Genomic DNA, 72,089 nt, shown 5'->3' on the forward strand with positions numbered 1-72,089 from the left:
GCGTTTCTTATCATTTAAATAACCAATACCTACGTCTTTAACTCGTTTATAACATTTATAAGGAAACAAGTGAAGTAGAAATTGATTTACAGAGATTATATACAAAATTAGAAGACAAAGAAGAAAAATGAAAACGATTCGTAACTTTCTCTTAAGGATAACATTACATACATTTCGTTGCCCGATGGAACATTACATCAGTGCACTCAATATACGATATCCTCAATACATAATACCTAACAAGATGTCCATCGGACGTAAATGCACTGTTGACTAACAATCTTGTGAATAATTAAGTAATGCCAAGTACAAGTTCGAGAACTTTTGTACATGGGCACGGGCGTGGAAATGAACGAGATAACACCGCTATTTCAATTTACACCGATATGTCCCGCTAGAGCGATTTCGTGACACTCTGCAAAATTATATACTCAAGTAGAATAGATCCTGGACGCTTTGAAGTCTGCGGCGTTGAATGACGTATAACGACGTATATACAATTTATATATCTACAATGCTCTTACTTTTTAAAAAAGAGAATCGTAACAAAATGTAGAAAAACACGAATGACAATTTTATATACAATTAATCCTATCGATGCCACTTGTTGTACCTGCTATATAGCAATAGTACATTTAAAGAAGTACCCTCTCGTCTATATGATACATTATTACATATTCATAAATAATACACTTCTACTTTATGATTCGTTCTTTTCTTTTTATCTTTTCTTTATCCGCAAAAAAATATACACCGCATTTACATTAGATTAGTGGAAGAGAATGCGCCCAGATACGCTACCATTTCTATTAACCGATAGTAAATGATCTAGATACATTGGACAACAAGTAACATCTGCTCCGTCCCAAAAATGAAATAATATTTTTATATTAATATTCTATTATTATTAATATTATTAATATTATTAATATTATTAATAATATATTAATATTCACCATATTTTAATATACAGTATATATGGTACAACATGATACAATCAGATTGCATTGAATAACTTGGCGATTGGCATTTTATCTTCTCATGCAATTCGTCAGAAATAACAATATATGTATCCGTGATACTTACAAGGTGACAAAATATTTCTATATATCTCTCTGTCTCCTCTCTCTGTACAGTCTCTACAATTCTCGCAACAGATTTGCGTTGTTTCGCATCGAAATGTCCGAAACTTTAGCGATTCAATAACGATTAAGACGAAAAAAGAAAAACAGGACATTGAATCTGACGAGGAATGTCATCGAATCGTACCTGTAAAACTTCTAAGTACAATATCAACAAAAATGAGACCAAATCAAAAGAGTTTGCGGCGACAATATGCTAGCCCTGATAAAAAAAAAGTTGATAGAGAACGATAGAAAAATCCTATCATTTTGAATACGGAAATTGGTCCGTAAATTCACTAATTTGAATCAAATCATATAGGAATCTTGTACAAATCTTCAATTATACCAGAAGGTTTGCGGGTTATCGCCGTGTATTTCTTTATTATTGGTGCCAACATTTCGTGAACCATGCCATTCACTTCATCAGGGCGAGGGATGCGCTGATACTGAGTTGCTACCCTGGGGGACTCCCTGTATAGACGTTGTTGGGAAAGGGAGGGTATGTTGAGGGGTGAGGGAAGGAGTACTTGTGCAAATCTTATAGAACATGATAAAATATCATAGAATTCATAGCCAATCAATCGTGATGCTCGCAAAGTTGACGACAGAAAATGATATAAACTTATATAACACACACACAATACAAATTGATAGAAATGCTATCGTTCTTAATCGTTCTCTATTAACTTTTTTTTATCAGAGAGGAGAGAGACACGAAGGAAGTCTCACGAGCAATTCTACAGTGAAGTAAGTGAAAAATATCGCAAATTCTTCGGTACTCTGAAAAGAAGGAAGGAGAAATGAGATGCTAAACGTTGTAACTGTAATCACAATGACACTTGTCAACCGAAATAAATTAAGGATCTCATGTGATTGAGCATGTCGTTGATCCGAGTCTTTCAATTTACGATCTAATGGCGAGTATTGACTTCGTGGAAGTAGGTAACTAGCATTCGACATTGTCAGTACAATACATTTGTTCGCGTTAGAAATTAATTTCCATGCCAAGTCGAAACCTTCGAACAAAATCAGACAGTTGATGGCCAGCAGTCGATACGTATGGAATACTGCAAGTCTGCAGATGGAACAAATATACAAAAACGATGACCGTAGGTTGTCGCGTTCCAAAAATGTTATGCTAAACTTCCGCTCCCAGATCGCGTACGCCTTGCTCGGCTATCGGCACATATTTGTCTTCGATCTTTACGAGTAGGATAACTTTGTCGACGTGCGATCGCCGATTGGGGTCGCGATGATTCGGCGACCAACGATGAACTACACAACCTTCCATGCCTCTCTCTGGTACCCAATGCTGCCAGCCGGAACGACCACCTTGCTGTCGCATTCTTTCGTCCGGCCAAATCACATCTATACGTCGACCCAAATTAATTGCGTCGTATACTTGATTAGGATCCATAATCTGTTCAAGGAAATTGCCTCATTAATGATTCACGTGTATTTTTATAAAATATTTCTATCTCTTTCATATAAATCTATCAATAACACTATCGAATCAAATAGCGATTGAAAGTTTAAAATAATAAAATTACAACGCTTAAATTTTGAATAATTTAGCATCAAATATCATCAAAAAAATGTGTTAACAATTCATTTTTTATTAATTCGATGACTAATACAATTAATGGTTGAAAATAGCTCTAATAACACATTTTTATGTTTAATTTACAATAAGTTGATATAAACTCGATGCATATGACACTACGATACTTACGCGAACTCTTTGAAACACTTCCTCTTTCTCTAGCTTGCTGGAAAAACTCGTCTCGCTCTTTGTCTCCATTTTAATATCATTACTACTGAGAAGTCCGGCCAAACTGGCGAGTGTCGAGCTGGTTGGCTTCCCGACGGAAGCTAGCGAGCCTCTGTTACCACCGAGAGAACCCGTATTTGCACGACCGAGGGAACCCCGACCAGTCGAACCGCCGATTTGACAGCCAGACTCCATTGATTGAGAACCGGAAGTGTTGTGACCCGATTGGGCATAGCCTATCATTCATAAATTATGTATAACAGAATAATATAGCAAATTTGAGATTGTTGTTAAGATTAATGGTCTATTGAAATAATATTGATGATTATCAAATGGATATTTGCAAGTACCAGAATGTATGTTGTATGTAGTCATCGCGTACACTCCGTCATTTCCAAAGCCTCCGTCGTCTTGGGAACCAGTAGCTCCCGAGGAACAACCTTGACCACATCTTCTTCTTATTCTAAAAATGAACAAAGTTCAATTGTCAGATTTAGAAATAAATTGATTACGTTATCTATTTAAAATTAGGTTGAATCATATGGTTTGAAGGTAAGAGGATCACCTTCATTCTAAATACGTACCTTCTCCACAGTTTCAACACAGTGCTTTTTATAGTACCAAAAGTCAATGGTCCTCCGATTATCGAGCACAAATGTTCATTAGTCTCAGCGTAGCTGGTCGTCAAAGGGGAGACGTAAATCGGATATCCAATCGGTTGGTCGCAAGAACTATTGATTATATTTCTCAGAGCTTGTTTAGCGTTCTGTATCGAGCCGCGCTCCGGATTTCTGTTTCTCAGATATACTAGCTCTTGCTGCTGACCGGCCCAAAGTCCACGGACGCATTCGCGGTTCATTTTGATTACTCGAAAGCTCAAGTAACGCTTATTGAGCATTATCACTTTGTACTCGTCTATGCCATCATCAAGCACATGTCTGAAAATGTCGAACGTTCATTTTGATTGCTACGCAGAATTTCCACAATTAACATTTTGTGAAATACGAACCTGAGTGCTAGTAAACTGGGTGCTCCACTTAATACAGCATTTCTCCAAAGCGGATCCGCCTCATGACTGATAACGAGATTCTGATCATGATTGTCGATGGCTTCATAGAGTGCCACTGATTCAACGTACTGTTCTGGACTCATAAAATGGTCCTGGTGTAGTTTTAAGGCCATTCTTATTCCCTTCGCAACTACGCTGCGCAGGAGATCAACATCGAGCAGTACCCATTCATCGCGGAATGATGTTATCCGGAAATCTCCTGTAATAAAATATAACACATAAGTTTCAAAAAATGTATATTAAATTATTCATGAATAATTATTATAAAATCATTTTGTACCTTTAAATAATGCGTGCAATCCATAAAGAAAAAATTCAACGTTTGATAATGTGTTATGAGACGCAGCGCCTAATACGCGTCTTCCCAATAGACTTAATGAGAGGCACAGAGATACGAGATACGAATCGCGTGTTCTATCCAAAGACTGGAAAACACACAATAGTTTGTGAATCATTATCAGAGGAATTGTGAATTATATGAGCAGAGATCGTCACTTTAAAGTTACAGTTGTAATACTTTAATTTTAAACAATTTAAAATTTTCTTTCCTATAACTAAATAAGGTAGTTATATCTCTCTTATAGTTTAGACTAACGTGATTTAAATTCTTCATTTAAGTACTTATAGCACTTAAAAGGTAATCGTATTTTATGGGATTTATAATAACAATTATCTTTTATTTTAAAATGTTTAAATGGTAAAAGGACTCTTTACATTGCCCTTTTCTCAGTGTTGTTCATTTTAAAATGCTGATGTACAAAAACAATTATTAAAGTAACGAGTTTTATTTAAATTAAAGTTACATTGTAATTATATTAAGGTGTCGAAATAATGCAAATGTCACCAATTTATCACCTTATCTTGTTTACCAGCGCAATATTGTATCCAGTCGAGGTAAACATTACAGAAGTTGCTCCGTGTGATACCGCTGGCTCGAAAATCAAAATCCTCGTCGATTTTTACATTGAAGACGGGATCGAGGTCGACAAAGTTCTTGTCAAGTGTCGGTTTCAGTGCGTGAATGATGTCTGGATTTTCTAACCACTGCTTCAACTTAGACGATTTTACGGTGTAAAAGATGATACTTTTGACATAGTAAGTAACTAGTACTTTGCGAAACTCGAACACCTGTAGCATAGAACCTGCAGAGTTGTCGGAGATTGAGTAACCTTCTAACACGTATTTGGCGCTGGCAACTTCCCAGGCGAGCCAACGTTGGCTAAAGGCTGCGTTCACGCTAAGTACATTTGACATATGACCCATTTCGCAGCAACAACAATTATCATTATTCTCGATACCTTCTGAGATTGCTTCCACCTGAAAATATACATAAACAATTATTAACATTGAAATAAAAAGAAAAAAACATTCTAGTTTTTGTATACCTCTCTTTGTTGGCAATATGTCCCTCGGAATTCAAGACCTCTCAACTGAAACGTCACCAGTCCGTTACCTAATTGGACTATGTGTACCAAGCAGTTCAAGTAATCCGACGCGAGCAGAAAGCAATCGCCCTGCTCCACATTTCCCCATCGGCCGAGAGCAAGATCACCACACAAGCTATGCTGAAGAGAGCGCGTGAGTTGCTCATAAAATATTGAATTCAGATTGTTGTCGTCAGCGCCCAGATTGCGTTCCAGATGTGAGGACATACGCGTGTTTGAATGGTCCACTCTTCTAGTCTTGTAGTCTCTTTCCCAAAATTTGACAGGTCGTACATAGGACGAGATGAAGATCGCGCTGCCCAACAAGGGATTCAGGGGCGTGCTAAGCATAGCCGAGATGCCGGCCTGGAGAAAGAGCATCGCTGAATGCGGTACGGAGAAGGGTTGGGCGAACGCGTGGAACGCACTGCCCCAGGTGATCTGCCAAGGTGCGATGTACGTAACGACAAAGCGGATTTTGAGCAGCAGCTCGTAGATCTTAGCGAATGCAATCCCCGTAACGAAGTAATCCATCAGGAACGTTTCGCTTAAGTTTCTGAAGTCGAGTTGGAAGAAGAGCACCGCGAAGACAAGGACGAGATAGCGGGTGGACGGATCCGAGTACGCTGACCTGAGAGACTTGAGGCCACACACGGCAATGATGAGCGCGCCTACACTCTCGCCAAACTTGTCAGCGATCTTCGACGAGCATTCCGTGAGTGCGCCCAGGAAGACGACTGGATAGAGCACATTCCGCTCGAGAAAGCACAGGCATACGTAAGCTTTCTCAAACCACATGATCTTCACCGGTTCACGTACTTCAAATTGTGCGTGCTCATGGCTTCGTAACACTGGTCTTGAGAGGCACAGCCACGGTAACTGCTTACGTAGCTGCGGCACGATGTAATGCAGAAGAAAGCCCATGCAGCTTACGATACTCCACAATACCGGATTGAGTTCCGGTTGCAGAGCGGTGAACACTGTCGTACGATGAATCCCAAAAGATAGAGTGCCGATCACCGTGCACACAATCAGGTCGTTCTTCAGTCTGGAGTTTACAGTTGAGCGTAACTTCTCCGGTAAAGGGTCTACTAACTCAGTGTCTGACATTTGCTCGCTCACCTTAATCTTCACGGCCTTCTTCTTGCCAGTTGATTTGCTCTTAGCCACCTTGAAACTCACACCTGCAGGTGCCTGTGACGACGTGTTTTCGATAATTTTGGCCTCCTTCTCCTCAGTGTATCTGTCTCCTATCTCTAAGGGCCACAGATTTGTCTTGAGAATATCCCAAATCACAGTGGGATCCGAAGATGATCGACTTAAATGATAGGATATCGCGACGAGTAGACCGACGAATATAGAGAATAGGATATGCTGCGAGGATTTGGGCTCGAGAAGGGCACCATAGGCAAATCCGTAGAGGATGAGAACTGCAATAACACTACGGCATAAACAGTACACCGATGACACCAAACTGGTAGTCGCGTTGCCACCAAACAGATGAATGTCCAGGTGTTCACAAACATACATAAGAAACGTGTTGATCTGCGGGAAGAGTCCTAACGAAAATATGATTGGAAAGCAAAGTAGAAATATTAATAGAATATTTCGCACTTGCAATATGAGATCATAATCGGCGACGCGCAATCCGTATACTCGAAAATCAGACGATTTAAAGTTCCTAAGCACCTCGTTGAAAATCAAAATAAGACTTGAGCATAGAATATAATACGCAGGTCTGGAGAATACTATAATGCGATTAAAGCCGTGCGTAGGCGATGCAGCGTCAGGTTGGACCGACTTGAGCAGCGAGTACTGGCAGCCGGCCGTCACGAAACAGAATATGAAAGCGAAGATGTCCCGATAGAAGCCCTGTTGCAGTAGCAAAAGACCTAGTCCTGCAACTGCACCCGCCAGAAACGTGGAAACAATGGTCTCAAACACAGTCAAATTACGATCGAGCAGAGCCAGTAGGGCAAGGCGATCAAAGCGTATTTTAATATGTGGCAGTCTTCCAATTTTCCATTTGTAATAATGTCTGGTTCGTGTGGGCTTGGAATCGGAACCATCCAAACCATCGACAAAACGATTCCACGACAAACTGGTGTTTATGTCGGGTTCCTGCGTGGGCAATGTCAGTACTGGCAAGCGACCAAAGTCTGAATGATATTGATTTAGGTTCAGATTACCCAGTAGATTTTGCAGTCTACGATTCCTGTCAGCCATCGAATCCGAATGTGTGATTAAGGTGTGATGGAACTGTTCACGCTCCGAATTCTCGCCGAGTGTACACTGATTCGAGCTGCCCGTATTCGAGGAGATCAAATTCGATGGTGGTGAACTCTGTGTCTTGGTTTGATTGCTTGCTGGACTCGATAGCACCGGTGGCGTATCGATTATCACCGTTAAACCAGCAGAATTGAGTGACAGACTACTATAACTGTTGCTCAGAGACTCCGCGAGTTCCCAAGTCGCATCATAGTGTATATTCTGGTTGAGTTGCTGACGCAGTAAGGTATTTAACAGTTTTTCGTTGTGAGGATTGGCGGGTATTTGCGTCGCTGTTGCCGCCGCAGCAGCGGCGGTCATGTCTAAACCTTTCTCGTCGAAAGTGTAAGCCAACCAATGGCCGTTATCGTCGCGAAAGTAGTGCACCGCTCCTTCCGAAGTGTCGTTCTGATTAGTTGCTAGATGACACTCACCACTCGAGATCAGACCGAATAGTGCGGTTAATGGCACAACGTTATCATCGCGACTGGCAATATTGCGCGACCTACCACGATGAACTACGGGTTGCCGTTTTAGTCGTCCGTACCTGGCCCGAAAAGTTCGCTTCTCGGAATTGCGACTGAGTCGCAAATCGGACGACGTGATGTTCGACTGACCAGGCAGATCCCGACCGGAATTGTTCAGTAATGCGGCCAGTAACGGAGACGCCGGGCTCGGCAGCAACGTGCTCAATTCGTTGTTCGAACCGCTTGTTTGTTCAAGTTTAGTATCTCGCCTCCTAGTTCTCTGTCGTCGCACTTGAATGTAACGTTTAAGATTCCCCCGCGGCTGTTCTTCGCTTGGTACGATACTGTCGTCCGCGGCATCCGATGGGGTGGGTTTTGGACGGCTCTGTTTGGGGATCGCTCCCTGGTGACGCTTAGTAGTGTTGTCCACTTCCAGTTGTGGTAACAAGTTCCGCTTTACCTCGTTCTCGATGCTGAGAGTCGTTGTACTGGACGATTCCGAATCAGGCTCTTTAGAATGAAGATCTACGCAAATCAGTATACCGTATTTATTGCTCTCATACATTTTACTATTTACGAACAACGTTAGAAGATCGATCGCCTCTACTTTTATTTGTGAAGATTGCATTGTGATGTGAATTAAGAACCATGCGCGAAGCTGAGTGGAAGCGTTAAATACGATACGTTCATCTGTCAATTGAGTATTATATTAAAATATTCTTTGACTCAACAGTGATCTCCCCAACGCGAAAAACCTAACTTTATAGTGCGTCCAACTTACAATCTGTACTAGCCGTCTGTAGGCTTTCTGACGTATCCGTATCATCAGAGCGAGTGAAAGTCCAAAATACTGGCAGCACGAATTAGAAAAACGTAACAATATAAGCTTGCAAATAGCAAAAAATAATTCGACCAGATCACTTTTTACCTACAAAAAAAATCAGTACATTTCCATACGCTGAACTTACTCTTACTTGTCCATGGCTCCCCCGAACAATCTCCGCTCTCGAACAACCAATCTATTCCGATTATGCTCCCTGAGTTAAGCGGATCTTCCATGTTTTTCGATTTATCTCGTTGTTTTTCTTTATTTTGTTCACTGTCCGAAAACTCATGATTGTTCTGATTGGCATTGCTGTATTTCCTTTTCACTCCTCTAGATTTGGACTCTTCTAATAAAGCATCTCGAGAATTTGCAGAGTTATTATCTATTCCGTTGTCGTCATTAAATCTAAAAAATAATGGTAACGTGAATAAGATTGTATTGATATATTTAATTAGAGAGAGCATTACAATTATATTTAATGATACATTAGTACCTCGAGAATCTGTCTTCAAATCTGCCAGCGCTAAGACTTCTGTCTCGAGTAGATGTAGCGCTCGCATCATTTATGTTTTTTCGCGTCAATAGTGGACTATAGGAATCGCAAAGGCTGAATTCTTCTGAACTTTCATTAGCAAATTGCTCGTCGCTCTGTTCCGCTATCGGATAAACTATCTCGGATCCGAAACTAAGGTACGGTAAGAGCTGTAGCTGTAGTTGATTTCTCTTCAGTGTGTTTTGTGGTAAGACCTTCAACATTTCGTTTTTATTCAGAAAATATGCATCTTTTGTGGAAAAAAAACAGTTGCAACAAAATATTTCATGAAACAAAATGCTCATACCTTTTTGGTATTAATTGTTTCAAGACTCTGGGGATGAAGTGGCAGATTATTGTCGTCGGTACTACTTATGTTTTTACTGGTAGCACCAATTATTTCGAGACTTTGCGGATGTACTAATTGTTGGTACGGTTTCTTGGGAATAACCTTTGAATTAAAATAATACTTTTATATTACAAAGTATTAATGTAACACTTTTTAATGCTCATTATTAATGCTTGCTAGAAACAAGTCGTTTAAAAATTACATTCAACTATGTGATTCTTCCTTAATATTGTTTTAATTTTTTCACTTAATATACTTTAAGATTTGTAAGGGAGATTTACCTCTAATGATTGTGGATGAGACGAGATCTTATTGTTATCCGCATCTCCCTTCTTTGATATGATTTCTAAACTCTGTGGATGATCATTCGTCAAACGTGCTTTCGGTATGGAATTGGAGTTGAGTCTGCGAATGCTCCGATTTAACATCCAGTATGGATAATCGTCGCCGATATGACGATGATTTGTCAATTCCAACGAACTGGTTTGCTTTATCTGGCTCTCGGATCCTGTTTTACCGAGATTGCTTTGCTTCGAATGTCGATTTCTGGACTCCTCAGATGAATGCCGGCATAATTTACGCGGTCGATCTTCCTCTGCTATTACCACACACTTTTGCCTCTTTAATTTCCATTCTATATATAAGCATTAATTGTAATTATTTCTCTATTTTAATCGTTTCATATACTATTAAATAAGTTAAGAGAACACTCAATTACCATTTATAATATTCTTAGAACGTGGTTCGTGATATTGTGCAGAAACTAATTCAGCTTCATGCACATTGATGCTAGTTATCATTGGTTTACTAAGCTGCTGGGCTTCTTCCGAGCTTTCCGAACTGTTTTTCCTATGTATTTCTACTTTTAAATCAATGGTAGAACTAGCTTTATCCCGAGTATATTCAGATGTTATACTATCTGCGTCAGAATTCTGTATATTTTGTTCAATAAACGAGTTGCGTGATGAACATTCTACAGGTGGTGTGTCTGTTTTACCTAGAAGCACAGATTATGAAAAATATACAGTGAAAAAAGTTGTCTTCAAACATATACAATTTATCATATTCATATATCAGTTTTGATATATGAATGATAAATTATAATGATAAAAGAACAGAAATTTACACGAAAAATATTATAACGTTTGAAAATTATATATTATAAATGAGAAATTTTATATTAAGCAGAATAAAATATTTTATATCATAATAATTTTATTTATTAAATGTACTAAACTCATCATTAGAGATAGAAAATATGGTTCTGTAAAATATAGTATAAATAAAACAGTTCTTTGTAAATTTCCTAAATAGACTCTTTCAATTATATTTTACACAATTTTATAAATTATATTGTATAACATATTTGATTTCATAGCATAATGCAAAAGGTTTTATCTAAGAAAAATCGATTTTCATAAAAAATTCGTAAATATTCATAGTTGATTATATTAAAAATAGTCTTAAGTATAAAAAATTTTATGTTATAAACCAATCATAGATCAAGTATTCATAGTTAGTTCATATTTTAAGACCATCTTAAGTAATGTTTTAAAAGATGCTGGTTTAGTTCTGTAATTAGTTTATGATATCTTAAGATTATACAAAACCATATTACCATCTAAAGACATTACTTGAAATCCTACAATAACAACGGGCTACCTAATCTATTCTAATTTCATTCTACATACACCTAGATTTTATAAGTTTGAAAAGTTTGAAGGTTGTTAGTAAAGAAATTTATGAAGTGAGTGGTGAATCATTTCAGAATTTCATATTTCAAGAATTTTTTAGGAATAAAACAAGTTTTCGAAGAAATTTAATTAGTTTAAGATAAAATAGTCTCATTATTTTTTGTAAACTACACATTACCACAATGATATTTTATAAAAATGTATGCCACTTATTCATAGAAACCTAATTACGATGTCATCGAGTTGATTAGTATTATGAATCATGCAGCATAGGTACCATTCAAAACTTGCAGCTCTATGCCATGGCTAGTTTGATCTTGTGACTGTTCCCTGGACTTATTATGGCTCGCCCATTTCTTCTCACCCTCTGATTTCTGTTGACTGATAGTTTGATTGGGTTCCTCTAGACATTCCGTGGTATCATATACACAGTGCAGAGCATGATTCACACACTTTATTGTTCCAAAAACAGCGACGAATGACGAGCAATATGCCAGCCAAACGTATAAAGTAGGAGGGAAATACTGAAACACACGAAACTCTCCTTAACACAGACTTGCTTTTCTGCAACTGCTATGAAAAGAAAAGCAACAAAGTTTTTGCGAATAAGGATAGTAAAAAAATGTATTTATAGCATTAGATAAGCGTCTTAAATAATCACAGGTTGGCAATCAGCCGTTTCTTATAAGTGTTATAAATTCAAATGTTAAATATTATTATACTATTTTAATAACAGTTGCGGAAACAAGTTGTCTTTGAATAAATTCCAAAATAAACGGCTGCACAAACGTAGAGGAAAAAAAACGGAATGTTGCATTTTTTTTCTCTTTTTTTTTACCAGATAGATCGTGAACGGCAGGCAAAGTAGAAACAACCAGATGTAAAGATGGAACGTATTGGAGAAAATATCGAGATGAGGATCGTAAAACCAGCCGCCTGTTAGGCTCGCCCAGACGCCCTGCCTCAAGATCTCCAGCGTTTGCGAACCCATGCTCCCAGTGGCCGAGGTAATCGAGCTGCCTCACCATCTTTCCATAACGTCTTAACGTCCGACGATCCTGCTCGCGATCGCGCTCAGTGTCATCAGCTTGTCGACACAGCCGGACGCGTGACGTACGGAGAGACGACGTTGCATCTTATTTCGTGTTCCCGTTAAATCGATGGATCTGGCGCACACACGATGGTTCGGCCACCATACCACCACAGATGCACCTGCTTCAAAGTTCGAATTTCGAAACGCTCGGAACGAAGAAGAAAACCCAAGAAACGGCCAAAACGTCACAGCGACGTCTTCGGCGACTCGCTTGCGCGAGACATCACCTCTGCAGTTTACAGTCTGCACTCGTTTCTCGCTCGCTCGCTAAGAAGCTCTACATCTGCCGGTAAAATGAATTTCTGCTGGATAATTGAGAAAAACGCGGCCTCAAATTAGGTATTTTCCGACTATCAGTAAAAAGTTACAAACTCAGCAATGCGATTGAACTATATGTGCGATTTATAATTACAGACGTTAATTATCGGCAAAAATTTAAATCTCAGGAAAATGTAAATGGAAATATACGAAACAATTTCAATTATTGAAAATCTTAAAAATTATGACATCTAAATATTCTTAAAAATTAATAAAACATTAAAAATATATAAATCCAAATAAGATTATTTAAAATTTTTAATTCGCAACAAAATGTACATTTTTTATAATTTTAAATGTGAAATTTTGAATTAAGATAATTTAAATTCTCAAAAATCGTTGAAGTATGAGGGAAATGGAAAATGTGATTAAATAAAAAATAGCATGTATTGAAATTTCATGAATTATTTAAAAAATTTAATTACACACGCACACATACACAAAATTGGATTTTTCAATATACATATATATATATATATTGTATATATATATAGATATATATTCAAGTAATTAATTTGTAGATAGACTTTTTTACTTTAATGTTCGACATATATTCGTGAATTATACTGGAACTCCTCACATGCGACGTTCAATAGATAACTGAATCTGAAACAAAATAAATAAAATTTATTTTTATATGTAAAGTATTTGCGTTAATTTAAAAAAAAAATAACTTTTACGAATTATTACAATTTCTATCTAATAGACCATATATTAAAAAATTACATACAATAAATATATAATTTATTCATAGAGAAATTAAATAATAAATAAAATCATTATGCATAATATTTTTATTATATATTTAACACACGAATAATATAGTATTCGGTTTCAATAATGTTTGCCAATATAAGTCGAGTTAAAAATTCAAATCACAGTTAAAACTTAACTCAGAACAAAATTAAGTTATACGGTAATGTAGTAATAATTACTTTAATCATGCACACATTGTCCTCAGTTTGTATCAGTTATGTTCAAGCCAGTATACCTCTTCAAAATTAAGTAGACTTTTCCAAACGTAAGTTTACGTCCGCGTCTGCCTCAGGTGTTCTATCTGTCTCTTCTTTCGCGAGAGCAAGTGCGGATTAAATTGTGATCAACCACCGCCACAGATCGCGACGTACGCTCTCACAATCTGAAAGCAAAACCGCGTTAAGACATTAAATCGTCTAGCGGGGGTACCCGACTTTCACTTATGTTGTGTTTCGCAGTCACGCTTACGAAAAAAATTTCCTCACGCTTTCAAAAAAGCACTCGCTCCACACTTGTCTAGCAACTTCTCTCGGCGCAGTGTATCATCATCATCATCATTATTATTAATATTATTATTATTATTATTATTATATCATCATCATCATCATCATCCCACCAAATTCTATTAGCCTGCAAAAATATATACTCCTCTCTCGCTCTCTCTCTCCCCTTTTACTCTTCAGATCCTTTCACCTCTCTTTCTTTCTCTCTCGCTCGCTCGCTCTTTCGCGTCTTTCCACCACTTGCATCTCAAAAACTTGCCAACACTTGCTCGTTCGTTTTTTTTGTTCCATCCAAGAGGTACGTTCACGGATATCAACCATCCACATATTCACCCAGGCTGTTGAACAGAATCGTACAGGATTAGTGTCCGGTGTTTACCGGGTACTTGAGGGAAGGGACCAAACTAACTACTAAGAGTACTAACATTCCAACTCTCTGGTGCCTCTCGATGGATGGTCCTATTCCAGGATGGACGAGAAATGGGATAAACACTGCCGTAGTGTATGTGTGTGATTGGTTTTTTCTTTTTTTTTCAAACAGAGAACAGAGACTCACATTTCCCGAAATCTCGTTGGTACCTCAGCTCCATGGCTCTCGCACGCGGCTCGCGACTAAGGATGCGTTCCGTTTCACGCATGATGTACATGATGTATCATTTTATCATTGTTGGTCATCAAATATTAAAGAATATAAATGATGAAGTGATAGGATACATCATAAGCATAATGCGTGCAATGGTACGCACTCTAAGATAACGAACGTGCGAAAAGTGTGCCTGCAATCTTATCCGCCTCGTTGGTGATCTGTGAGAATTGTTAACTGGCCGCGGATTGAACGCGTGTCATGGCAAAATGTGTTTTCAAAACGTTAAAGAAAGCAATGATGAATCACGTGTAATTCTGTACGAGAGATAGAACTTGTTTAGCAAAGCAACAACACCAAATTAACAAACGCGGGGAATCCTCATCGGTTTTTCATTCTTTTGGAGAACGAAAAAGATTATGAACTTCAAAATCATCAAGCTAAATTATATTTAAAAAAACTTTTCATATATATCATAAAGATTCTCAAGAAAACTTATAATATAATTTGTTTACTAATAAATAAATCTTAAAGAATGTCTGCAGACGCTAATTTTTCTCAATTTTTGTTTACAATTGTTTCTTATATTTTTTAAGTATAAAGAAATCTGTTATTAATTTGAGAAAAATTGGCATCTGACATTCTTTGAGAGATTTATTTATTAGTAAACAAATATTTAAGAAACAAATACCGCGTATTTTACAAGAAAAATAATTTAATAAGTACTAGTTAATCGACATTTACCGCATTATTTTTCTTCCTTTTTAACAAAAAATTCATTTCGATAACATTATTACAGAAGAGAACACGCAAGGCATTCGAAAGAAAGGCCAAGTTCCAAAAGATGTATGCAATTAGCAGGGTCATTTTCTTGCTTTAGCAAAAAAAATATTGCGAACGCGTAAATGATGACTTACAAGGAAACCTCTCGAGGTGTCAAATTCTGATTTTAATAAAACTTTGTGAACTTGTAGCTTACATAAAGAAATGAATTTAGAAAATATCAGTTACTACCAAAAAACGATTTGAAGGAGTGAAATCACCTCTTACACGTGTACAGCGGTTTTCAGCATTTTTCGTTATACTCGAAAACTATTCGAGATATAAAAAATATTTTATACAAAAGTTTTATAACAAAATTAGCTGTATTTATTCGCGTTTTTAGAATAATTATTTAACAATTTTTTGTATTAATATTTTTTTTCGAAACAATTGTTTTGACAGCAACTGATATTTTCTAAATCCATCTCTTTATGTAAGCTACAAGTTCACAAAGTTTCATTAAAATCAGAATTTGACATTTCGAGAACTTCCCTTGTTAGAAAAGAAAATAAAAAAAAACGGTAGACGAAAATTAATTCTTTGAAAATTGCAGAAAGCCAAAGTGTTGATGAAGATGATTATTCTATTTTATCGTTGATGATGGTGAGGCGTCATGAAAGAGAAATAATGTCAGATCGTAATCACCTGTTTCGAGGATCAGCGGACGTTTCCGTAGTCTTACGTTTACCTTCAGTCATCGTCTTCATTCAGCCATCGCCGGAAGACCGGCTACCGGCGGATCTGTCAGTTACCTTTCAAACTCTCCCACTCGCATTTTACAGTTTTACAATTATAAATGTCACCCTATTTATCGCTTTTAATTAAACGCGCGACCTGCTCCTTAACGAAGTCGATAAAGTGAACAAAGTTGTAAAAATATTAGGACTTTATACACGCAAATCTCGAGAGTAGCTTTGTTACGACTTATATCAGATTATGTAGAACAAATTAAATATTTTTTCATGTCCGAGAGAGGACATATTATATTAAAACTAGAATACTGGTAAGAATTGCCAAATATCCGCTGCACCTCTAATCAAAACATTGATCTTGTAACGTTGGTAATTTTGGACTGGGCAGATATCCTAGGCTTGTATTCTGTTCACGCCAACCAATAATTATCGGTGTCGCTAATTATATGTGTCGTTTTTTTACTATATAAAGTATTTGCATAACGACACATAACGACATCGACAACTATCGGTAGGCATATACAGAATACAGGCCCTGACTGTCTCAGAATTGGTGTGACAAAAATACCACAGATCTTATCGTTCTTCACAACTTGGCAAAAGCAAGAGTTGACATATCAGTTTCAATATTTAATTCTGTTGAAGATAAGATCTATTTGAAATCTAACGATTGATGATGACTTTCATTCTTATCTTCTGAGACTTGAGGGAGCCTTCCAATAAGAGACAAAGATGACACAATACATTAAATTCTTACATTTTTGTTGATGGTTAATGTTGAAAAAAAAAATGAAATAATGTTATAATCACTGTCTCTTGCTGGAAAACACAATTAATTCGCAAAAAATGATTTATTTTTACTAGCTTATGAAAATTGATCATGATTTCATTATAATCTAAAGTTGTTGGCACATAAGCGACTGAGGAGTGCAAATTTTGTAAGCACATCCGTCTTCTACCAATTCTGGGACAAGCCAGCAGATGTGTAATTGTGCATCGCTGACTCGCATTTAAAGGAAGCTATGGTACCCCACGATGCTTGGGTCTTTTATTCTCGGCATAATTTAACATACACTACAATCAACGGAGATTGTTACGGAGAGCATTGAGTATTCTCGCATCAACTCGACGAACTCGGAAAACGCTTTACAATTTCACAGCAAAACCGTCAGCACGATTAGGAAACGTAATGCCACGATCGTCTAATATTCACATCTATAAGATTTTCGCGCAGCATATTGCTGTGGACAAGAGGACGCTTTTCTCTTTTGCTCGACAGGGATTTTGCGGCACGCGCAAAAATCATGGGATCGTTCTCACACGTAAAAAATCCACGGTAATCTCGATTCACATTCGTTTGTATAGTTTGAGTATCTCAAAAGTGTAAAAGAATGCCGGAATCACGGTCTTCTCACCACGCGCTCTTCTACGACGCGGCTCGAATCCCCCCTAACAACCGCGAGATCGACGGATCAAAATCAACATTCTCACACGACAACGTTTCACGACACACGTCTCGGATTCGTCACGCAGCCTCATCTCATTTCCTCTCTCTCCCTCTCTCAGGACACAACAATATCGAGCGATTTACAGAGCGCAGCTAACTCTACAATAAAATTCGTTTACATTTTGTGAGCGATATTAAAATTGCTTTATATCAATCCGTATTTACATATTTCATAGATCACTTCCAAATCGTTTTTCAAGGCATCCTTTGAGCAGTGGACACTCATCTCGCACGAAAAATTCACTGATTGAGGATTTACGAGAAGATGCTAATAGTGTCATAGACATTGCTATTTCAAACGATTTGAAATACATAGCCTGACAATTAAATCTATAGGCAAAATTTACTTAAAAATATATACAATACGTACAGATACAATACTATACAAACATATGGATACAATTCATTTGTTTAACAAACGAGATGATAAAAATGCTCAGGTTTTTTTCTAAGTGTAAATTGTATATATTATATTTTTTTTAATAGGGCCTTATTTTACGACATTTATACGCAATTTTTTCGTTCTTTTTTTTAGAAAACCAGTATTGATTCTGTTTTTTTTTTTTTCTAAATTGCTCAACAATGATTATTTAATACAAGTTTCGTTGTTAAAATTGAACTTATAAGAAAGTATAAAGTGAAAAGAGACTGCATATTTAACGTGTTTCCAACATTATCTAGATGACAACATAAAAGGAGTTACATCTACAAATATAATTGTCAGACCACGTAGATCTATAATCGCGACGACTCACGCACGAATGTTCAAGCTAATCAATCAATTATTATCCATTGTATAGTTATCCATCAATGATTTAATTTTACCTCTTATACAAGTTTTATTTTACTCTTTCTACTTTTTTTTTTTTACTTCTCGTATCGTAAGGAACTACATTTTCCCTGAAAATATTTTCAGAATTAAGGAGATTAAAGTGCGAACATTCGTGCTTCAGTGACAAGCTTGGTACGGTTCCAGTGTCTGTTAAAAGTTGTCTCAAACCACAGCTTCTATGTAGATCGATTTAACAATTTATAGACTCTCTCTTAATAGCGTGGCAGAATGCGCAATCAACCAATTTCACATCGTCTATCTCTCCTCATTGAAATTTGTGTGTATATAATTTAGCTTTCTTACATACGCTACGTATATAAACAACCTCCTCTCGATCTACATATGTATCAAATACATACTGGACGACTTTTGCTCATTCTCATCTAATACCGCAGTAATCTCCCGTTCGTCTTATGCATTATATTACTCAGTCATCTCATTTTTTCATCTCGCTCCGCCAAGTACACGCGTTCTCAGTGCTCTAAACAGACAACATTATCACTTTGCTAGTAATAAAAACTCACGCCTGTAGTTCTTAGACGACCATTAACAAATACATTCAACCGTCATACACACATGTGCTTATCGAGCAATCCAGTTTGACATTCTCAAAGTTAGAGGAGATGTTTCTCATCTATACACGCGACACGCATATCGATGAGAATTCACGCTAATGAGAGAGAAAGAGTGAGAGAGTATTATCATTAGAATTGTATATTAAGTAGTTATATCGCGTTCAAAAGAAGGAAACTGATGAGAAATCACTGTACGATAAAATAAAAAGCACAACAGTACATACATCTCTTATATAGAAGGATTATATATTTTTATTCTTTCAATTAATATACTCATAAGAGATAATTAGTGTACTCTCTGAAATAGTCAATCTAAATAATTCTTTTAACGTGGTATACAGTGATATCGCGATGTCGAATGCGGTCTTTAAGTTTAACTGCGATACTATTTCGTATGTTAAAGTTATTGACTATAATTGTGAGATGTGAATTGCATCCTTCTTCGTGTTATGACTCTTTCTTTTTCTTTCTTTCTTTCTTTGAAAAATAAATACTCTCGACCAGTAAAGCTATCTTTTTCATTATCGTTCAATCAGGAAACAGTTCAAAAGTCTTTTCATCAAGGATATTTCATTCAAAACTTATGACACATTATACACAGACATATAAGACATTTAAACAGCTTTTCTTTCCGTTTCTTTTTTCAAATCACTCAATTAAAATGGAAAAATTTGATCAAACGATTCAAACAATTTTCTTTCACACACAATCGATCAATAATTTTGACACACCTGCACACTAATGTAAAATTCTCACATAAGCTATTTATGTGTTACATTTTAGATATTTGAAACATAAGTTCAAATCGATAATAATATACAATACGGATAGCTGCGATCAAGTGTTCTCTAGGTGTGTTGCGAGCTATTCTGACTCATACATACACTCTCTCTCTCTCTCTCTCTTTCTCAGGCAATCATATCATTCGTAATTTGTACGCTCCTTCTGAAAATCTTAATATTTTAGATAATCTTTTGCAGATAAAAAATGCTGCAAAATAGAATAAGATGTTGTTTCAACAAAGAACCACACCAAAAAAATTTCTATTCACTTAAAATCTAAAATGAATAAATACTAATTTTTTATTTTAATGTCAATTATTTTTGTACATGAAAATGTATCTTTTTCTTCATAATATTCTTACTATCCGCTCGTACAATGGTGATATTATATAGAACGAAATAAAATTGCTTCCCAAATATTTTGCTAAAGGATATAACGAAAGTTAAAAATATCAAAAACGACTGCATAGTTTTAATCAAAGTACTCTGATTTAAATGAAACTGTCTATTCTCGCAGCAGCAAAATTCGTAATTGTAGATCTCTTGAATATACCAAGGAAAAATTATGTTTCTAAAATAAACAAGAGATCTATCGTTAAAAAGTAATACGTAAGAAATATGAAATATTATAAACAGCTTGAAAACTCAATGGCAAGTTATACATTGTATTACATATTACGCTTTTTACAAATAACGTCTAGCAATTCGGTATGGTTCTCGATTCGTTACAACAAATTATATAATTGGCTTTGGTCTCATGATACTAGGTATCATCTATTACCACATTGCACCCATTAGATCGATTGCCTTAGTTAGTTACTAACTTTGTTCTTGTGACTAAGGTGATCAATCTAGTCTCCTCCTACATTACATTTTTGACGTAGACAAGGAGACAAAATTTAATTATAATTAAATAAAAAAATGTGGTCGTATAGAGAAAGCCAAAACAGCTCAACAAATACTATTAAGTATTTACTAAAGCCCCCTCTATTAAAGAGATTTGCGATGAAAAAAAACTTTAGCTACTTCCGATTTTCCAATAATTTATTAATTGCTATTTAAGAAAATGTATACTTAAATAGAATGAAAGAATAATGCAGATGTAACTCCCCTCGTCAAAGTTCACTTGATTATTAACATTTTTATTGTTTCTTTAGACTTAGGTATGATTTGAAAACTGTACTGGGACATCATTATCTTTGCTGCGACTAGGCAATTTCGGAATCTAAACTAATATCAAATGAGAATGCGTAGAATTTCATGTTTGTGTAGTAGTTATTTCTTTTTGAGTAAGACTATTTTAGTACACATTTCACTGAGTTTAATAAATGCTGAAGTAGCTGAAATCTTTTTAGGACTCAGATCTCGTCAGGTATCTTTGTACATGTAAATTACAAGTTTACCAATTATTATGCTAAGCAATAAATGTATTCGATCGATCAATCTCATCATTGTACAGCTAAGCTCCTCATACATCAACTTCATACGTATTGATTTTAATCATGCTACTATTCATCGGACGCTCACACCTCAGAGAGTGACGCAAAAATCGCGCACATATATTTGAATGATCGAAGCTATCCGCCTTCGATTGTTGTAAACCTAAACGAACGGAATTGTGCTAATTTGTCAAACCAATAAGAGAGTGGGGAAGGTCTCGAAATATTATAATACACGCAGTGGCGATTAGTGCAAAACATTAGAAAAAACGTCAACATACTATAGGCTCTGGCTCTTAATCTTTTTCCGAGGTCGACGCATTTTTGGAAAACTGTCGACCTCATTAGTTACCACCGTTCGTTATGGTTGTTGTATCGGGACCCGTGGATGGAGGATCCGTTTGGTTTTACGAGTAGACCCACGGCCCCGATTGAATTTACTCGTACTTGAGAAAGGTATTCGACTTCTGGTCGCGCTGACCCGGGTGATTCTGCCAGGCGCCCTGGGACGCGTTCGGGTTATTCGGCCCGGGGCCGCCGGTGCCGGGATTGCCAGTATTGCCATCGCCGCCGCCTTGGTTCATCCAGCTGAGAAAGCCAGAATTGCCGCTATTACCAATACTGTTGTTACCGGAGGGCGGCTGGCCCGGTGGGCCCGGCTGGTTCGAATAACCCTGGTCGTTTCCCTGGTTCTGCAGATTACCGATCAGACCCCAGGACGCCTGGTTCAGAGCAGCGGCCACCAATGCCGGATTGACCGGCAACGCAGACAGATTCAGACCACCCATCGCCAGCGGATTCGACATGCCGCCTCCACCACCACCACCGTTGTTTTGACCGGTGATACCAAGGGCTTGTAGATTCGGCATGTCGAGATTACCGCGATTCCCCGGATTGTTCCAGCCATTCGGGCCCATATTGTTGCCCGAATGACCCATATAACGGTTACCCTGATAATTGCCCTGGACGTTATTATCGACGGGTCCCGGCGCGCCCCTGCCGCCCCTCATGTTCGAGTTAACTTGATTATTAAAATTTTTATTGTTTCCCTCGGACTTGGGCGCGGCATTCGAGACGTGTACCGAGACACCCTTGATAATATGATCTTCGCCACAGAGCGACTGAGCGACCTCAGGATCTAAGAAAGTGACAAACGAAAACGCGCGGAAGGGTTTCGGGATGAAAACGTCCGTGACTTCGCCAAATTTGGAGAAATAATCTCGTAGATCGTCCGCGGTTAGATCTTCTGTGCAGCGGCCGACGAAAACCTTGCAGGGGACTTGCTGTATCATTCCTTCCTAAAAAAACGTTATATCAAATATGTACGAGGTTTTCACGGGTATCCAAGTAAAACTTGCGTACAGTGCACATTACTCACAATACCGGCGGCGGTAGAAATCGCTGCAAGATGTGTAGCATTCGTCAAGAGAATGACAATACGTAACATAGATACATTATAGTTTACATCGAGTGTATCACATGCATATATTACACACAATGTTCCGTAGAGACGCAGTATGAAACTTCTCGCTTCCGGCTTAGTACTCTAACAATGTTCCGTCGATTGCAATTAATCTGCACTAAACGTCAAGTTTTATATATAAAATTCTTAAATATTTATTATCTGTCGGTTCAAAAAAAGACGCCGGTTGGCTCGATTTTTTATATGTAAATACACATATGTTATATAATGAACACTTAAGCACTATGACCACTTGAAATCCATGCATCAATCTGTACAATGTCTGTTTCATTATATTCACAATGTAGAGAAAATCTCATGCTACATTACACTGTCTTGATTTGAATAAGCACGTATCTGATAAAATGTGAACAATTATATTCCAGACTAATTATTTCTACCATTAGACAACATATCTGTTATATTTAACAAACATCATGAATTAATGGGAATATATATATGTATATATGTATAAATATTGTTTTCTTTAATATTTACTCAATTAATTATATATTTTTAAAACCTAAATTATCCTTTTATTGTGCGTAGTTATCAAGAAATATTTTCAACAAAGTCTCATAATTTTAAAGAAGAAATATGATATAACAAATTAAGTATTTTGAGATATTTAAACGTCATTTTATAATTTTAAACGTACCGTATAATTTTTTTTACATAATACCACTTCTCTAGTCAGTCTTCATATAAAAGCTATTTATAATTACATCAGCATTTCATATGTTACACTAATTTTGTATTTTATTCAAATCTTGATATGTAACATTTTATTAAAATATGTAACATTTTATTAATTTTTTAATTTGATACACAAAATAAGATGAGTTAATTGGTACAGAAGAAATATTATATTTTCTAAAATTATTACAATTACTTTGTAAAAGAACTTATATAATTTATGCTATTACATATATATCCTTGTCTTAAATAAATGTTTAAACTTCGATTTTTAAAATGCACAATATAGACACTTTAGGTCATAAAATATACAATGTATGTTATTGTTTGAATAAAATATAATAATGTATATAGTACATATGTATTTAAAATTAGAAGACTTGAAAATATCAATGATACAAAAGAAAAATTTATATAATGTTTTAAGAATTATACCACGCATCTTTTTCGTTATTTTCGATATTTCTAAAATAATTCGTGATCATCTTCTAATATTTTTCATACCAATAATAAATTAATAAAATTCAAAATAACACGAAAGAAAATAAATCAGTAAAATGTTAATCATCAGAAATTTCGCCTCTTGCCTCTTGTCCTGACTGTCTTTTGTGTGTGACATGAACGCAACAGTAAAAAAGCATTTGATAACTCAAAAATGTCAAATATTAATAAACGTTCAATTAAAATGACTAATATTTTACGTGTATATATATAATTATATAAAATAAATATTTCAATAAACTGCATCCACATACTGAATACTTTCCAACATTCATTCACACAAATTTTTAACACATTTTATGTATGAAATTTTGTATCGATATCAAAGAAATCCATCAAAATAACACGTTGCAAACAATACGTAACAATAATATCAACATTCATAGCGCTCGTAGATGCGTGGTATAATATGTGCCTGTAGATGCGTGGAATGTGCAATGGATCCTGAGAGAAAATATCATCGTCGTTGCGACATAGTCTATTATTCCCATTAAAACATGATTGATTTTAATTACGAGTTTTCTCTTCAGTATCTTGACGTATCTGCGACATGGTGATCCCTCGATGGCCGGTGCTTGTAATAGCGATCGTAATAGTTCTCTTTCGTTGGGTATCTCGATGGATCAGCGTATCTACCGTCGACTAGATCGCGGCCGTCTGATGTAGCAGCATAGCGGCCATCGACCTCGCGGTTGTCCATCGCGTACCTGCCATCCACTGGTTCCCTACCATCGACGTACCTTCTGTCCATCTCACGACTGTCTACGTATCGACAATCCGCTTCCCGGCTGGGATCGACCGGCAGATGTCGGCTGTCCGGATGTCTCCCATCTGAATAACGCACTTCGTACCTGCAGTCAGCTGCAGCGACGGCATAACGGCCGTCAGCCTGATCGTAGTAGCACCTTTGATCGTACCCGTAATTGTACCTGCTTTTATCGTACTGCTCCGGACAGTTGTCGGCTGAATAAACGACACGTCCCTCGCTGTAGTACCGCGAGCCGTATTCCGCATCGGACGAGGGATACGAGGGATTAGCGGGCGCCGCGGCAACGTTTGCATGCGGTGGCGGCATGTAGCCACGAGAATCATAAGTGGCGGGATCCTCATAGGCGTAGCTTGGCTTCTCATTGTAGGAGTTGTAGGCGGCCTGTTGTTGACCACCACCGCCACCGCCTTCATACTTGTATTTGTTATCATCGTAAGGATAATTCGGGGGATACGACGGGTAGTGAGTGGTTTTGTAATCATACTCCGAGTCGTATCTCGGGGGTGGCGCGCTCGGAGGTGGAGCAGTGGCCTCGGATGACGAGTTTACGTTGGCTACGTACGGCTTCGACGCCGGCACTCGGCGACTACTCGGTGTGTGCACCGGTATAGGTCGGTAGCACTCGTTACCGTGCTTACCCGTATCATACTGACGTGCCATCATTAATCCATCAATATTCTGCAACCAGATTACACCAGCCCTCGACAATCACATACAGACTTGATCGTAATGCTGAAGCACACATACGCATTCGCTCCGCTCAACGCTCCGTAACAACGCGGCACACATCTCTAATTATGTACACGTAAAATGGGGTAATTTTAGCTCAGTCAAGATAACTTTGACTCAAATTTTAAAAAATGTCTAGACACAACGCGAATATTCAATCAATAGATATATATAAAACATCTTAAAACGTTTTGAGGATGTTTAATGGTAGTAAATTATAGCCAGTACTCATAGTTGATTCTTATATTTAAGATTGTCTTAAGTATAATCTTAAGATATCATGAATCAATTAGAGAGCCGAATTAGCATTAAGATATTACTTAAGACGATCTTAAAATAAAAACGGATTATGAATATTGATCAATAGATAATTTTTTTTACATTCGACTGATCAATTTTGCGATTTAAGCTTAAGTAACGATCCATACAATAGTATGTTATATTTCAGGCCGTTGTGTGTGCGCGTAAGCGCACGTGTATGTAAGTATAGTTTTATTACATTATTATATTATCATAAAACAAGACAGTCATATAGGCTATTAACGTATTATTATCAATATATTAGCTTAAAATAGTCTCGAAACAAAAACCAATTACCGGTCTGCGTTTTGATTTTGACATGTGCATCATCAAAACTTGAATCAAAGTATTTTATCCCAATTTTGAGTCAAAGTTACTACATTTTACAGTACTCGAATACGTGTTGATACTCCGCCGATGACGGTGGAACACGCAAACGTAAATGGTTTCGCAGCGCAGAATCTATTCCGCGAAACGTGACACGACGACGTGTGAGCTATTGCACCATTCATTCGCGAGTTTTTTCATTCATGATTACGCATTCTTCCTAGAATCGCCTCGCCAAAATCTTTTCCACGTAACCTCACACGTTCTGGAGAGACTTTACTCGTACGACGCATCGCGGATCTCACAAAATTTGTCAGAAGCATCGTTCCCGTATCACGGTAGCTCGCGCAAAGAGATTCTCGGATCTAAGGAATTGGTTCACGGCTGATGTCCATTTCTATCAGATTAACTTTAATCTCGGTTTAACTTGCTTTTTATCTTCTTTTAGTTCTAAAAATTAGAAAAAGAGTAAATTAAACCGAGATTAAAATTAAATTCTATTGATAGACATGGACATGAGACATACTCCACATACGCGACTGCAAGGTTCTACATTTACATACTTTAACACACAAAATCATACCCGTTACAATATTTTATGTATCCAGGAAGATACGCGCGCTCAAAAACGTGAAAATATTGATCTTTACCTTCAATTACGCTCTCTCAATGCGCGATACATTCCTCATAATAGTCTCATTCACGCGTACTCGGGATATTAACGCAATTTAGCGAGTATTTTAGTTTTTATCAGCGTAAAGATATTTCGAGATAGATAATATATATGAGGATTTTTCTCATTTGAGATAATTGAGGCTTGCGAAAGCTTCGGCCATCTTTAAGAAATCTTGAAGAAGATAACACACGACACGTTAAAGTTTGTTAAGTTGGATACGTTTTTATCGAATAATTTTACTCTCCATTGCAATGCCTCTGACAGGACTATTAATCACTCTCCTAAGGAGATCTCATATCGTTTTAGAGACACAAACATACTATATTATTTACATGTTCACGCAAGCACACCGTTAACGTCGCTCTCTCCACGGCTCACGCACCACACTCGTATAAACATACATTCGTACATACAGACATTTTGCATTCTTTCTGTACAATTCCACCACTTATAACCGTTCGCACATTCACCTATTTATACCACACAGCGAAATATGTCTCATATACATAAAAATAACATATTCAAGAAATATGAGAAAATATTCGCTTAAAGCATTATGTGATAAAATGGAGATAGACAGAAAGATAAGGTATTATCCATATCCATAGTTGTAAGCTCTTATCAATTTTAGCCGATTGTTTCTCACACTACATTTCATTTTTACTTGAAATATTACACGTGTGTTCACATCTGTACATATTTTAGAATGTAAAGATACATATTTTTATAGCAATAGGAAAGATTTGCCTTACATATTAGAAAATTAGGTATTACTTTCTATTCTATATCAAGCGTTTCTTATTTTTTAAAATTTTCCTCTTATGACTGCTAAGATTAATGGAAGAAACAACTTTTAAAAACAAATTGATATTCAAGTATAAAGAAATTAGGTCTAAATCGAGCATTAATAAGATGTTTTCATAAAATAAATTTCAAGTTTATAACATTTACAATGTTAGTACAGCATAAAAATAAAAATATACAAAGAATATAATATTAAAAAATATAAAAAAAATAATGTAATGATATCGAACATTTCCAATTCACAGGTCCTTGTTTAGCAATTCTTGAAGATGTTACAAATCATAGAAATGAATAATCTTATGGTCTATAGTGTGGTGTAATTGTTTCGAAGAATTGATTTTCCTGTTTTCACACATTTTATTACACGATTCACATAAAAACAGGAGAATCAATTCTTTGAAACAATTGTACCACACTATACCACGCTTAGATATAAGATTATTTATTTCTATGATTTGTAACATCTTCAAGAATCGCTGAAAAAGAACCTGTGAGTTCCAAAATGTTCGATATCATTATATTATTTTTTTTATATTATATATTTATATTATACTTTATATATTTTTATTTTTATGCTGTACTAACATTGTAAACTTTAAATTTATTTTATGAAAACATCTTATTAATGCTTGATTACGACCGAATTTCTTTATACTTTGCATTGTAGAAAACGACCGAAATTTAATTAAATTGATATTTATCAGTCAATAAAATAAAGATAAAATTCATGCAGCTTACACTTTTATATTGTATATTCAATTACATAATATAGGCAACGGTACTGCAAAATCAATTAATAATAAAAAGAATAAAATTAATAAAAACAAATAAAATAATAATAAATAAATTCGATATAATAATAATACATTTGATAATACATGATTAAATCAGGATTTGATCTGAGATAAAAAAGAGATAATCTTAAACTATATAAAATGTGATATATTATTATGGTAACTTAATTATAAATTTTGCTATATAACTTTTTTTCGAAAATATGTACAGATTGAAGGCAGGTGTACTTGAAAGAGAGAGAACATATCATTTTAGAAACAATATATAAAATATCCATTTTATAATACACAACACATATGAATAAATCTGAATTCTTGTATATTGTCATTTAATATTTACATACATAATATAGTTATTTTTATTTTTAAATTATTGACAGTAATATATAATTAATGATTGATTATTAACATTAATATTATGTTGTATATTTTATTATTCAATAACACACATTACTGTGTATTATTGAATAACAAAATATACAACATAATATCAATAATCATATCAGAATATATGAATTTCATTGATAAATAATTAAATAAAGATGTTAGAAAAATGTATAACGAATTACAGTATTTTTAAACTTTTGTCAAAAATTATAAAATTTTCTTTAGATACCTCCAATTGCTTTTAAAATGATTTATTCGCTCCTAAATGTCTTAAATCACCGATTTAACGCCTTTTAAGATTTTGTTGTACATTCAAGAAAGCGATAAAAAGTAGCAGAAAGAATTATAGAATTTTCAAGTATATGAGTTATGTTCTTACCTTACTGTTAGGAACCTTGACATCACACCATCTGCCATCTATCATATGACGTTGAGCAAGGCATCTCAACTGCGATTCATAACTTCCAAATCGAATAAAACCAAATCCTTTGCTTTGACCGGATTTTGCATCTTTTTTTACCTACGACAGTATTTAAAGTGATCTTTCATAGTCAAAGGATATTGAACGTTATGTTTATGTGAATAAAATAATCTGTTTTTTATTATTTGCACTTGTCAAAAATACATACACATACATTGTGTATGTACGTCACATATAATGTGTATATAACGTATATATAAATGTTTATCTAATAAAGATTATTTATTACTCTTATTATTATTATTTATTAATTTATTATTTATTTCAATTTAGTTATCATTGTTTTAAAAATCATATTTGTATTGCTTTAAGAGTTATAGTGATATAACTTTCTTATTTATCTATTAGATTAGTAAACTTAAATACATTATTAGTGCAGAAAAACGCAAGATTCCTCCGTATTAGTTTCCAAGCCCAAGCACAAACTTCAGTAAATGCGAAAACTTACCTGTGCCATCAAAACTTCGCCAAACGTTTCAAAGTATTCACGCAAATTCTGTTCGGTTGTTTTCCATGGCAAACCAAGTACAATTAAGTCAGTGCAACGTAACTTTGTTTCCATTCTTTTAGTCTTAGCTGTGGAATTTTCCAAATTGTCATCAGATTTACGTTTGTTCTCTGAAAAGATATAATAGACGTTCATGTCTAACTGACTCGTAATGATTTATAGAAAAAAGTAAAAAAAAATAATAATAAAGGAAAACATTGTTAAAAAGAAAGAGAAAAAAAGAAGAAAAACAACTTAAAGATCTTCGAATTACACATTAATTTTAATATTCGACAACGACGAAACTAATTTTAACAGCTGATTGCAGTACTTTTCTGGATCATGAGAATATTATTCCATTTAGCTAATACTCATCATAAAGTAGACAAATTGAAGTAGTTTTATTAAAGAAGATATACATATAGGAGTATCTCTAAAATGATCCAACATCCTATTAAACGTGATGGATATAATTAAAGAAATAATTGTTTTAAATAGGATATTTTGGGATAACTTGGGTCAAACTCTAACTTTATTGGCGCTTTATAATTTAATAACCAGAATTTGTAATTGGAATTTATTCTCCCTAATAATCTCTAATCTTTTCCTCTATATGCACTAGAAGAAAAAAAAAACTAATTTTATCTGTATTAAAGACAATGAGCCTGTTTCTTAAGTTGAACTTGCACGGTTTATTTTTCTTCCTTTTTTTTTCCCTATGTTGAAGAGAAAAAAATGAATTGTACAGAAGTTCAGTTAAAAAGAACAGACCTAATACTACAGATTGTATCTATATCGAGTGACAAGTCGAACAAAAAAGTTATGCGTTTTGCGAATTTTCCATGCCTGAATTAATTGGCTGCATTTAGCAAAGAAAACTGATCAGTTGATTTTTTTATACTTTATAATACAGTTTTACACTTAGCTCCAGGGAAAAATTAAAAGCAAGAACCAATCATATTAAAGAATCACTGAGCGCTCACTGATTAAATAATTTCTGCTGAATGCAGCCATTGTTAGAAGTCAACGTTTTAGAACATTGCAGTTCACTTGATCACAGAAAGAAATAACTTGAGATTAATATTTCAGAATCGAAGCTTTTCAAGCCTGTTAATTGATTGCCGATTCTTAGATTTATCTGACCTATAGCCAATCATCACACTTATAAAGTTTTATTCAGGCTGCTTTTCGCGTTGATTAAGTGAACTGCAATGTTCACGAAACATTGGCAATTTAAAGCCGTGTATACATGTAGCAAACGAACACCAAACAAGGAATGCAAAAGTTTGTTATTTGTTACATAAAAGTTGGACAAGTTTAATTGCTATGTGCAACGAATATCAAATCTGATCAAATGCTAGTATTCGGAGCAATAGAGAGAAAGAATAAATTGCTCACAAACACGAATGTTTAAATATTTGCGTTCGGTGTTTGTTAGGTGTAAATGTAACTGAACAATGGATCTACATATAGACACGGAGTTAATCCGCATAGTTTCTTTATGAAAAATACCCGTAAAAACCTCAAAAAGTACTCAGTTAAATAAAGGAAGCATTCACACACACTAAAAAATATTCTACTGCTAAAAAAAAAGTTTATGATAACTCAATTTATTTTCGTTCTTTTAAGTGAGTCTTTAACGAAGAATTTTTTTCTTGATAATATTCTTAAAATATATTATTATAAATTTTTGAAAAATTCAAAATAAAAATTTATTTTCTTTTAAAGAATGTTATAAAATTTTATCGAAGAAGCGACTTTATATAATACACACATCGAATTTGTTTTAATTTAATAACCCTGATTGAAGTTTAAACATACTAAAATTTAAAGCATTTTAATGAAATATGATATTGTGACTATATCATGTGCACGTACATAAACTTTTAAGATATTTGAAGTAATTATTACTGTACAGTATGTATTTTTTTTTGTGTATAAGCAAGATCTGCTTCGACTAAAAATACAATTATTTTAGTTTATTTTTATCGCTCCAATTCCTACTGTACTAAAAAAAAATATTTTTAATAAATCATTTGTTTGAAAAATGCCAAATATTTATTTATATAAAAATATATTTATTTGATACAAAAATAACTAGATTTAATTATCATTTATTTTTATTGAGTAAATATTTATTTACCAAGAGTAAATGTTTAGTTAAGAATCTATTGAGAGACTATTTAAATAAATAATTATTAAAATTTGACTAATATATCTGTGTATGTGTGTGTGTTAAAATTTACAGAACTAAAAAAGAATTAGTTGAACCAAGAACAAAGTTAATCTAAAGACATTTACAGAAACAGACATTAGTGTTATAATCATTCAAACAAAGAAGTTGAGCCAAAAGTTGTTCCTGTCAACCAACTGCTTCAGGAGTTGAAGTGGCAGATTCACCACGGCGGATACAGTCCAAGAAGAGTCTCAAGAGAGACTCATGTAATGTACAGTATCCCGACGCTTTCCCGCTCGTGATCGAGAAAAGCGTTATCGCAGTGATCCGATGGATCCCATGACGGTCGGTTTTGAATCATTTCGTTGAGTCGCCTCGACGTCGACGCCGCGAGCACAGCGCCGCCGCGTTATAAATATCACAGGGATGAAGAAGAGAAGAGAAGAGAAGGGAAGGGAAGGGAGGTAGGTACGCGAGTACGTTCGCGCAAATTTTTATACCTTTAGGGAATACGCAGAAGTAGATCGCTTTGCCCCAGCCGTTCTCGGGCGGATGCAGACGACCGTCGACCAATCGTACACCGCGCATCGTACGGGACTCCGGGTTGCGGTATTTGAGGCCGCAAGTACCGGGAAACTGGGCGGATAGGGTGGTGAGCAGGAGCGTGGTGTCGTCCTCGGTCGGCAGCTCGATCGGCTCCTCACCCTCGTCCTCGGCGACCTGAATGTAGGACGACATCGTGTGGCGTTCGTTCGTCACGAAGCTGATCCCTTTATCAATCGGACGGCGACCCTACTGTTGTCCCCGCTGGTCTGGTCACCCTCGCTCTCTTCCTCACTCACTCGTATCTCTCTCTCTCTCTCTCTCTCTCTCTCGCTCTCACTCTTTCTTCCTCGCTTCTCCCGAATTACTCCGCACCCGGTTCGTTTTTCCTAGTTTCGTCCGCGTTTATGCTCGCGTATTACTCGAAAAAGCGGAGTACGAGGAGAATCTTGTAAAACTCGTTTACGCTTAACAACACAACAAACACACACGCGCCACGGTCGCTCGCACCCAGTCACGCAACACCGCACCTCTTTCTCTCCGTTCTTCTTGGTTCTCTTTGACGACACACAGCGGTCGTCGCTGGCGCCACCGGAAGTCAAGCACAGCCGCGCCACGACGTCTGGAAAATTCCACTTTGGCAAGTCCGATACGATGACTCGAATTTCCAGCGAAAAACGCACGTGACGTTGTACTTTCTAATGATGCGCTTGAAAAAAATCAAGAATTCGTAATGATTTATCTGATGACACGCGCGACGAAATCGTTAGGCGTACGGTACGAGATCTAGATGGTTGCCGCGGATGAGCGTCGCGACGCGGTCTATGCGTAGGAATACCGACAAACGCGGCGGGCGCCGCGCACTGCGCACAATGGCGCCGGCCGACCGACAGCGCGCCATCGATTTTCCGGCGAATGCGACATGCCGCTTCCCGGGTCTTCCCGGCTTTCCCGGCTACGAGAATGCCGCTCGGCCCTCGGTTGGCTCACCGGTATAATGATGGAGAATTAAATTTTTTTCGTCATCAGCAATGAATCAATTATTAACGATTATTATTTATGACGAAGGGCGAAACAGTAATTAAGCCAGGTTTTATGAAATGCGTTTCACACAAGACATAAACTTGTATTCTTTTTTTTTTTTCACTGATTGTTATTAATATAACAGGAAAATGCAAGAATTGATATTGATGATTATTAACTTATATTGTGCATAGATGCGGTTTGAAAAATATTAAGTCAACGGCACACAAAGTATTTTTTTTCGCTGGATTGTTTATATTTTAGCAAATTACTAAAATTGCACTCCACGCAAAACACAGGATTTCTAATATAATTATATTGCTAAAATGCATGCAATTCGACAAGGAAATCTACATCGTATATTGCAGACTTTATTATCGACTGCGAGGTTTGTAACTTTCTACAATACCGACGTGAGGCTGAAAAATTTCTATGGTACCTACATAATGCAACCAACAATTTATCTGATCGACGGTTCCAACTACAATTTTATGATGGCGTCACGATGAACGATTATGATAATAAATTTCAAATTAAAACATTCCTAAGCAGAAAGAATCACTATCACGAAAACAAAAAATAAAAATTTTTTGTACGTTATGTATTATTAAATTAATTGGAGTTGATAAGACCGATCCTTATATGTTGTAACGTGTATATCGTACATAACAATTTTCATTTTTCACATTTCCGCTCTAGAGAAAAAATTACGTATATGATGACCTCAACAAAAAATCATGATAACATCAAAATGACAAAAAATGACATAAAAATTGATATTACAACTATTACAGTCAACTATACACAACTATACACTTTTTTTAATCATCATGATTTACTTTATGACTCAGTTAATGTAATATTATTTTTACGTGTTAATATGACTTGTTGGTTTATTTCTCTCAAAACTTTTGCTATTTATGCACGTAGGCACACCTCATTCTATGATAAAACAACAAAATGTATTAAACCGTGTGTTGAAAAATGCATTCTTTTTTTAAATATAATATTGTATTCAAAGTGACATTGCAATAAATTTAGAAAAATATAAATTAATCGATTATTTCTCGAATTATAAGAGAGAGAGAGAGAGAGAGAGAGAGAGAGAGAGAGAGAGAGAGAGAGAAGAGAGAGAATGTAATAATGAAATTACTATTATTAATAAATCAATAGAAGATGCATTTATAAATAATAAAAGTGTAATAAATATTTAAAAGTCAAACGCGATCTTTTTAATTAAAAATTTATAACACGTAATCTGATCACACATAAGAGATATGACTTGAGAGAATTATATTTGCAAAAATGCAACAAGAATTTTGCAAGCCAACAATTCTAAGTGTGAAAGCGATATTGTCTAATCAAGCAATTAGGGCAACGATGATTAATTATAAACTAGAGTAGAGGTTAATTGACGTTGATGAAATTGATCCATATCACCAGACCTCAATGAGTCTCGCAGTTTCAACTGGAGAGAAACTGATCGCTCAACGCTCATTAAATAAATCATACGATGTTACTATCGCTTAATGTTATATTTCATCAATTACTAATTAACGCAGTTATATGCCTTCGTAAAAATAAAATAATACGCACGTTATTTCGATATAATACTTGTAATGCATATATTACAATATATACCTCAGATTTGTAACTATATATCGTATCTTGTTCTAGATCTAGAATAAAAATCTAATAATTCGCACATGCTTCTTTGAGCTGTACATTTATATGTATATAGTACAATTGCGTATTTTTAAGTAGAAAAACTTTAATTTTTTGTCATCTGAGATAAAAATTGACGAGCTTTAAATTAAGAGACAAGCAACACACAATTATCAGTAAAACAGTCGCAAAGATAAAGTCGCAAAGATAAAGAAAGACAAGATGCAGAAGGCAAAAGAAACAAAAAGCAAAAAGTACATTGTAAATTAGTATTATGTATAAGTAAAAAATATAAGGAAAGAGTAACGCATAAACAAAATTTCTATAAGAGACAAAAATTGAAACAATAAGATGTAAAAGAGTTTCGTTGTCTTAATTTTCGTCTCTTAAAAGCTTCATAATCCATTTACGTTTCTGTCACTTTCCCCTTACGTCCGACTCGAATTTTTATTTTTGTCAAGGATACAGCAAGCGTGATTTAAAAGGCGACGCCACCCCGACGTCATCGTGAAGAAGTCTTGAAGAAGAAAGATGAGGATGTTGTAGCCGCTTCGATTGAACGCGCGATTGAAGTGATTCTCAGGGGATTGTCATTGACTGCTGAATACTTACGCAGTCACCACATCGCTTTATGGTCTCGGCTGTGTAAGTAGTTTTGGTGTCACGAGGCACGGCCTTTCGAATTACTCGACGGCGAGATAACAGTCATTCCCTCAGACAACCATCTAGAAATTCTCGTGATAAATCGAAAGGCGGCGACTGCCGAATGCGTTAAACAGGAGTCGAAGATTTATCAGAGTACGAGAGAGGGAGAAAATCGATGTTTATATGCTTCCCATATATTCTTCTCAAGTGTCCAACAATATATAAATAGATTCATAAAATGGATTATACATAAAATAAAAAATTTTTAATATAAGCTATAAACATATAAGATATGTATCATATATAAGAGTTAATGAGTGTGTGCTTTCTTGTGGGTGTATGTATAAGCGCAGCATGTCTTATAGAAATGTAAAGTATCGAGACTTTGTCCGCATTAATATAGTGAGATGTAATAACATAAGAAATATATATAAGAAAACGTCATAATACATGACGATAGAATTAGCGATTGTTAAGCGAGTAGTTATAAAATTTATACCTAAAAGCTGTAAAGAAAAGAAAGAGAAACAGAGAGAGAGAGAGAGAGAGAGACAAAGAAGAAGAAGAAGAATCAGAGTTCCTTCGGGATATTCTTAAAAGGTCTTTCATTCAATTACGTTGCTCTGAGAAACTTGTTCTTTCCCGACTGTCCGGAATGTACGTAAACCCGCTGCGCTTCTTTACGTTTCATGTCACGTTTCCTTCGAGTTTCCGGTCTGAATTTTAGATGATTGCATAACAGATACTCGACCAAATTTTGCCGGATGTCTAAATGTTCCTTGGTATCTAGATTTCGAAATGATATCGTCACTTATATGTAGACGAAAGCTGAAGGAAACCTGTTCTAATGGACGAGACTACTGATCTTATTCAAACGTACGTCATGCTAATTCATTCAGCACATTATTTAACAGGAATTACTGACAGAAGTTGAAAAGATACATTATTTTTATAATAATAAAAAGTGGTACGTTCTTTCTCCCCAAAGAAGCAATTCTACAGGACCTTTTGGTCCGATGAAAAATTTGTATAATACTGTGACCTGCAGCTGTGAATCGATAAACTATCCTGGGAGCAGAAAAGGGAAGAAGAAAATCAATTATAAATACTATATAATCTAAATATTTGGCCAATTTCCAACAATGATATAGACAAAACTGTTGCATAACTGACATTTACAATGCAAACCAGAACGATCGTCATTCAACGGAGTTTTTTTTTTTTCCTCGCTACAGAATTGCGCGCTCTCGAGGACCGTATCGTCGGGACAAAGAAGAGGAGTTTTCGAAACGACGATGAGTATCGGTCTCGACTTGGGGCGGGAGCAAAGACGAAGGGGACGATAATACCATCGCTTTACGAACCGGTGTGTACGAGTCTAACCGTGTACACCGCGCACGTCGACGACGGGGCATACACAGGTGGGGCTGTATATCCCACCTGTGGAGGACCCAACGTCTACCTGATGAGGATGATGTCTCGTTCTGGTGGGAGGAATTTAGGTTACTCGTACCACTAGGGAATGTGGGCCGACTATATACCGGCTCATCGCGACCGTCAGTCAATTCATTCCTTCCCCGTATTTCCAATTCGTCGGATCCAGCATCACCGCCAGGGATTCTTTCTCTTGTCGTTGTCGTCGTCGTCGTCATCGTCGTCTGGCACTCGAGGGCTCTTCTCGCACCTCGTCTCTAGGTAAGTCCTGAGCCAGCGGAAGAGGCGACAAAGCAGGAAGAGGAAGACCATCAGTTTTGAAACCTCATCGCATCTTCGAGGACCGCTGCTTCTTCAGTAAGTACATTTATTTATTCGAGGACTATACGAGTTCATGTTCGACACACACACACACACACACACACACACACACACACACATTGCACGATTTATCAATACTAACTTCAGCACAAAAAAGATTGAATATTCTTTGCCTATTAAAAATAAAGAATTTTTGTTTGAAAATTTTTATGGAAAATAGAACTAAAGTCCATAATTTATAAAATACATTAAAAAAAACGGTTTTGCTGAAATATATCTAAAAATTTAGCTAAATACAAATCTGAATAATAAATATGTTGGACCGTCAAAATAATTATGTAGAATGCCGAAGCGTTGATGACAATATTACAAAAAGTTTTAACATTCTAGCAACCAGTTCGAATGTCCTACATAATTTGATGGTCCAACAAAATTATTTTCATTATTTTTTCATTATTTTTAAAATTATTTTCATATTTGTATCTAACTAAATTTTTAAATAGTCTACCAAATTGTTCTCTCCGTGTATTTTTCTGTTTTTCTCAACATTTGTAAAACCGCAAGAAATTTGTACATTAAATTTTTATATTATTTTTCTATGTAAAATTTAAAAAATGTTCTATAAACATTTATAAATTAATGATTGGCATTATATGTATCTCAATCTTTAAATTGATGATGATGGAAACGTACAAGATGTAAAATGCATCTTTCTGTGCAACATCGAGCATTGAACTCTCCGATATTATACCGGTTTTGAGTCCTGATTTTATCAATGTGCGCGTGTATACATTCCCGGAATTAAAATCTCGGAATCTGTGATATTCTATCAGAGATGGGAAAATCTGAGTCTTTGACTTCCAATTAACAGTGCTAACTCGCCGAAGATATGACATAATCGTTAACACGAGCTCGGGAAATTCCTGTCTTTGTTAGAACATTCTCCATTTTGGACGCGAGAATACGTCGAGAGAAAAATAGGTGTTACGCCAACGATTTACGAGCTTTTGTTACTTAATACGGTTGAAAGTTACTTTAACTCTAACGTATGTTATTCAATTCGTGATTTATAGAGATAATATGAGATGTTTTATTCTAATTTTAAAAGTTGCATTGTTTTGAAAGGAATTTAAGAATTCAAATCAATTTAATTCTTAGTTCGTTTGTACTATAAGAAAATTAAACGCATAATTATCTGATTATATGTTTAATTCTAAATGCATTTTATGTAGACTTCTACATTTGATGTTAATCTTAATGACAAATTTTCTAAAGAGTTACATGTCGATGTCCTCGTCAGAAAAATTTAAAAAAAAAACATGTTGCAGTTTTTTAATATCTAATATTATATATACTTATATGTTTAAGTTCCAAACTGAAAAATTCGAAAAGTGTAGTGCTATTTTCTTAATATCGAAAGTTACAAACTATTTCTTAATTTTTAGATAGTGAAAACGTCTCTTATGTGTCTCATAATTACGTTAATAATGCCTAGAAAGGTGGACACGATATTATTATTTTTGAAGTTAATGAAGAAAGTGCGTAATTAGAAACGATATTCATATAAAGAATGTGAATTAGACAAGTCTGTCATTAGTCAATTATTGTTCAGCTTAATTTAACGAAACATTTTTTAATGTAATTTTAAAATATAAATTATTTGGCGATATGTCTGTTATTTGCTTTGCATTTTCTTTTTAATTATTCACGACACTTTCTTAATTTCTCCATATCACTGCTGTTAATTTATAATTTAATATCCGTCTTGGAGACATAAACAAATAATTATTTGTGAAGATATGAGATAAATATATTCTCGCGTTATCCTACATCTCGTATGATGTCTCCGTCACGATTTATCAGTAAGATAAGTAAAGGGTCGCTCGTGAAAGTTTATAGGTGCAAGGTGCCGTATATCCTAGGAGTTGTAGCTAACGGATCTGCTCGATTTCGCATCCGAGAACAACAATTTCACAAGGGTTACAATCCCGTCCCAAATTTGTAAGCTTACATGTAAAATGTATTTGTTATATAATATTATATATTATATATGTAAAATGTATTTATTATATAATATTATATATTATATATGTTACACAATATAAATTATTTAATACAAACTATTTCTTATTTTATATAAAAGTTTCTGACTTATACCATAAAGATAATTCTTAACGACAGATCTTTGTTGACAAATTTTGTTACGTTTTTCAATAAAAATTTAGATACTTTTTTTTTTATAAAAGTATGTCCGATTTATGAATGGTAAATTTTAACAATTAATAAGAACAATTCGAACTTGTGGAAACTAGTTGATCGAAACAAGCGAAATCGGATCAAACCGTATCATCGGTGCATCGTTGACCCTGAACGATCTTTTTCTTGATCATCTTGATATGACCGCGTTTTGCAAGCATCTTCAAAACTGCTAGACAGCCTATCATGTCTATCAATTACGTGTCCCTATTTCGATTGCTTTCGTTCTATTCCGTAAGTTTCCTCGGTAATCTCGAATAGTGAGAAGAACGAGAATCACTCGAGTAGAACGATGCTTATCAATCTTTTACAAGTGAAGATGGAATACTTTCGGATGTAACAAGAATTAGGAGGCGCATGAATAAACGCTTATAATATTAGTAATAACGTATTTAAGAAGATTTTGTCATCAAAATACTCTTATACACTTGTAATTCTATAATAAATAAAATATTTTATATTTGAGAAATAAAAAATGAATAGAAAAGCCATTTTCAAAAAATGCCAAACAATCTATTTTAATTATCAGTGAAATACTAATAATAAATTACATCGTAGAGTTAGTGAAATCTCTTTAGATGTCGTAATTAAATAACTACACTAGTTAGAAATTAGTTTCACTATGAGTTTCAAATTGATTGATTATTAAGTGATCTCAGTCATTAACTGATTTTACTTTATGAGCTAATAGCTTGAGTAATTGAATTCCTTGAATCGATAAAATGTTATTTTATTTGTAAAACTGATGTTGGAATATTTATGTTTGTTATTTACGTTTCTCAGATCAACTATGAAAAAAAGTACTTTACGTATATTACCTCTCACCAGGAGGATTTGAGGCTGTTAATAATTGTTTCGAAATATGCTTCATTTTGTACCGAGAAAGTTTCTTGACATTTTAGCATTTTTTAACTGCGGTATGTTGAAGTAAAGCACGATTACATAAACGATCATGCGTTCGCATTTAAAAAAATATCTTTATATTATTATTTCGTCACACATACTAGTAATACCAAACGCACGTTATTTACGCGAAGCGAATTCTTTTTTGAATACTTCTCTAATGATCCATGTTAGACTTTATAGTCTCCTTTCACTTAAATGCGTGCTTCTTCGTATTTTCCTAAATGATAGATTTAGAGAAGATTCTTTTTATTTTTAATATGTATAATATATGTGTTGGGGGGAAGTACTAAATCTTGATATGTATATATTTCTTTGAATAGTATTAGTAAACTTACATACAGTAAATAAATATTTACTTAGATCTATTCAAATATTTATTAAAATTTAATTTTTTTATTCTACGTTTTAATATCATATATTCTATGTTTTGTTCATTGATAAGAGATATTTGTTTAATTTCTACAACCAATGGAAATCGACTCTTTTCTCGCGAAATCGTCGCGTTTCTTTGTGAGATAAACTTCGTGCTTTTAAGATAACTGAGATAATTGCAACGATCTTGCACACAAAGAGCAACGCGTGGAAAGCGTACACGATTGTACACTTTGTGCTATCATGGGATTTCGACATTTTATGTGGGTAACGAGTTAGGTTGACACGTCAATGGGAGTTTATTGTGCGAAGCAAAATAGAAGGAAGGAGATTAATTTTGTCGTTATTGTGAAGTCGCCGGTAGTTAACACGAGAGTGAAATGTCGAAGGATCTCATAGGTCTATGAAGACTTTCTTAAATACCTTTGAATTTTGTTACCAAAATATTTTTTAACCGAGGCGCTCTTAAAAAGTTGATGACGGTTTAAGTTCTTTAAATATTTTCACATTAAATATCTGTATCTCTGCTCAAGAAAGATGTTTAATAATTAATAAGATGTTTAAATAAAGTTTTATAAAACCTACTGAATTAGGCTGCTAGCTTTAAAATAATTTAAAAGCACAAGTGTACTTACATTACCAAGGTATACGAGAGTGTAAATATAGAAAGTTAAGAGTTTTGATACCAATACGCATAGCGTTCTACATATGGCACATGCTAAAGAACGGTACTCTGTTCCTCACAACCGTACGATACTTGCATATACATATTGTATATATATATATATATATGTGTATATATTTATACAAAATTATTTGACACGCAAAAGGACTTTTGCTGAAATATTTAAAAATTAGTTAGATACAGATCTCAAAATAATTTTATTAAATTATCAAAGTAATAATGTAGGATCATTAAAGTAATTATATATGCTCAAATTAATTACTACAATGTCAAAAAAATATTATTTTTGCAGTATTATGCTTGCGATTTTTATATAATTACTTTGACGGTTCAACAAAATTACTTTTAGAACTGTGTATATTTAGTTAAACTTTTAAACATGTTAGCAAAATTATTCTTTCCTTGCGAAAGAACGAAAATAAAATACGGCACATTATAAGGCTAACGGTAACAGTTCAATAATGATAAAAATAAGCAAAATAAAGAACTGTGTCAAATACAGATACAAGCGTAATTTTAATGGAAATAATTTTGCGTGACATCTGTCATTTCGAGGAAGCTATGAACGGAGCTCATTCAACTGAGACATGTAATTAAAGGCCGAAACTCGAGATTGCTATCTCCGCTTTTTAGGTCCGCGAGTCACGAGCGCATTTCTATTTGAGTATCGAGTAAGTTCCCTCTCTCGACGATGAGAGTTATTAGCGAAGTGGAACAAAATCGCGATTTTATCCCACCAAATAGACTCGTTGACTAAATCTCGTCGGTCGATACTCGACAAAAACGATAAACGATAATCGAGATGGCTATATCCTTTATTGTAAAAAATAATCTTTATTTTAGTTAGCTATCCTTTAGATTTATTTATTTTTTCAAAACTCAATTTGGGTCTTTATTTTAATAAAATTAAATAATAAATGATAATATTAATAAGAGCAATTTCTTCTTAATTAGAATTCCAATGTCTAACATATATACTAATGAGCGAATTGTTACGGAAACTATGGATAAATTTAGTTTTATGATAAGAGCGTATTGACCCAACCAGATCAATAGTTACAATAATATCAAAATAACGTCAAAATAAATCGTAATAGAAAAAAGTGACTTTTAATAATTAAATTTGCAGTTATTTGACCGTGTGAATTTATATACATATCTGATTCTTATGATTGTACTTCAACAAAACAATTTTGACGAGCAGTTTGCAAAATCAGACATAAATTCACACAGAAATATTTAAGCACTAAGATTAGCTTTAACCAAATATAGGACTTTACTTACAATTTTATTAGATTTTGGAATAAAATTCTAAAATTGTTAGATTTGTCCTTTATTTTCTTTAAGAAAATATCGGCATTGTAACGATTGACAGACTTGACCTGGCGTGGTGCGTTCAAAGCCCTGCAACTCTTTCCTACCGCGGACTCGATTCGCGCCCGTCTCGTTTTTGCGGTCGGATTCCCCAGAATCCAGACGTTACCCGCAGTATGCGGGATACGTCGATGGACACACGACGGCGTTTGCCGTTAACAAAAGTCCACCTCGGACAAACTGTATGAGACTCCTGGAAGAGAGTCCGGCTGGGACGTAAAGCCGGCCAGCTAACGGTCACGACGGCGCGGCGATGTGGTCCGCGAGCGCACACACGCTTGCGTACGCTTGTTTACGTACACTCTCCGTCATGTCGTTATCCTACACCTACAGTTCTCATTCTCATACTCATTCTCATTCTCGTTTCTGTTCGCGTGAATGGCGTCGGCAGCGAATACCGGGAAAGCTCGACGTCAGGTCGGACAGGTGCATGGTCGACAGTTTTGAGTTATCTGCGACTACTTGTCGAAGTAGAAGAGATTATTATATAGTTGAGACTACGCAACGGATATTAGCGCATGAGTTTTTAAGCATCCCCGAATCGAAAATTCGACTCTCTGGTATTCATAGTCGGTTCATATATTGAAGACTGCCTTAAGTACAATTAATCATAATAAGATACGTGAACCAATCACAGAACCATATTACTTCAATCTTAACTACATATGATAGTTACTAGTATGAGATAATTTCAATCAAGTGTTTGATTAATAGAACTAAAATTTGTGCTAATCGCCAATTTGACTTTTTAAAATATTATCTTACTTTTCTAATGTTTATTAAACGATTGGTTACTATCAATACTATTATTATAGTTAGTAATATTTACAATTAATATTTACTTACAGTTACTATCACAATATGCTAATTTGGTAGGTCTATTTTTTCAGACTTTTTGCAATAATATTCTCAATGATATTTTTATTCTTTCTTAAGCAAAAATGAAAAATAAAAACTGAGAGAATCGGTTATTATTTTCACATGTAGATGCCCGTTGCATGTTTAAAATGTTCATGTAAAAGAAGAAAACTAACAAACGGATTTTTTTGCAAATATTTTTGTACAGTTTCTACATATTCTCTTTAATTATTAATCAATTCAAACTTTAAACTCTTATCGTTAATTTACATTCTATTTCTATTTATTTTAATATTTAATTATATTCTAATAAGATTTAATATTCTATATATTATTTTCCTTGTTTTGTAAGAAGAAAGTGGAAAATTTTGTCTTTTACAATTACATTTTGTAAACGAGAGTTTTCTATGTCATATCGTAAATATTGCTGTTTAGAACACAAACGTTTCTCCATAACTGAACGATTATTATGATTACTTTAATGACTGCCACACAAGCATATATCAGATAAATTATTACGTTGCAACTTGTTACAACGTAACTAGTATGTGCGAAACAAATTGCTGCGTACGTTTAAATTATAGGTACGGTTCGTTAAGATATCGATTCCTTTGCGAGAGTGGCAAATGGTTATAGAGAGCATCTGTTTCAACCGCAAATGTTATTAGTCTTCATTGCATTTAAAGACACAATGCGATATGCCTTTATAGATTACCACAAATCGCAAGTATTAGTCAAAAACATTGAATATACATTGTTTTTTTTTATTAGTTAATTAAAAAAGAATAAAAAAACCAATATACGTACCTTTTTGGAATTTTGTATTTGCAACAGCATATCATACGAAGCTTTTGTCTGCAATGTGCATTAGATGTAAACAATTATCACACAATAAAAAAATGCAATAATGTAAAAATGACGTTGCGAAAAGAAGCGAATTTTCAGCGAATTTCATATGTATAAATTATAACAAAATAAAATTTAATTAAATTAAATTAGTCTTTGGAGAGAAATTCACGATTTCTTTAATTGAATCTTCTAAATTGATCAAGACAAAAGTGGAGTTATCAGTTACACAAGTTCTCCAGAAAAGAAGTGACATAAAATGTAATGCTATCACTGTTTTATTATTCGTAATAAAATAGGTTTATGATTATATAAATCATGTCAGTCAATATTCGTAACATTACTTGTGGTTGCGCCGCAAGATATGTAGCCTTAATTAGTACGTTGCTGAATTAGTTTTCATAATGCATCTTGATCCTGACATTTTTTACGTCATAAAGTGTAAAACATCTAATGTTTATGTATACACACACATGTGAAATATTACGATACCTGAGGGCTATATAATTAACATTCATGATATAAAGAGCAGTTAGTCTTTATAACAGATAATGTCAAATAATTCGAAACTTTTAATTAAGTTTATGCATACAAGCAAGTGCATTACAAGCTGTGGAATGTATTTAGATCATAGAAGAGAGAGATCGAAAGTTTTTACTCTTGAATTCTTTAAATAATTTAAGACTAATATTTTAGCTAAATTTTTATACATATATATGCACTTTTTATGTAAAATGTTAAAAGATAATATCAATATTAATTTAAATGTCACAGCAATTTAGAGGTGTTCAGAGGAAAATTACAAGAAAACGACGAACATCTAATAGATTTTAAAAAATAAAAGACCATTATTCAATTAGGCGCAAAAATGGCGATTTTGTGCTATTTTCCTTTGCGATCAATAAAAAGCGTATACCCGTATACTTATAGAAATATCAAATTAAATACTGAAAAAGATAATGATTAATTTTGATTACTTACTTTGAGTATTAAAAGCTCTAAACAAGGGAACATTTAAAATAAGTAACTATAATGACTACCTTCCAGTATTAAATTTCTGTAAGGATGTTATTTGGAATTTTAAGATCGTTTGATGGTGCAGGACTCATCTTCGCGCACGGCAGTCCTCAGGCGATACACGTGTTTTGCCAATCTCCGAATAAGAATAACCGGACTAATGAGTCGATTCTAGAACAACTTTCCTTTCGATTAATGTACCATATCGGCTGATGAGAACAAAGCCGTGACTTTTGTTCCTGGAGTCTTTATTCGTCAAATGTCCAACTTTCATCGCCGATATTTCTTAATACAGTTTCTGTAAAATAAAAAATCCAATTTTGCGCTTATGCTATTGATATCTTTTATTTGCATTTTTATTGATGCATGCAATATCACATGTAAATTTAATGGCTCCTCATAATATATTCTTGACATAACTTCGGAGATCCTTCCAAAATTATATCACGAGTACAATATACAAAATTTTGCGCTACATTATTTATTCGTATATAATCGATTACATAATGTCTTAATTACATTAAGGTTTATTTCCATGTGTGTGTGTGTGTGTGTGTGTGTGTGTGTGCGCGTTTAAATTTAACATTAATATTCATCATGTGATGGAGTGGCCGATACCATCGTAATTCCGGAATTCCGGAATTCTTCCATTCTAATCTGATGGGCTATAAAACATCGCTCATTTACATTTGCGGGAAAAAATTTCCATTAGATTCAAAATTTGGACTTATAATAACATCTATAAATCTAGCGGGGTGTGAAGAAGATACGAAAAAAGAAGATTTGTTAAAACAACTAAAAACTTCTGATTCAGCAAACATACAACATACTCGTATAATAATATACATATAGTCAATTTTTCATGTTAAATTAACAAAGTTGTATAACTGAATAATATTAGCGATTATAGATAATCATATTTGTTGTAATAGCACGATAAATTTGTTAATACTATATAGCAAAGATAACTCTGCGAAAATCAATCCAATATACATATAGATCAAAATTTTTAACAAAATATGCTAAGTAAAATGGCACATGCTTTAATTACTATAATGAAGAAAATTTGTTACATTCAGATAGCAATTTTCATTGTAGCAAAGAATTAGCTGAATTATAGCATACTAATAATTATTCACAGAAATAATTGCTTTATTAAATCATTAAATCTTTTTAGTTATGGATGTTGAACTCGCGTACCAAACTATCAGTGTTGCTGAATCATCCAATCTACTTTTTCCCATGAATGTTAACATTTGCGTTAACATTATCGTATTATTTTGGAAATGTCTCAGCTGTAATCAATTGCAGCAACACACTGCAGAAATTTGAAAGAGGTCTAACATGGTATATCCTCGATACCAATGCTCATCCACTACTTCGTGCAGACGCGAGTGTCACGAACGGTTTAGAAAGTCTCAGCTCCCTTCACAGAGACTGGCAATCGTGATACGAGGAAAGTCAGCTGTCCGATAAAAATTAGATAAAAAAAGGACGCGTTGCAAAATCACATCAAGTTTCACTGGCCGTGGACGATTCAGACTTGTTTCTAAAGTCATCGCGATCGTCCAATCATCGTCTTTAACCCCATCAGTTGGTCCTGAGTAGCGTGCACCGGTATTGTCTTCTCATTACGTTTGTGCCCATTTAAAATCGTGTAGAATATATGTATATATATTTATTACATCTATAATTTATTAATATATTTTATATTTTTAATTTTAATTTTATTATATTTTTATGTCTCGTTTAAAGTTATAGTGTCCTACATTTGAATTGGTGAGTGCACTATTGAGCTTGAAGAGCAAACCAGAAAAGATGTTTTAATAAGCAATGTTTAAATCCTGAGTGGTTTTAGAAGTGTTTTGTGTAAATCATCTTATAAATTGTTTAACACACATGAATAAAAATAATATTGTTAAACATAATCTCAGATAAATAATTTATTTGTAGCAGTATATTATAAATTTTTTTTATCAACATTGAGTGCAGACAGTACGAATTTAAATTTGAAATTTAAGTTTGTTGTTTAATAGATAAACACACATTTCAGAAATGAAGAATGTTTCGAAAATATTAATAGTGACTTGTATTTAAATTTCCAAAAATAATTTTGACAAATGATTTTTACTGGAAATAAAATTAAAGTTTTTTATTAGTATTGAAAAATTTGATGACTCATTCCCTTTTTATGTACATTTGCTGATTCATTTTAGGTCTGTTTTTTTTATTTCCACACATGTATTAAAACTCTTGTTCTCATTTTCACCAAATATCAAATATTGTACACCTATCTTACTAGCTTTAAGTTCTAAAATATATACTAGTTTAGAAAACAAACTTTTTGACTCTGTCTAATTCTTGAAACAAAAGTGAAACTAACAGTTTTGTAATTTGACATAAATTTCATTTAGGACTTTAAATATACATCTCTCTATCCATTTCTCGATAAAAAACGATAAGGTGCCTGACGAAAGATGCAATTTTGTTCTACAAAGTTATATCTTCCTCAAATGACATAACAAAGTACGATATTGAGTAACTTTCAGCGATCGCTAAATCTGGCTCCGCCCTGCCTACATAAAAGCAATGATAATGTAATTGTATATACAATGTAATTGTCATTATGTAACATCCCTATCTATTTTTAAAGAACTGATGAAATGTCGTATCTCGCGATTTGTGAGGAACAATATAATGATGAGCCACAATGAATTACCTTAGAATTACATTAATTAGTTGCCGTTGTTTTACATAATAGGGATACGTTGTAACGTCGGTGTGCTTCCGCGTTTGAATATAATGAAAGACGATAATGTACGTGAGAAGAGTCTCAGTTAGAAGCTGCTACAGCTAATGATTAGATCTATAAAAAAGCAGGGAACTATAATTCTTATTCTAGATTGTTACGTGTAACTTTTAGGAAGACGTAAATTTGATCAGGAACTACTCCTAACTGCGGAAAAGCAACACTGTAATTTCCTTAACGAGCGAACTGATCGACGCGTAAAGAATGCAGCAGCTTACGTGGTCATAGGGTCACTGGACCCTGGTTAAAGTCGACCGATCTTTTTTCTTTTTTTAGCCATGCTCTGCGTCATCCGTAAGTTACTTAACACGATCATCGTGCGTAAATTATGCATGCCGCGTATTATGATTCACACGTGCACACACGAGGAACTAGCAACTCACCGTAAATTTTCGTATATTTTATACAGCACGAGTTTTGATTCAACTTGACTTTAATTTTTACATGTTGGTACATGATTTGCATACTCTCTAAACAAATAAATATATATTTAGAGAAAGAATAAGTAACGTATTAAATTTTTCTACGGTGTACTTTTTATCGCTTGTATGCATATTATTTTTTAAATCAATCAATTTTCAGCCTTAATTTTTAAATTTTTTGTTTTAAATAAAACTACATGATGTAAAATAAAATGTAAATATATTCTTTGTAAATATACTCTTTGAACAGAAAACGTTAGTTGCGTCAAAACTGCATTGTACAGAATAAGAAAAAGGAAAACGGCTGCTTTTGAAAGAAGATGCGTTTTAGAGAGGAAAATTGCGTAGGTGTGAGCGAGGACACATTAATGAGGTACTCATACATAGAAAAGCTCTTTTGCAATAGATTTTACACAACCAGATTGGATGCGACCAAATCTATAGCATCTGTTCGTAACGTTAAGAATATATTCTCCTGTTCTCTTTCTCTCTTTCGTATTTCTCATCAAAAAATTATGACATTCTATGCATGCATCGTCTCAGTGAAGTATCGGGATAGCCGTTGATGTAAGATCGCTAGGTGACCTTAAGTGATGCAACGGTCAAGAGATTTTGTAATACCAACAAAAAAGAGATTATTCGCTGAAATCATTCGACAATTGTTGATTATGTCAATGCTATGACACTTAGAAGATTGAATTGACATCTGGAGAGAAGAGGTCTAATAATGTTTTATTAAGACATCGTTAATCCCTTCACCTGATACATTATACAGATCTTATGATAAAAGTACACATTGACGAGTATTTAATAGTTTTGTCGCTAAGTATGTTTGTAAAAGTATACAAAAAGATAAATGCAATCAATTAGCTTGTTAAAGAAGCGTGGCATAAAAGAATTAACAGACGTGGATATTTCTTGTTCTTCCAATTGTGATGCAATCGTAGTATGCTCATATTTTCATGGTACTCTAATCTTAATAAACATTTTTAATTATTACCTATTGTACAGCAGAATTAAAGCATCAGTCTTTGAACGCCTCAAATTTTTCACACAGTATATTTTAGCTTATTTAGAAAAAAAAATGAAAGCTATATATTAATAATTATAAAAATATATGAAAGTTATGTATTAATAATTATAAAATGCAGAAACAAAATACACTTTTTTGGAGCATTAATTTAATTCTGTATAAAAGAGAAAGGCCAATTAACTTAAGTCTTTAAAAGTGAAATGGAGCGAAAGTAACGTAATAGCAAATATAAAATTAAGAAGACTATACGTGAAAGAGATGTTAAGTTTTATCTTCAATTTATTTGATGCATTCGTTACTCCCCTTTATATCCTTTCTCCGGTCTCATCCGCCAGAATCTATTATACCATTATATTCAACGCGATGTTTTATGTTGTTATAAATATTGCCTGCGGCTCTCATAACCCATCAACCTCTATTCTAGTGAGTTATTAACTTTCAATCTGGACACTCCATTTCACGCGGTATACATTTAATAGTGTATACACCGTCGTGTCAAAGTACGTTAATTACTGCCACATGATAATTCTTTCGCTTCCATTCTTAATTAGCGATTTAGTGCACGAAGAAAATAGTACGGATTGCTCTATCACCTAAGTGAAAGATAAATAAAAAATAGAGAGATTTGCAGGGAATGTTTCTCCTAATTTTACGTCGAAAAATTTGACTGTGTCATTTGGTCCACGATTTTATTGTGTTAATCTAAGGCGAGATATTCTTTTGCTCGCGTTTCGTCATCAACGTCTCATGAATATTGCTGTTTATTCTAATGCGAAATCACCATTTATCTTTATGTCAAGTTGCACATTTCAGCACGTGAAAAACTACTCATTGTCTTCGTAATGTATTGGCAGAAGTAAAAGAAGAAGTCGTGATGTATGACGATGGGGCGATGAATACATGAATGCTGTTAAATTGGCAAGTTCAAGTCATCATACATTATTATTGTGTACTTAGAGATGAGAGTTTGTTAAACTAGATAATTAATAATAAATAATTCAGTATTTAACTTTTGCTAGCGCCTCTTACATAAACTTTCTTGTGACCTCACAATCTTTACTTTCTATTGGTAATTGCATGAAAATTTATTTTCTTGCTTCTTCATTACAGATCAAATAAATCAGCCACTCTTATAATTATTTTTACAAATTAAAAAATATCTTGTAATTTATTAATACTTTATTTAAATTCCATTAAATTATTATAAGTTAATTTAATTTGATAGTACAGTTAAAAAAATAATCACTTTTTCTAATTTTATTCGATTCGAACGTATCTGATGTGAAAGCTTTGTTTTTTTAAGGATTATTTGAAAGTATATATTCATTTATCGACTTGTGAATTTAGGTTACTGATAAATTAAGAGATTGCGAGAAAATACAACACGTTTTTCTTCGAGAACTTCTAAAACCGAGCGAAATGTCACTTTTCGAACCAAAGATTAGCAGTCAGCACAATGATTAGGAAAACTGTAGAATGGTTTTTATTCGGTCTATGAACGCATTTTGCTAACGGCTTCGTGCCGTTTGCTCTTCTAGAAAGTGGTTCGCTTCGCATTTGTCCGCCGCGACGGATGACAGTCATTAGTAAAACCATCACGAAGCGTCGACATTTACGTGTCGCACGAGATCAATCCGGAAGTTATAATTCGATGCGCTAGTCATTTTGCTTTGTTAAAATTAAATCGAATTAGAAAACTGATTAATCGAAAGTGTGCTATTTTAATAATAATTTATATTTTATAGTACATGGAACAATTCTATGGAATATCACTTTTTAAGAAATGGATTTTTTATACAAAATAATTATCTCTACAAAATGTTAATCAAAAATATATAATTTCTATGATTTTCTTAAAAATATTTTATAAAAAATGTACATGTACAACTTGATGATGTCAAGTCTTTTATTATTTATTATTTAATTCGCTATTTAATAAATTTAGTTTTTCTCGTACAATTTATGTGAATAATTGCTATAATTTGAAAAAGATACGAAAGGATATTTTAAAAATTATATAAAAAAGATTTGAGAGACTGTCTAAAAAATTTTAATATAATTAGGATTTGTGTCTGTTGCAAATTCAGTACATGCGAGCATCATAAAAGCCTTGTAACCCCGTAACCTCGAACTGCTGAACACGCTCAATGGCGTTGGCAAATGTTCAGCGTTCCCGTTTCAAAGAATTGTCGACTTTCTTAAGGATTCCATAATACTACCTTGGTGTACGACACCAACGTGGCTCGGTATTTCTGTCGAGTGCCCTGAATTGTACGTAATCAGCATCTGCACAAAAGCATGCATGTTGGAACTCCTACTGTCAAGGCTTTCCAGTAGGCTTGAATTTCTAATTATATCTTCGGTATATTTTTCAACGAGCGAAACTAAACGTTGCAATGAGCAAGAAGCTGATTTTCTCGTGATTAGAAGCAAGCGAAACTTCGTAAAGTTGAAGAAGTTTTAATATTCGCATAATTATGCCGTGCAGAGTATACATAAAAAGTAGTACGAAGTTTTACACTATTATCCAAGTGTGGGAGAGCTCTTTTGTTTCCCTGAATTTAGAACACGAAGCGTTCTTCTTTCTACCGACAGATTCTTTGAAATAGCTTTTCATAAATATGAATTCTTAAATCAATCATTGAACGTAGTAAAAGGTCTATTGTTATACAGCTTTATTTTTATATGTATTTTTTTTTCTTAAAACGGAGAAAGCTAGAGCTTTCTATAAGGAATTTAATTATATTTTTGAAATGTATTTAAAATGCATAATTTTTCGAATTTTATATAGTTTTTTAAACCGATCGTGATTTAGAATAATAATTTTCGCTTCCATTACGTTAAGCGTACATACAATAACACTCCCAGGCACGTTTCATTGCGGATGTAACGCGCGCTACATGAAATTGCGGCATCGTATTGATTAACGATCGCATTCATTTACAGATAACAGATTTAGAATATGAAATATATTTAGGAATTTTGTATAAGGCAATGTAATAGTTCTATGTAGCTAAAATAATTTTCCCAATTACATTGCGATAATAAAAATCAAACGTACTTTACTTTGATGATAGTAATATAAATAAATGATAAAATATAGATAAAAACACTTCATAAAAATTTAATTCGTGAAATCTGATAATCACAAATTTTACAAGATAAATAATGAATTTGCAGAATGACTTGGAAACTTTTTAACATCCGAGTGGAAACCTTAAATGACTGTTTATGTCATTAAATCCATCAATAAATCGCCCAAAGATTCGACGCTTATGTATCTTGCGTAATTTTTTTTTTTATAAACGAACGTTCTCTTCTTCTGTTCAAGGTCCGGGAATATGAGGGCCATCTATTTGCTCCTCCTCGGCGTTGTTGCCGTGAGTGCCCAGCGTCGTTTAGCCTTGCCTGACCCGCGAAGTTGCGCGAACCGTAAGTATTTCTAGTGACATTTCGTAATCACACTTTAACTTGGCGGCTGCACGGCTAACTAAGTGGAAAATCGTTGGAAATCGTATACTCAAAGAAAAAAAAAAAAAAACAGAGAAAAAAGAGGACGATTGCAAGATGCTCTTCATTCATGAATACGTTTGTTGTGTGTCATAACTCGCTTTGTGTGAACTGACTCGCGTTAGCCATCAAACGATTGCGCGTAGGATTTGTTCCATTTATAATCTTCTGTAATTAAATGCAACTTTGCGATCCTGAAATTGTTTGACGGCTTTATCCAACAAGTTTTAAATTCTTTGAAATGTTTCTACGAACGGGTGATATATCATACTGCTGTGGAAAATTTATTATATGTTAAATTTAATATTAATTTTATGTATCTCAAAAACGATCAACTCAAATTTTTGTATTTGTTTAACATAAGATGAATATATGAAAAGATAACGCAAATACTATTTAAAAGAAAGTTAACACATTTTTTATTAATTTATTTTAGTATTTACGTTTTAACACGAAAAATTCAACACAAAATTTTTACGAAGCTTGAGTAAACCGTTTCCAACATAAATACGGTTTTATTGTAAATTCACTTCGACGACATTAGACGAAAGATTTATATATTTTTTTATATTATAAATATAATATTTTATATCTTTTTATTTTATATATTATAATGTAAAATAGATTTCTGTGAATTGATGACAAAGTCATGTCCAGAAAAATCAATTATTACAAATACAATCACGATTGACGATATTATGATTCATTAATGTATTCATTTTCCAGGCGTCCGTCACTCGACGTACAGGGATGGCAGGGGGGTTGTACACTCGTACTTCTTCAGCTGGGAACATCTGCCAACTAGGAATCTCGAGGTGGACTGGCTGGATGCTCGCAACATCTGCCGTCGTCATTGCATGGACGCCGTGTCTCTGGAGACACCTCAGGAGAACGAATTTATCAAGCAGAGATTAGCAAGAGGTGAGCGATGACAGACTTGAAATATACTGACTTTTTGTTACAATCCGTACTTTGATTCCTTATAAAGATTTGCTGTCTTATGTAATCCTCTCTTCGCGAATAAAATTTCTGTTTGAGAAAAAACCGATTTGCGAATTATTGGTTTCGACAATCGAAGGCTCGATAAATGGTAAAATTAATCGTAGGTTATATTTGAGTGATGCAATGTAACAGGTAGCTAATCACTGTCGCGTCAAGCTTTAATAATAAATCCCCCCTGATGACTTTTGACGATTCCTTAATAAAATTATCAAAGCGTGACTGGTTTCCATAAGCAATTAAAAACACATAATGCGAATTAATGTTAACTCTTGTGAAAATAATTGATAAACTATAATAATTGATAAATTATTGACAAATTTTTTGTCATGTCAATCTTTGATCGTAATCAAGTTGAAAATTAAATTTAATTCTTCGATAATCTGTTAAGTATCCTTTTAATTATAGAGAGAAATTAATATTCGATATTAATATTCAATACTGCTTATACGGTTATTAATATATATTGTTATAAAACTGTTTGATCATTATTCTGATCCCTCCTACATCCGTGATGACAATCTCCAAGAATAATCAGACAGTCAATAAATCGTAAAGATATTAAAGAACAATTATTAATTACACTCGACTCTATTGAGGATTTTATAATCTAAAGTATGTCAATGATGTATTAATAAAATGTTTATACATTCTTCTCGCAACTTCTACCCTGTAAAAATACGAAGCATACCATCTCTGATTATATCATCTTTAACCGCTTCAACTTGTTATCCGTAAAAAAAACGAAGACTACCGGAAAACTATCGGCATAATTAATGCAAATCAGTTAGTTTTGTGGTGATTTACTCAGAAATTCAAATTACAGAGTACCGTTACCGTAGAATTTATATACGAAATTACGTGTGAGATAGAATGGTATAATAGAAATAATATTTCCCATTTACAATCACGATACAGTAATCAATATCGTATTTCGCAATTTTTCAAAGTGCATTCAAGCATATTTTAAATATGGTACGCTTTGTCGTAGTGAAATTCGGTTGCTACAATATAATCTCGCCATTCTTTTCAAGAACCGCGTCAGAAACGCGAGTTCGAGAGACGCGAGTGACATGGAATCTCTCATTAGTGTCGCTAATTTCGCATCTTGTTCGCGAGAGAAATTTTCCGCGCCGTAATCTCCAGACAGTCCTGCGAATCTAACAAAGTAAACGTTGCGCCGAGCGCGTGAGAAGTAAAAGCGGATCCTCTTCGGTCAATTTAAGATCTGATTACACAATAAAATTGTCGCGCGATTAAGTCTTGCGGGATGAGTATAGTCCGATTAGGCGCGTCCGCGAATTTGGTGGCGCAATGATAGTGACTACTCGTCATTTCTCTTCGTCATTTCTGTACGACCTATGATCCTGCCGGCTGCTCAGCGAGGAATTCGAGTTGCAACTTAGATTCGCGGGTGACTAGATGCTCACGTGTATATACCCCTATACTCGGCGAAGCGGGTCACTTTCACTTGACCGTTGATGCCCCGTTCAGAAAAAGGAACTGACGTGAAAGGGACTTTATGTAGGTATCTGCAATTTAACGATTTGTCTTCTGAGACTGAATTCTGGTGAATCGTTGACGATAACGAGATGCTTGTTGCTACTAAAGCGGTTATTACTCTCAACGTCTGAGTTTCAAGCAAGCAATGTTGAATAATATATGATATGGAAAGCTCTGATTTTTCTATCGACGTCTCATTTTAGCGATCTACATGTTCAAAATTGCTAAGTCTTGTAATTACAACTCTTGTAATTTTTATAATTGTTTATATTTAAAACATTATATATTCTTCGTTTAATAATTTTGGATTTTGATAATACAGCTTTTATATAATAATTCAGAATTTTTAACTAAAGTTTTGTACGCTTTTTTTCCTGGATTGTCTCGTTTCCTTTTCTCTATAGTTGTAGGTCAAGAAATTAAAAAATTCTAATTAATTTCTTATTTAATTAGTAATTCCTTAAACAAAATTTCTTTTATATACTTTTTAAACTCTCATTTTAGATAAGTATTATATAGGTATCATATGCACCGTCGTATATTAGTTATTTATATAAATTTACAGATTTTTTTCTTTAATAGCAATATAACATAAAAATGATATAGAGGAAAGAATAGTGTAAAATAATAAAACTTAATAAATTAACTATTAAATTAATTTAGATTATTAATCAAGCCAATAATTAGTAACATAAACGAGTTATATCCAAATATATCCAAATGCAAATGCAATTTGTTTAATTACCTGATAGACCAAAACTGATTCCGCGTGCCAGAAAACCGCAGATAGTTCTTCGGGATACAATAAGGAAATGTTAAGCGAAGTGTAATTCGTGGTGCCTAACAGCACGTTGGTGAAACACAAGTTCGATGCTTTCGAAAAGTTTAACATTTCTATCGTTTCGTTTTATCTTAATTAATTCACGCGAAACTCTGCGGGCTGAAATGCGCGCAAACTTAAGAAGCAATCGCGTTATTTGAATATTTTGAATTTATTACAATTCATCTCAAAATATATTTACGCGCGTGTATATAAAAATGTCGAATACAAATTTATAAGATTTGGACAGAATTATTTTAAAAAAGTTTTACGTATGTTAATTTCTGTAGTTTATATCACAGATCAATTATATCATGTAACGGATTACAGGTACGTGAATCAGTATTTTTTCTTAATGATGTATCAAGTTGGACGTGACATTTTATACGAGGTTGCTCGTGCTATTATTCGAATAATAAAGCGTTATTTGATTAAGACATCCGGCCTTATTAAGAAAATGATAGCTATTTATCCGCGTTTTCTTGATTCTCATTTAAATTTTATTGTCACATTTCGAATAATTTTATAATTAAAGAACGGAGTTCCTATTGCGGTCAGAGTGATGCGGACGTCCGGGTGAAGATAATCAATGCATTTGCGAGCTATCATTTAGAGATTGTAAGGTCAATCTTACGATTTAACTTACATCCCCATTATTCACAGACAATGAGAAATTTAATTATTTCTTCTACGAGCCTACACGAAAATCTCTTGCACCATCCTAGAATATTCTTTTTTAATCCCGGTTCACGTTGAACAAAGGTATAAGTATTTTAATTAAAAAAATTACTTTTACTATATGACTAATGCCCGTATTCATATAGTTCTGGTCTCATATTTAAGGCTTCCTTAAGTTTATCTTTATATGTTCAGTAACCAATAAAATAATTCATGGAACATTCATAGATCAGTCAATATATGTATCAAACATGAATTTTTTAAACATTGGTTAATTATATAGTTTTTGTATTATATCAATATGTAGCGTACTAATTACAGCGACAATCCCAGTTTCTTCATTTTGAGTTGTTTAACTAAAAAATTAATAAATTCAATCAGGAAACGTGAGGTATATTTGGACATCGGGCCGTAAGTGCAATTTCAACGGCTGCGATCGACCTGATCTTCAGCCCCAGAACATTAACGGATGGTTCTGGTCTGGATCTGGTGCCAAGATTGGACCAACGACCCAACGTAACTCTGGTGACTGGAGCAACACTGGAGGATATGGTCAACCGCAACCAGACAACCGTGAGGCTGCACAGGTAAAGTTTACTTTTATCAAGAAAACTTTATTTTGGAGTACTTATAGATAGTTACATATGTACAATGGACGTAAAACCATAATCACGCTAGCCATTGCGCGATTGTGATTGACGAATGAGAATTACTTTTAAACCAGTTAGAACAAAGCAATTGATACTTTATTTTGGTTGGTTGAAAAGTAAGTTGCGAATTGTTAATCATAATCACACAATGATTAGTATGATTACGGCTTAATTCGTGCAAACTCTTACACATATTTAGCAATTATATTTTATTTTATTTTTACATATTTTTAATTTTTAATATATTTAATATATTTTACAATAAATCATTTTAAAAGAGATTTTTAATAAATTCGAAAACATAAAAGAGGTCTCATAGTAATTTCACTGAGCATGGCATCCGATTGCAACGTCTTTTCCTTCAGCACCGATGTACCCTATGAAACTCTGATTTATATTCTCGTAAGGTATTAGAGTGAAAGTGCTTTTGGCATCTCTGGATTTATTAGTGCCGTCATATACGTGACCTTTAGTAATTTTTACTAGCGTCTCGTTCTCATGACTTCGCACTATCAATTAGATATAAAAGTTATCTACTTAAAATCATGTAACTCTTGATCTTTCAAAATTTTATAAAAATATCTTGAGAAAATGATATATTTTTAAAATTTTAGAATTTTACTTTGTTTCTTAAAAGCTTTTTTTACTTTTTGATGTTACATACAAAGAAGTATATAAAATAAATTTCAATTTTACTAATATATATTTATAATGCAAAGAATTATTTGTAATCATAATATAGGAAACTCCATTTTCTTACTTCAAAATTGTGTAACTCACCATTAGTTTTAATAAGTTAAATCAAATAAAGTATTTTAATGATGTCCTTTAATTAAACGTATGTAACAACAATTCAGCACAGAAACTTGCAATACCGTTGATGCAAGGTTATTGTAATATTGCTAAACGATGTATAATATTATTGTAATAAACAATGTATAATATTAATGTAATATTATTGGAATGATTTGTGGGATGCATTAAGTTCTAAGAATACACCGAAGAAAAATAATGGTTGCTAAAGTATCTAAAAATTTAGGTAAATACAAATCTGAAAATAATTTTGTTAGACCATGAAAGTAATTAACGTAGGAATCTCAAAGTAAGAAAAATACTACAAGAAGTTTTTATATTCTAATAACATAAGTTTGAGCATTCTACATAATTATTTTGATAATTTAAAATTATTTTCAGATTTGTATCTATCTAAATTTTTAGGTACTTCAGTAAAATCGATTTTTTTCTGTACGAACTTTAAAAGAAAGGTTTGCTAGAAACGCGTTATTTCAACTACCTTTTTCCGAAGGAAACTTTAAATTTCAGGTCTTATTCAATTTCGTTCATTTCTAGGGTAACGACGAGTCCTGCCTGTCCATCTTAAACAATTTCTATAATGACGGCATCAAGTGGCACGATGTGGCCTGCCACCATGTAAAACCCTTTGTGTGTGAGGACAGCGATGAGCTTCTCAATTTTGTTGCATCCCGAAATCCAGGAATCCGTTTATAAAAGGATCCAACCGTGAACGGATTCGGGCGAGCAGACCATCACATCGTACATAAAAAGTACAATAATTTTAAACGCGATGATATTCCACGCGCATCGCGTATTTTCTCCGTTCGTCGTACGTTTATTATTTATAATTATTACACTAACCGATACTCTCTCTCTAACGGGCCGCGATTGTAGTGCTATGCAATTCACCGTAAGCGAAAAAAGATCGATTGGTAGCTCGAAGTAGGTGGTAAATGCATTTAGTGTTGTATACGCGTAAATTTCTTGTAATTTCCTTTTGCATCCCTTTCGTACGTGAATAAATGCATTTTCTCATTTGTACGTTTAAGATTTATTATTTTTCCTAGACCTTCTTTACGTTTTGTACAGAACTAATATTCGATAATAAAATAAATATAAAAATATATGAAAATAATTTTTTTTCTGTTTATATAAAAAATTAAATTTTTCGAGTAACAATAATAATATTATAAAAAAACATTCATGTATGTATAAAGGCAATATGAGCTTTTGTTCTACTTCCCTTATATATTATTTTTTTTTAAGCAAAAATTAATTTGTCAGATGTAATTTATGGAGTTGTAGATAAAATAATCCGTTTGATTATTAATATTTTCTTAAACAATGGATATCCACTACTTTATTTTATTTTTTCGACTATTTATAGTAGAATTAAATTTTATATTAACAATATTAATAATAAAAATAGTAAATTAACAATTTTTTTTCCTATTTCATATGTTAATTTAATATCAGAAATCATTTACACCGATTATTAACATGTTTAATTGCAAATTAACCTTTACTATTCCAAGTACATTAAAAATTTTATAAAAAGAGGAACCATGAAAGTAATTGTGAGAATAGTAATTATGAAAAGATCAGCTGGGATCTATGCATAATCAAAATGTAGTTTACACTTTGACTATATAACCATGGATTGCTACCTCCACTCTTTGTATCTTTTCCGTAAGATAGCAAAGAGAACCGTGTACATTCGATGGTAAAACAGGAAAAAAGAAAGAGATGGAATATGACAAAGAAGAGAGAAAAGAAAAGATGGAATATGCAATCTGTTGTAAAAAGTGCAGGCTACATATTTTACTATATTTTTTTATTTTTGTCTTCACTATGACTAGCAGCAAGAAGTGCCTCTATCCATTGTTTTTTAAACACAGAGTTCGATGGAATTCTATTCAATACTAGTCACATTAAGGGGATGCTGGAGTGCCTGTTTTATCATTACTTAGTTAAAAACTCGTTTCTCTTAATTGCATTTACGGATGGAAAAATCCTTCTGCATAATTAAAATATCGACAAAAACGGAGGGTGCTAGCTACATTTCAATACGAAAAACGGAAGAAAATTAAAAACTTACAGTTTCGTTATCGGCTTCTGCAGTCGACTCGACACATTATAATAGGTCTGTTCTTTATTGCTGAACTTTTGCACCAGTTCATCTTTTTTCCTTTTCCCTTCTCCTGGAGAGAAAAGGAAGAAAGATGAACTAGTGCAAAAGTTCAGCAATAAAAAACAGCCTATTATCAGCCGTGCTATTTCTGTAGTCGTCTCTTTTCCGTGTTTCTTCATCTATTGTGTGAAGTTCTGTGATATCGATAATCTACTGTACTTGAGATGTAATTGAATGTAACGAGGATTTACTGGGCTTGTACCTAAGGTACGCCAAAAGTACGATTTCGAAATAGTGTTAAGGCTAGAGAAAAAGAAAGAGATGACCTATTTGAAAATTCCGTTTTCTGATGAAAAGAGAAGTGTCCCCCATTTATGGTCATAGAAGATCATCAAAGATCGTGCTGTTCGCAGTGATTTGCTATTGACTATTTTTGTTCTTAACAGGGGTTTCTCTATTTCTCAGGATAACCTCTATTTTGATAATTCTTTGTGTTTGTAGATCAGAGAATTTGCACGCATGCGCGTGTAGCTACAGAGTATGAAAAAACGTGACCGCAGCACATGCTCGCATCGCAGTGTTACTACTTGACCGTGACAGATTTCCTAACCTGAATAATCGTGATCTTTAACGATTAATATTTTAATTCGCGGGACAGAGCGACGCTTTTTTCTGCCAGATTCTTTCGTTTTATGCAAAAATGCGTTGAATGAGTATAATAACATCGATTTTTGAGGTGAGCGGAGTAAATAGCACCTCTATTTTCTTTTCTTACGTACTTACGCATATTCACAGTAATGGAGAAAATGATAGAGATACTTAACCGTTGTTTTTGTTCTCACTAATTATTCTCACTGATATGTTATCTTCACTTCTATCATGTGAACATGCAATGGGTCCATCTTATAAATATATAGGCCTCCCTACACAGTTAGTAATACTGAATCAGTATTACTGACAGTATACATTAGTTTTTACAATCTTAAAAACGATCAGTATTATTAACAATATTTTATTTCAGTTTGATGTGGTTTGACGTATATTATTATCTATGGCGACATGGATTTTAAGGAAAAAATATGTATTCAAATCCAAATCATTGTCAGTATTCTATGTCAATCCATCAATATTAACCACACACACGATCAATAATATTGTCAATATTCATTAATACTGACAGTATTACCGACTGTGTGCAGAGGCCTTGTGCTCCTACCATGGTGTTGTGCTGTTTCAAATTATGTGAATTGTTGCAAATTAAAACCTTTGCAAATTAGCACGTTATTGTCAAAATTATATTCTTTTTGTAATTTTATTTATTAAATAAATTTTTCAAGAAAAATGTTTACATGTGACAAATTTGTGCAGGTATTTATGGTTTTATTTTAAAAAGTTGATGAAGTTTGAAGTTCTTGTTGTCAAAGATTTGAAAAGAGATTGAAGGAAATAGCTTACAATTGTAAACAGTTTTTTTTATAAATCTGCTAAACAATGCCAGTTTCTGTTATAAAGAAAGTTCCTATTGAAACAATAGAAACTACGTACAACAAACCAAAGGTAAGATAAAAGCTTGACAGGCAAACAAAACAAAAACATGTATATAAAAAAGTAGAAAGGTAACTGTATTATGAGTTATAGTGAGCCAAATTAAATAATAAAAATTTTTTAATGAGATTGTAAAGTATTACAAATTTTTCAGAAATATAAATCTTCTCAAAAGATGAAATTTTATGAGCATCAAGGTAATATTCATAAACTGAATATTTATAACAATGGTATGTTAAATAAATTGAATTATTTAATTATATATATATATCTGTATTTTGTTTGGTTTTAGATACCATTCCTACTACAGCCAAGATATTAAAAATAACAAATGTAAACAACCCATATTGCATGAGAGCTTATGAAATTGAAAAGCATACAGATAAACTTTGTATGATTGAGGAAAGATTATTGAGTTTTATGAAAACAAATGAATTTTTAGAGACAAAATCTAATACAAAAGATGCTAAAATTGGTGATGTAAGTTTTACTGTATAATTATCTTATTTTTGTAAGTTTTACTGTATTGCAAATGTTAAGTGTAATTATCTTATACAAATTGGATTTCTTATAATATAAGATGTGATTAATCTTCATATTTATCTCATAGATGGTTCTTATACAAGATAGTATTAAAGCTGAGATAAAATTACCATCATGTATTTGTCAAGGTTTAATAACTTGTATTAAAAAGGAATGTGAGATACATTATATAATTCTTCTAGTGGATCATGGAATTAGTATTGGATTAACTAGGGATAAATTTCATATACTTCCAAAAAATTTTATTCCTGATAGATATTTAACAAAAACTGTTGGTGTATATGGTATTTTGCCAATTTGCATGAAGAAAAGCGCCATTTTAAATGGTTACAATACTATAGCAGTGTAAGTTTTCTTTGTTATAGTCATTTTTTTAATCTATATACTTCTCAAAAAGCACTGTTAAATCAATATTTGAAGTTTATTGTGGCCTTTTCTGCAAGATGCCGATTGATTCTTTTACTGTACTTTACTTCATGAACGGCTATCACAATATGTTTTTATAGCTTTGTCAATAAATGTGATATATATCTATGGTTGTGTCTATTGAGGAGTTATAGTAGCAATGTAATATTAATTGTATGCATATATATATATATATATATATATGCATTATATTATCATATTTATAAGCAAGCAAACAATTTAAGCAAGTAGTAGAAAGAAAAAAACAAAAAGCTAAATAGCATGCATCAATGTGATGTCTAATAAAATAAAAACATTCAAAAGATTGCAATTATCCGAAGTGTTGCAGAAAAGTGGACCGAAAAAGCAATTCAATTTACAAAAAATCTTCTCAGTGCATGTAAAATTGTATACTTTGATCATTTAACCACAAACAAAAATAATGGAATAGAATATGGAGAATTTTATTTCATCATTAATAATGTTGTCATTTCATTAAGTGAAACTTTGTTTTTTCATCATTATGCACTCTATATAGAAGGAGGTATGTAAATGTGTATTTCACACATAAGATTTTCCTATAATAAATCTATTAAAATAATATTCTAATAACATATAATTTTATAATTTGATTGATATCTAGAATTATTGAAACTAGTTGAAACACACTCACAGCTTAAAGAAAAACGATGGTACATTTTATACGCAAAATTCTCGAAAAATAGAGAAAAACGAAACACTGTAATACGTATCAGTAAAACTAATTCTCATACAAAATTCTTTCTGAGGTAAATGTTTATATAAGTATATATGTAATTAACATAATATATATGTAGATACTCATGTTCCTTATAATTCTGATCTTTGTTATTAGTGAGAAGATTTTAGTACAGAGCTCAATAGACTGTGACATTTTAAATGATATTACAGACCTCAGATATCCCAAAGGAATACATCAGGTATAAATGTAATTTTGAATAATTAAGAGTGTAGTAAGAATATAGTTTGAAATATCTTTCTGTTTTTATTCTGTAGGGTTGGAATGAGGTCTTGAAATCTTCCAGGCCAAGAAAACTTCAGTCTTATATATGGCCAGCTATAAACAATGGATTAAACGTTGTTGCTATTGGATCAACACAGAGCGGTAAAACAACCGGATGTGTAATGGCTGTATGCGGTCAAATAGTTATGCGTCTAAATGTAATATATTTTTCATATTTTATATGAATACTATAAAGAACTTAATGTCTTTAATCATCTTTTCAAGTGTATAGCACAAGCAAAATATTTTTCTTCAAAATTTATATAAATAAAATCTACATATGCATACATGGCATGTGTATAAAATATTTATTTTAATTGATATAACTAATATTTGTTTTAGGAAATACGTAGTGCAACTCAGCCGTTAGCATTAATTTTATGTGCCTCGTCTTATGAAGTAATTTCCGTTCAAACTTTGTGCGAGTCGTTTCTACAGGCTTTTAACAATATAAGATCTGTTGCTGCATTTAATGGCAAGTCGGATAGATCAGTAGCGGTAAATTTATCAATATTTTCACAATAATGTTTAATCTTTTTAATTTTTTTGGGATGATCGTCAATAGCCGCTAAGCGTTCACGTATGACTGCGCATCAATCATTTTATCTAACAAAAAAAAAATATATTTTTATTACCATTAGTTTAAAAAAAATATTACGTTGTATGAAACAAAAATGACAAAAGACATAGCACATATTACGGAAAATATAATGTTGGTTCAGATATAATATCACACTTCGAAATGTTTATTGAACTAATTTTTCTAAATTAAATTTTAGTAATTTGTTTGTCTACTAATAAAGTAACTTATATTTCATAATTTTTTATTTAAACGTATTTTAAATGTCTTCTGTTACCAATAGATACAAAAAGATATATGAAGATTTCTGCATAACCACAAATGCTATCACGCCTTATCAACGATTTAGTGATACTAAACGCCGATTATTGTTGTATTAAAAAGGTAAAGTAAATGTAAGAAGCTACTCATTTTTGTTTTTTTTCAGGCAATGATATACAATGGCTGTCAAATTTTAGTGACTACACCGCAATTTCTAATTCGATTTTTAAATAAAAATAAAGGTATATTATCATTTGATGGACTTTCTTATTTAATACTTGACAATGCTGATGTAATTTTGGATAAATATTACAATGCGGTCAGTGAACACTTGTAATGTATTTAGTATTACTTTATCATAGAAAGATAAAATTTTTAAAGATTTCTTAATATATTTTTTTGATAGGTGGGAGAACTTTTCAAAAAACACAAGATAATCGAGAACCGTGAACCACAAGAGAACGATAGACCAATATTGCAGATAATTGTATCTGCAACAAACTGGACGTCTGAGATTAAAAAATTTGTACATTTAGCGATGTATAATCCATATATATGCATCGCGTCATTTATAGAGGCTGTGGTTTTTAAATCTGTAAATATAAAACTGTACCATTTGACTACTGGATACAAGAATAAAAAAATATTCGGTAAAAAACTTATAAATATGAACGTTTGCCTGTATCAGCATTTATTAATTATATACAGGGTGTTTGAGAAGCAATGAAAAATTTTGTTGCATAAGGAGTAGAATGGACTAAACTAAGAAGAAAAGTCCTCTACCATTTTACAATTTTCGCAACAGTTAACGAGATATTAATTTATAAAAATATCTAAATTCACCCGATCCACTGACAAATTCAAGCGCGCGGCTGAATACGACTGTTCAGTGAAACGCGCCGCGCGGCAATGGACATTGTCTATCGACGACGACCATTGCCGCTTGTTATAAACAACGCGTGTTTAGTGATGGCGAACGCGCGCGGCGCGTCTCGCTGGGCAGTCGTATTCAGCCGCGCGCTTGCATTTGGTGGTGAACCGGGCGAATTTAGATATTTTTATAAATTAACATCTTAACTATTGCGAAAATTGTAAAATGGTAGAGGATTTTTCTTCATAGTTTAGTCCATTCTACCCCTATGCGACAAAATTTTTCATTACTTCTCAAACACCCTGTATACACGAAATATATTTCTAATATTTCGAAATTATTTTAATGTTAGATCTACTGTCAATGAATGAGTACCTTACAATGAGAACAGCGATAGTATGTACGAATGCTGAAGAAGCTGAAAATTTAAATACCTTTTTAATTTTGACAAAGAAAACTCTGCTAATTCATGAAAAAATGCATTCATCTTCTATACGAGGTACAATGATACTTTAAGCACATTAAGAAATGCTTTATCTTATACTTAATATTTTATTCGTTGTTGATTTAATTAATTTTTTTTATCTTTTTGACAGTTATACGTATATTATTTCTTGTATTTTACAGCTTTACAAGAAAGTTGGATAGCATGTATATGTGGTTCCTATCCAGTACTTATATGTACTGACTGCGTTTTGTCTGATCTCAATTTTACTAATATTCAGTGGTTGATACATTATTCTGTATTATCAAAATTCAAAAATCAATTCAATTATAGGTTTTCTTTACTTTTAGATAATTTAACGGAGGTAATTATTAAATGAGAACTTAAGATTACTTTTTCTTTTTATTGCGAGCAAATTATATTACGCTTATATTTAAATATTCTACGACTAATATCACTATAAATAATATCACTATTTAAGGATTCGTCTAATTGTAAAGTTAGTATTATTTCTGACGAAAACAACATTATACAGTTATTAAGTATAGTAAGAGTACTACAGCGAATGAACATTGCAATAAACCCGAAAGTATTGGACTCCATTGAGGTAAGTTAGATATTAATCCTATTAAGCTAGTTTTATTCTCAAAATTTTTATCATTTTATTTTGAGTTGTAATGAAATATATTTCCAGCAAAAGGCTGTTGAATTAGAAAAGAATAAGAAAGTATATGCTCTATGTGATAATGTAAAATCATTTGGTTTTTGCCAAACACGAAATGTTTGTGTATTCAGACATTGTGTCCTTCCTGAAATCGATACGCCAATGACAAATATACAAATGTAAGTAATTTTTTATTAGTCATATTCATTATTTGATGTTTTTAAGATTTTGTTTGTACAGAGGTGATAAGGTGAAGTTGATGGTGATATATATTCATGATACGACACATTTTTCTGCAAGAATTCTTGAACATATTCCACTTTTCGATGAATCGAAAAAATTAACATTTTCCAACATAGAGTATATGCAAAATACAGGTGAAATACAAAGTTATTACGGCAATATCGAAAACAGGTATGTATTGAGCAATTTCACAAATTAAAAAAAAAATTATTTGTCCGTATATTCCTTGAATTTCTATAAAGTATATTTTTTTAGTATAATTATAAGAAAATAATATATATATATTTTTCTTAATAATCAATTATAGAAAAATGTCTACCTCGACAAATGTAGGTGATATCTGCGTTTTGGAAGAAACTATCGATACATTTAAAAGAGTACAGATCATACGCATCAGATATGACAGAAAATATTCTGAAACTGACAATTTCGTAGATGTAAGATGTATCGACAGTGGTATTATACATGAATACATTAATGTAAGATTATTTTATATGTTTGAATTCTATATTAAACATTTTCTTTTGACAATTTGCATATTTTTCAAAAGATAATGTAAATGACCTTTTATATTAAATGAGAAGAATGTTATTTATAACTTATTTTTTAAATAAATGTATTATTCGGTATTTTAGGTACGTAAACTAATGCACGTCCCAAAAGAATTATTAAGTCTCCCAACACATGTTGTCGAAATATTTTTAGCTAATTTAGTCCCTTGGGATGAAGAATATAAGTGGAATCATTATACTAATGAACAGGTGCACAAGTGGTTTTCAGAAAATTTCGATGAAAGGTCTTATATTATCGGAGAAGTAAGAATTTTTTATAATTATGAAGGAAAAATATAAAAACAGAAAAATATATCAATAAATTATTCACAGGTTCGCCTTCATATTGGAAATACAATATGGTTAGATGATTTAAGAATAGGAACAAAGTTAATTGGTCATCCTGATTTAATAGGATCCTCTTTAAAAAAGAAATTATGCCATGAGAATTTTGCAGTTGTAAACAACAATCATTTATCGAGTCTGTTAGAGCTTTACAGAAACAGCGGAATGATAGAAATCAATGGTCATAACATAAGTACTGCAAACAAATAAATAAAGGTGCCTTCATTTGTATTTTTAAAAGATTGGATGACTTCAGAAAGTTAATCATTTTTGTAAGTGTATACATTTATTAGAAAAGAATTGGTACAATATCATTCGTGTATCTATTTTATTATAGTGTTTAACTATGGTCATTATATACTAGGGATGTAAAGTTTTAGGGATTTCTATATATTTTAGACATCAAAAATGAAGAGAAGTAAAAATAATTATTCTCCTTCTGCAGTTTGTTTATCATTACTATCTGAAATTAATAACGTCAGAAGCGAGGAAACACAATAAATATTGTGACCAATCTGAAAATAAATTATATTTCAATAAAAATATTTTTTTACTTTTGTAATCGCTAGAATAGATTTATCAGGAGACACGGTAATGTAAACTCCACGGTAAAATATAAAGAAAAACTAACTTCTTGTTTCGGGGAGAAGTGAAATTATATTAATTTCTATTATGTTGCAGTTTGAATGTTTTAATTATATTTCTAATTTTTTTCATATGTATTAATTTCTTAATTCTATTTATCAGCGACTTTCTCTAAATGATTTGCCCTTTACTTTATCCTTATTATTGTTTTGATATCGAGAGCTTTGTTTATTAGTATTTATTTTTCATTTCTATATTAATTATTATTAATTTGAATTTATCATAGCTATGATTATGAGAACACAGGTTATTTCTCGTTTTTGGTTATATAATATAGATGTATAATTTATTCCCAGATATATGGTTATTTATTAATTAAATGAAACAAAAGGAATTTTCAATATATTTTATAAATGGGTTCTATATCGATTCTAAGGGTTATTAAAACATTTTCATAATAATTTTGCAAAAGTTTGTTTTGGCTTGCTTCCAACATCACAATCGGAGATAGTAGTTGTGAACAAACAACTTTAATTTTAAAGCAACCATGCTCAAATTATAAGTATATTTTGTATGGCTGAACTATTATAGTACGTTTTTAAAACTTAAAGTGAGATAAACATGTTTGATAGTAAAACTCTTATTTAGGCGAGGCATCACCTCTTCGCGTAAATGCAGTAGGTTTCACCCCCCCCTTGCGGGGAGCTTCATTACTGAAAAAAAATCCATTTTTTGGTGTGAGGTAGTGCTCGTTTCGCGTGGAAAGTCGAAACCCATGTGCAACAGTACATTCATAGAAGTCGAGCGCCCCTTGCAGAGAGGGGGGGATGAGTTGTTTCGCGTGGAAAGTTTAACGTTTCTAAACAGGAGGAAGTGTAGAATAGTACTTAATATCGTATGTGTGTATAGCAAAAATAAGATGTTATTTTAGAAACTTTGATTAATAACTTTTTAACGAAGGACGAGCGATGGCTAAAATCTGTTGGAGGTCATGACCTTGATAACATATGACAAGATCGAGGTCGTCGGAGATGCCTCCCTTTAAACAGGAGTTTTACCTAAATTACAGATCATAAATGTAGGAAGTAAATGAACTCGAGGTAAACTATTTATAAGGAATATTCCAAACCACTGTATTAGTGACATAAACAATAATCAATAGTGTTTTATTCGATGTATCCTAAGTTTGTATTAATAACATAGTTAAAACATATAATAATTCTTAGATAACAGAAACTCTGCGCTGGACTCCTAGTGCCCTTTTCTTTCCAAGTTTGTTTTTGTAACATAGTTAAAAGATTTGTTTGCTCATTTTTTTCATCTCATTTACTGTATATTAAAAATTTATATATATATATATATATACATTCTTGTATTTTACAGTTTGCGTGTTATAAAAATAATTAAATTAAAGAAATAAAATTTAATAAATATTAATCTAAATTACTATTTTTTGAATTGTGTGATCTGTGTTTTACATATCGATCTATGATTCTTTGCTTACATATTAATAAAGTGATTCTTGGCGGTATACCGTTTTCTTTCAACATTGCTATTCGCTTACGCAACGTTTCAACATTAAAATAAAAAATTTTTGGATGACTTACTACGTCATCACCCGTTATACCACTTTGTTGCAACAAATCGATCAATTCCATCAATTTTTTTAATTTCACTCGTAAAATAGATGGATATTTTGTAATTGCTTCTTCAAGAAGCTTTTCCTTCACATTTAATACGTTGTTTAAGTAATTTTTAACGCTTCCATGTTCTTGCAATAATTTCTGCCGTTCATTATTTATTTCTATATACCTATATGAAAAATAAACAATATAATTAGAGATGTATTATGCTATATAAGTTTCTCTATATATTTTTTTTATTTTTATAAATTTTACATACTGATCAAAGATTCGCTCAGATTGTATGAGCACAGTAAGTTTTGGAACAAGATCTGTTTTCTTTAAAATCGCAATTCGATTCTGTATGGTATCTGTATTAAAATAAAAGATTCGTGGATACCGTAATATTTCATCGCTAGTAATACTATTCTGATGTAGTATATTGATTAACTGATCCAATTTTGCTATATTCACCCGTAAAATACTTGGTATTTTCTGGACCACTGAATTGAGTATTTCATCATCGACTTTCAATTTGTTTTGTAAATATTCACTAACATTTCCATAATGTTGCATTAAGCTACGTTCCACCTTATTTTTTTTAATAGCTCTATGTGTGAACAAACAATATTTTATACTCTTTATTTTTAGATATTCCAATATATATGTAACATTTGTACATCTTTTTTATTTTGTATGAATTAAAGAATAAATAAATATGTATATATAAATAATATAAAAAGTTAGTAGAAACTGCAGAAGTTAATAAATGACAATATTTAAAATGTAATTTTTTAAAATAAAAATAACTTGATATAATAATTTCATAAAAAATATTAAATTAAAGAAATAAAATTTAATAAATATTAATCTAAATTACTATTTTTTGAATTGTGTGATCTGTGTTTTACATATCGATCTATGATTCTTTGCTTACATATTAATAAAGTGATTCTTGGCGGTATACCGTTTTCTTTCAACATTGCTATTCGCTTACGCAACGTTTCAACATTAAAATAAAAAATTTTTGGATGACTTACTACGTCATCACCCGTTATACCACTTTGTTGCAACAAA

At 33.1% G+C, this 72,089-nt stretch overlaps 5 protein-coding genes and 1 long non-coding RNA gene across 9 annotated transcripts in view; 2 read left to right on the top strand and 4 right to left on the bottom strand.

Annotated features, from left to right (window-relative positions):
• Positions 1-1,966: 1,966 nt before the first annotated feature.
• Positions 1,967-13,082, bottom strand: pcx (pecanex). Its single transcript, XM_018548889.1, has 16 exons — positions 12,363-13,082; positions 11,802-12,048; positions 10,549-10,827; positions 10,112-10,464; positions 9,789-9,932; positions 9,443-9,696; positions 9,092-9,354; positions 8,905-8,973; positions 5,350-8,648; positions 4,820-5,281; positions 4,245-4,389; positions 3,905-4,163; positions 3,480-3,833; positions 3,246-3,358; positions 2,857-3,131; positions 1,967-2,544 (listed from the first exon to the last, which is right to left on the bottom strand). The coding sequence occupies exons 1-16, from the start codon at positions 12,513-12,515 to the stop codon at positions 2,263-2,265; spliced, it is 6,951 nt and encodes a 2,316-aa protein (XP_018404391.1). The 5' UTR covers positions 12,516-13,082; the 3' UTR covers positions 1,967-2,262.
• Positions 13,083-13,459: 377 nt separating this feature from the next.
• On the bottom strand, positions 13,460-15,255 carry LOC108780985 (uncharacterized). Of its 2 annotated transcripts, XR_001940920.1 has the most exons (4): positions 14,620-15,255; positions 14,160-14,532; positions 13,871-14,073; positions 13,460-13,541 (listed from the first exon to the last, which is right to left on the bottom strand). It is a non-coding gene; the product is annotated as an uncharacterized LOC108780985 (long non-coding RNA). The 2 variants fall into 2 exon arrangements; XR_001940919.1 differs by having other exon boundaries at positions 13,871-14,532.
• A 5,442-nt stretch (positions 15,256-20,697) lies between these two features.
• Positions 20,698-33,134, bottom strand: TBPH (TAR DNA-binding protein-43 homolog). Of its 3 annotated transcripts, XM_018548838.1 has the most exons (5): positions 32,516-33,134; positions 29,801-29,970; positions 29,251-29,391; positions 24,601-25,532; positions 22,681-22,724 (listed from the first exon to the last, which is right to left on the bottom strand). In XM_018548838.1, the coding sequence occupies exons 1-4, from the start codon at positions 32,751-32,753 to the stop codon at positions 24,612-24,614; spliced, it is 1,470 nt and encodes a 489-aa protein (XP_018404340.1). In that variant the 5' UTR covers positions 32,754-33,134; the 3' UTR covers positions 22,681-22,724; positions 24,601-24,611. The 3 variants fall into 3 exon arrangements, with proteins under 3 accessions (XP_018404341.1, XP_018404340.1, XP_018404339.1); XM_018548839.1 differs by lacking the exon at positions 24,601-25,532 and having other exon boundaries at positions 20,698-22,724; XM_018548837.1 differs by lacking the exon at positions 22,681-22,724 and having other exon boundaries at positions 24,503-25,532.
• Positions 33,135-37,482: 4,348 nt separating this feature from the next.
• On the top strand, positions 37,483-59,941 carry CTL5 (C-type lectin 5). The gene is made up of 5 exons (XM_018548737.1): positions 37,483-37,682; positions 53,556-53,656; positions 54,461-54,655; positions 58,116-58,321; positions 59,735-59,941. The coding sequence occupies exons 2-5, from the start codon at positions 53,566-53,568 to the stop codon at positions 59,891-59,893; spliced, it is 651 nt and encodes a 216-aa protein (XP_018404239.1). The 5' UTR covers positions 37,483-37,682; positions 53,556-53,565; the 3' UTR covers positions 59,894-59,941.
• A 2,860-nt stretch (positions 59,942-62,801) lies between these two features.
• On the top strand, positions 62,802-69,015 carry LOC108780844 (Brother of Yb). The gene is made up of 18 exons (XM_018548658.1): positions 62,802-62,867; positions 63,031-63,052; positions 63,148-63,335; positions 63,466-63,682; positions 64,447-64,591; positions 64,678-64,762; positions 64,839-65,003; positions 65,188-65,343; positions 65,853-66,005; positions 66,093-66,336; positions 66,910-67,056; positions 67,185-67,351; positions 67,484-67,609; positions 67,697-67,845; positions 67,907-68,080; positions 68,217-68,388; positions 68,545-68,724; positions 68,794-69,015. The coding sequence occupies exons 1-18, from the start codon at positions 62,802-62,804 to the stop codon at positions 69,013-69,015; spliced, it is 2,778 nt and encodes a 925-aa protein (XP_018404160.1).
• A 1,480-nt stretch (positions 69,016-70,495) lies between these two features.
• Positions 70,496-72,089, bottom strand: part of LOC108780845 (mitochondrial transcription termination factor) — a 4,068-nt gene continuing 2,474 nt past the window's right edge. Inside the window, exons 5-8 of the mRNA XM_018548659.1 lie at positions 71,893-72,089; positions 71,293-71,620; positions 70,838-71,202; positions 70,496-70,521 (exon numbers count right to left, since the gene is read on the bottom strand). The exon at positions 71,893-72,089 is cut by the window's right edge and continues 168 nt beyond it. Coding sequence (XP_018404161.1) covers positions 70,496-70,521; positions 70,838-71,202; positions 71,293-71,620; positions 71,893-72,089 — 916 coding nt within the window. The remainder of the gene's footprint in view (positions 70,522-70,837; positions 71,203-71,292; positions 71,621-71,892) is intronic.

This window comes from Cyphomyrmex costatus, unplaced genomic scaffold (genome assembly GCF_001594065.2).
Source record: "Cyphomyrmex costatus isolate MS0001 unplaced genomic scaffold, Ccosl1.0 scaffold75, whole genome shotgun sequence".
NCBI lineage: Eukaryota > Metazoa > Arthropoda > Insecta > Hymenoptera > Formicidae > Cyphomyrmex > Cyphomyrmex costatus.

Excerpts from the sequence above, each read along its gene's own strand:
- LOC108780844 (XM_018548658.1), top strand. The coding sequence starts at position 62,802 with ATGCCAGTTTCTGTTATAAAGAAAGTTCCTATTGAAACAATAGAAACT. Across the intron at positions 65,344-65,852 it reads AGTCGGATAGATCAGTAGCG|GCAATGATATACAATGGCTG; the intron begins GTAAATTTATCA and ends GTTTTTTTTCAG. Across the intron at positions 67,057-67,184 it reads GCATTCATCTTCTATACGAG|CTTTACAAGAAAGTTGGATA; the intron begins GTACAATGATAC and ends TGTATTTTACAG.
- pcx (XM_018548889.1), bottom strand. The coding sequence starts at position 12,515 with ATGGGTTCGCAAACGCTGGAGATCTTGAGGCAGGGCGTCTGGGCGAGC. Across the intron at positions 3,359-3,479 it reads GTGTTGAAACTGTGGAGAAG|AATAAGAAGAAGATGTGGTC; the intron begins GTACGTATTTAG and ends GTTCATTTTTAG. Across the intron at positions 3,132-3,245 it reads TACATACAACATACATTCTG|GCTATGCCCAATCGGGTCAC; the intron begins GTACTTGCAAAT and ends TATGAATGATAG.
- CTL5 (XM_018548737.1), top strand. The coding sequence starts at position 53,566 with ATGAGGGCCATCTATTTGCTCCTCCTCGGCGTTGTTGCCGTGAGTGCC. Across the intron at positions 54,656-58,115 it reads CAAGCAGAGATTAGCAAGAG|GAAACGTGAGGTATATTTGG; the intron begins GTGAGCGATGAC and ends AAATTCAATCAG. Across the intron at positions 58,322-59,734 it reads ACAACCGTGAGGCTGCACAG|GGTAACGACGAGTCCTGCCT; the intron begins GTAAAGTTTACT and ends GTTCATTTCTAG.
- TBPH (XM_018548838.1), bottom strand. The coding sequence starts at position 32,753 with ATGTCGTCCTACATTCAGGTCGCCGAGGACGAGGGTGAGGAGCCGATC. Across the intron at positions 29,971-32,515 it reads CTTCTGCGTATTCCCTAAAG|AGAACAAACGTAAATCTGAT; the intron begins GTATAAAAATTT and ends ATATCTTTTCAG. Across the intron at positions 25,533-29,250 it reads TCAAGGTTCCTAACAGTAAG|AATATTGATGGATTAATGAT; the intron begins GTAAGAACATAA and ends ATCTGGTTGCAG.